The 72,089-nt window shown below is 36.1% G+C and overlaps 3 protein-coding genes and 1 long non-coding RNA gene across 7 annotated transcripts in view; 3 read left to right on the forward strand and 1 right to left on the reverse strand.

Moving 5' to 3' along the window:
- The first annotated feature begins 12,627 nt into the window (after positions 1–12,627).
- smarcb1b (SWI/SNF related, matrix associated, actin dependent regulator of chromatin, subfamily b, member 1b) lies at positions 12,628–23,631 on the forward strand. Of its 4 annotated transcripts, none has more exons than XM_048166692.1 (10): positions 12,628–12,834; positions 13,856–13,967; positions 14,101–14,230; positions 15,460–15,597; positions 17,175–17,302; positions 19,385–19,551; positions 19,783–19,973; positions 22,455–22,466; positions 22,920–23,051; positions 23,165–23,631. In XM_048166692.1, exons 1-10 carry the CDS (start codon positions 12,751–12,753, stop codon positions 23,202–23,204), a joined length of 1,134 nt encoding a protein of 377 aa, XP_048022649.1. In that variant the 5' UTR covers positions 12,628–12,750; the 3' UTR covers positions 23,205–23,631. The 4 variants fall into 4 exon arrangements, with proteins under 4 accessions (XP_048022649.1, XP_048022650.1, XP_048022651.1 ...); XM_048166694.1 differs by having other exon boundaries at positions 12,630–12,834; positions 14,122–14,230; XM_048166693.1 differs by lacking the exon at positions 22,455–22,466.
- A 2,314-nt stretch (positions 23,632–25,945) lies between these two features.
- On the forward strand, positions 25,946–34,731 carry LOC125253619 (macrophage mannose receptor 1-like). Its single transcript, XM_048167662.1, has 12 exons — positions 25,946–25,978; positions 26,126–26,155; positions 26,339–26,719; positions 26,923–27,303; positions 27,453–27,833; positions 27,918–28,292; positions 28,622–28,999; positions 29,095–29,442; positions 29,521–29,895; positions 30,866–31,240; positions 31,504–31,586; positions 33,378–34,731. Exons 2-12 carry the CDS (start codon positions 26,131–26,133, stop codon positions 33,456–33,458), a joined length of 3,183 nt encoding a protein of 1,060 aa, XP_048023619.1. The 5' UTR covers positions 25,946–25,978; positions 26,126–26,130; the 3' UTR covers positions 33,459–34,731.
- A 5,935-nt stretch (positions 34,732–40,666) lies between these two features.
- Positions 40,667–50,986, reverse strand: LOC125253525. The gene is made up of 3 exons (XR_007181459.1): positions 50,669–50,986; positions 41,619–41,715; positions 40,667–41,507 (listed from the first exon to the last, which is right to left on the reverse strand). It is a non-coding gene; the product is annotated as an uncharacterized LOC125253525 (long non-coding RNA).
- An 11,550-nt stretch (positions 50,987–62,536) lies between these two features.
- The window catches only part of LOC125253391 (macrophage mannose receptor 1-like), a 10,896-nt gene continuing 1,343 nt past the window's right edge, over positions 62,537–72,089 (forward strand). Inside the window, exons 1-12 of the mRNA XM_048167342.1 lie at positions 62,537–62,611; positions 62,971–63,000; positions 63,187–63,564; positions 63,728–64,081; positions 64,228–64,608; positions 64,694–65,068; positions 66,238–66,612; positions 66,711–67,058; positions 67,136–67,507; positions 68,412–68,789; positions 69,060–69,142; position 72,089. The exon at position 72,089 is cut by the window's right edge and continues 1,343 nt beyond it. Coding sequence (XP_048023299.1) covers positions 62,976–63,000; positions 63,187–63,564; positions 63,728–64,081; positions 64,228–64,608; positions 64,694–65,068; positions 66,238–66,612; positions 66,711–67,058; positions 67,136–67,507; positions 68,412–68,789; positions 69,060–69,142; position 72,089 — 3,070 coding nt within the window. The 5' untranslated portion in view covers positions 62,537–62,611; positions 62,971–62,975. The remainder of the gene's footprint in view (positions 62,612–62,970; positions 63,001–63,186; positions 63,565–63,727; positions 64,082–64,227; positions 64,609–64,693; positions 65,069–66,237; positions 66,613–66,710; positions 67,059–67,135; positions 67,508–68,411; positions 68,790–69,059; positions 69,143–72,088) is intronic.

Raw genomic sequence — 72,089 nt, forward strand, 5'->3', positions numbered from 1 at the left:
CAGTTTTTGAGTTTTGCAAAAGTGTTGGTAAAGGCATGTTTTTTCAGTGAGCCTATATGTGCTCTTTTTCAGCTCTGAATGACAAAATAACTGCAATTTACTAGCACAGTTTGCCTATTCACCTATGCTATACACTTAAGCCCTCTAGTATCCTTTGTTCATTTTAGTGTGCAGCGTAGAATTTGATTTATATGCCATTTGGCAGAGGGTCTTTGGGGAAATGAAGGATTTTTTTTTTTCCAATGTAATCACGCTAATGGTTTCCAAGTCCACAGCAGAGTCGGTGCGAACTCTGGCATGGCTTCACGCTTTTAGACATGGCAGGCTGACGAGCGCTGCCTAGATTAACATTTCATTTTCACGGTGCCAATCAACTCAGGTAAATAGACCCTCACACTGTTCAAACCTTACCAGATTTATCTCACAGTGGTGTGATCCATGGGAAGGATACTTAGGTACCAGTTAAGCAGTTAAGATGGAGTCAACCTCTGATTGCCTCCCACTGCTATGTGCAGACCCCATCGTTCCCCTTTTAGAACCCAACGCGTTCTTGACAACTGACTTGGATGCTTCCCAGAAACCAGGAGGATAAGATTGACTCCAATAAAAAGAAAGGTGATGGGCATTTATTATTTGATCTATTTATTTATTTAGAAGACTGAAAAGGTCCTTCTGTGAAGAGGTGCAGCTTTACCTGGTTAATAACAGTGACCCCTGTCGTTACATAATGGAATTACACCATTATGCATTTACATTTATGTATTTGAAAAAAAAATTTATCCTAAGAGACATTCATTGCATACAGGTTATATGTTTTATCAGTTCATGCATTACCTGGGAATCAAACCTATGATGTTGCTGGCTCCATATTATATTGTTTGAGGTTTGAGCTACATGAATAGCCAAAGACACTTTTTAAAGCATATTTCTCCATTGGCGGCCATTTTTTCTCCATTTGGCCAAATTTGTATCTGTGTATTCTGACAAAATATAGTTTTGCATGCAACTTAGAGTTTACAGAAATTATATCAATATACTTTGTATGTTTGCTTTCTCCAGGAATTAAAGACCTTCTTCAAGCTGTGTGGAATCATAATAGGTATACTGTGATATCAAAGGTCCCAAGCTGACACTTCGCTAAATGCATGCATTGTAGATGCTTTTGTCAAAGCTGTGACTCTGTGAAAAATTAGAGCAAACATGATGGGCCAGCCATTTTCCTTGATGACTTCCGTAAAAAGCAGATTGTTTGATTCCTAGCTTCACTCCTCAGATAGATCCAATGGTTTAAATCTCCTTTTGTCATTCTCGGGGACATCTGAAATTGAATTGAAGCGTTTAAAGTTGTGATTTGAATGTATATAGAAGGATCAGACATTGAGCACACTCTTGTCTATTCAAGTTAGTTGAAAACATTTGATGAAAATCCTGTCCTCATCCTGTGGATTGTGCTCAGTAAAGCAGTAGAAAGACAGGATTGTCAGAAACATGACAGGAGCGTGAGTGGATTTAGCAAGTGAAACGTTCACAAAGCCTGTGGTATAAACTGTGCAAAAGTTGGTGTTTTTCATGCAAAACCTCAGGGACACTGTCCAACCTATGTATGAAATAATTATCTTATAAATATTGCATAAATATATTAATAATAAAGAAAAACAAGCACGATGCAACATTATTATTTCACATGCTACTAAATAAACAATGGAAAAGTTGATTTCCAAACATGGATAATATAATTAGCATAAATGAAAATAAAACCCACTGCTCTAAATCAGGGTGTTTATTCCAACTTTCCATTGCCACAAGCAGTTTGTGTTTCTTTATTGCTTCTGTTGTGCTTTCATATCTATAAACAGTTAGAAACTCAGCATGGGATATATTTGTTTTAATGCACACATGCTTAATATTTGTTATTTCCCATTTCAATCAAGACAACTCTCAGAATACATTTAAACAGCATTTATTTATAAGAATGGAATGAACAGACTTATGCTGCGTCCCAATTCACCTATATGCCCTAAAAGTATGTACTGTTTTTGTGAAGAAAAAGTATACATACTTTTGAGTGTATATGCAGAAGAGTATGCAAGCTACTATAATTGCGTCTTTATGCTCTGTCGCTTAGTTACATGCAACCTGTAACTGTTTAAAGGTGCCCTAGAACTTTTTTTTTAAAAGAAGTAATATAAGTCTAAGGTGTCCCCTGAATGTGTCTGTGAAGTTTCAGCTCAAAATACCCAATAGATTTTTTTTAATTAATTTTTTTAACTGCCTATTTTGGGGCATCATTATAAATTAGCCGATTCAGGGCTGCTGGCCCTTTAATTGCTCGTGCTCTCCGCCCACGGAGCTCGCGCTTGCCTTAAACAGCATAAAAAAAAGTTCAAACAGCTAATATAACCCTCAAAATGGATCTTTACAAAGTGTTCGTCATGCAGCATGTCTAATCGCGTAAGTACATTGTTTATTTGAATGTTTACATTTGGTTATGAATGAGTTTGATAGTGCTCCGTGGCTAACGGCTAACATTACACACTGTTGGAGAGATTTATAAAGAAAGAAGTTGTGTTTATGAATTATACAGACTGCAAGTGTTTAAAAATGAAAATAGTGACGGCTCTTGTCTCCGTGAATACAGTAAGAAACAATGGTAACTTTAACCACATTTAACAGTACATTAGCAACATGCTAACGAAACATGTAGAAAGACAATTTACAAATATCACTAAAAATATCATGTTATCATGAATCATGTCAGTTATTATTGCTTCATCTGCCATTTTTCGCTGTTGTTATTGCTTGCTTACCTAGTCTGATGATTCAGCTGTGCACAGATCCAGACGTTAATACTGGCTGCCCTTGTCTAACGCCTTTAATAATGTTGGGAACAAATATTGGGGACGTAACAGTCGGTGTTATGTTGAGATTCGCCTGTTCTTCTGATGTCTTTTAAACAAATGAGATTTATATAAGAAGGAGGAAACAATGGAGTTTGAGACTTACTGTTTGTCTTTTCCATGTACTGAACTCTTGTTATTTAACTATGCCAAGGTAAATTCAAATTTTGAATCAAGGGCACCTTTAAACTGCCCTGTCAATCATCTTGTTACTGTTAAAATCCTCCATATTCAATTAAATTTATATTCCTACCATTTCGGAGAGAAATGTAGATCTGCCAGTCATGGGTCTTTCATGCAGAGAACTTTCCTCATGTTTGCATAATGATGTATTTAAAAGTTAATGACCAAACCCATCGTTATAAAAGTTCACAATGCTCTTGCAGATGAAATATAATGTGGATAACATTGAATAAATATATTTTCATCAGGTTAGATAAGCTACTATTTATTAATCACTCAAACCCCTTTATCTTAACTGCTCTGCTTAACCGTAGGCCTCACACATCCGTCATGTTTGTAGTTTTTTAACACTTTTTGTTTTTTGTAGTTTTAATTGAATCCTCGTCCACAGTGCAATGGGTTGTGGGCAATATTAGCTGTTAGAGTGTGCACAGATCTGCACTTTGTATTCTAACCCGAAAAAGTAGACCATCCGGGTATCTTTGGAATACTCATTTCAACATACTGATTTGGGACACACTAATTCTAATTTCTATTTAGGACAGATAGTATGTGAATTGGGACATGACATAGTCTTGGCTGACTAGATCTTTCCAGCTGCTGCTGCATGAGTGAAGGCAACTGCCAAAACATGCACATAAATACAGCACAAAGAATGGGAGCTGCTACAAGGAAAGTAAGGAGAACCCCCTAGCAGATCTAGGCAGGTGGTGCTGGGGAAGGTGGCGGGCTAGGAAAGTTCAGATGGCACGCTGCACTGAGTTAAAGGGTTAGTTCACCCAAAAATGAAAATTCTGTCATTAATTACTCACCCTCGTGCTGTTTTACACCTGTAAGACCTTCGTTGATCTTCAGAACACAAATTAAGATATTTTTGTTGAAATCCGATGACTCAGTGAGGCCTCCATAGCTAGCAATGACATTTCCTCCATTAATGTACTAAAAACATATTTAAATCAGTTCATGGGAGTACAGTGGTTTAATATTAACATTATAAAGCGACGAGAAAATTTTTGGTGCGCCAAAAAAAAAACTAAATAATGACTTATTTAGTGATGGCCGATTTCAAAACACTGCTTCAGGAAGCTTCGGAGCGTTATGAATCAGCGTATCGAATCATGATTCGGATCGCGCGTCAAACTGCTGAAATCACATGACTTTGGCGAACAGCTGATTCGACACACTGACTCATAACACTCCATTTATAACAAATTTAGACTTCTGAGTCTCTTTACAGTTTTTCTCAATTGCTAAAACACAATTTCTGAAACCTTGCTCCATTTTCTGAAACCATTAAACACAAAACCTCATCTTCAAGCACTATTTACAAAACCTCTGACTCCTCTTGCAAAATGAAACTTTCGCCTCAAAAAATTTTTACCTGTGTTCAAAATCACTGCTCTCGAATCATAAACAAAGTGATCAAAATGATATACACTATCAAGCAGTCAGTAAACAATACACCAAAAAACAGACAGCACATTGTTCAAAACATATAGTTCTCAGGGAGAAGTAAATTTTTAATCTCAAAACAAATGTAATATTTCTCCGTAATTGTCTTTTGATGAACGGAAACATGTTCATAGTAGCTCAAAATTGATCAGAAATTACTACTCTGCTTTGCTCTTTGCAATTTTTTTGTTTTTCTTCCTCCTCCTCTTCCTCTTTCTTGCCCTCCTCCTCCACCTTTTTTCTTTCCCTCCTCCTCCTCTTCCTCTTTCTTGCCCTCCTGCTCCACCTTTTTTCTTTCCCTCCTCCTCCTCTTCCTCTTTCTTGCCCTCCTCCTCTTCCTCCTCATCACCCACCTCACATACGCACTCGTCCTCGTCCTCTCACATTATTTCTTCTATCCATTCTCAGACTTTCTCCTTCCCACCTTCAGCAACCTGATTGCTATCTGAACTGGCTTATATTGGTTGTGTCACATCATTTGAAAAAAGTTACATCAATTTTGAGTGGTTGTGTTCAATCAGTGAGATTTGCTCTTTATTTGTATTTGATTGTTGCCACTTGTGTTTACCAGTATGGATGACATGTGCATTAGAGTGCAGAATGTGTTTTGAGAATGAGAATGTGTTTAGAGTTTTGCTGAAAAGCCTAAGTGTGATCTGGAAATTACGTTTTACCATGTGATATGGTTTAAGGTATTGACAACAGACTGCACAATTAGCTAAATGAGGTCAAGCAACTGAGAACTTTGTTCAGCCAATGGGTTTTAGTGTTTTAGCAATTGAGAAAAACTGTAATAGTAAAGGAATTGTCCTCTTAAAGGGATAGTTCACACAAAATTTCTGTCATCATTTACTCACCCTCAAGTTGTTCCAAACCTGTATGAATTTCTTTCTTCTGCTATACACAAATGTAGATATTTTGAAGAATGCCAGTAACCAAACAGTTTATGGAATCCCAACCCCCCAAAATATTTTTTGTGTTCAGTAGACGAAAGAAATTCATACAGGTTTGGAACAACTTGAGGGTGAGTAAATGATTTTCATTTTTTTGGGTGAATTAACCCTTTACGTGCAATTTTGTCTCATTCTCATCAATGTGAGGTTCAACAGTTTTTTTGTGGAATTACATTGGGATTTGAGGGCCTATATAGAAGCATCATCGGGATAAGGCAGGGAATCATTTTTAATACTAAAGAGTTACTTGAATACGAGCGATCCCAAATGACATATGAAAGTGCCTCCCTCATCTCTTCTTTTATATTGCGCTCTCTCTCCTTCTTAAAATTCGTGCTTTTAATGCTCAGCTGCACTCACGACAACAATGCATCAATCACTGGCAGTCGTAATTAAAAACATAATCATAATCTTCTGGATGGGTTCCTGAGTAGTGTTCAACTCAAACAAAAACATTTCAATATTAAGGGTAGAATATATTGGAAAATATATTTATTTTAACAAAAATCTGTTTCATTGATAATTAACCAGTACATTTAGTCTGTCAATAGAAAATTCTCAGGCTTGAAATGCACTTGGATATCCACTTAAATTTGATAGAAGCGTGCAAACTGTAACGCAGAAAATCGATTACTAGGAATCAGCAGTGAAAAGGATAGCAGCTCAAAGCTGTCTAAAATGCTGAAGAGTTGAGCTGAGAAGTGAACAGAGCAATAGGCCAAAACATTGACACAAATGGAACTAGAAAAGAAGGGAATAGAGGAAAGAGGAGTGAAGACTTCTGGCGGTTTTCCAGGGCCATCTTTAGAGTGTCAACAAGATCAGGCTTTGGAAATATTCACAGATGATATCATGGGAAGGGGCAGAGGTGTTATTGATTTTTCTTCTCATGGCAGTTGATGTTTGCACCTACACTAAACTACACTGAGGCTGTAATCCCATCTGACTTGCACAGAAATGCAACTGACATTTTAGAAAAAGCTATGAAAAGCCTTGCACGCATAATTTTAGCTTTTAGAACCCCTAACCAAATATCAAAAAGCAATATGTCATTGCAATAATTGAACTTTGAATATACATAACTCTACCCTGGTGTTTATTTAGTGAATGACAGTAATGAGGGACAGTCATGTTGATAAAGCAAATGGAACTGACCTCTAATTAGTGTGTCACAAGATTAAAATGTAGGCTATTTGAAACTATATTGCCAAAGGAGGGATTATTGTATAGTATTATAATCACACTGTTTTTTTAAGCAGTATGCAATTTCACTGATTCAGAGTATGAATATTATGATACAGACAAAAATGCTAACAGACTGAAAATTCAAAAAAATATTCTTAAATATTGTTTACATTTTGGGATCCAAAACTCTAGTGAGAATGAGTTTTTTCAACTGCTTACACTCAAAATCTTTACTTGTCACACAATTTCTGAAACCTGACACTCAAACACCAGAACCACACACCAAATCTGCAAAACCATACAGTAATTCTCAGCCTGTGACTCTTTCAATTTCACAAAACACTTTTTGCAAAACACAACACACAATTCTCTATATAGCACAAAGAAATCTAACAGGAAGTATCTTGATTTCCTTTTTCAGACACAACCATTGTTTCTGTCCAAATACATATGGTTGATGTATTTATTTTCTTTCATACAGTGTAATACTGTATTCACAACCACAAATGCTTACAGTAAAAAAATGAAGAGTTTGGTTTCAATCTTGCTTTTGTGTTTACCGTGAATTTTTCAACATTTCTCTGCCAATTACTTTCAATCTTGTACAGAAATGTACATAGGAGCTCATGAAAGAAGAGCTTTAGGTTTTGAATAACTGTGACATATCCAAAAATAGAATATTATGGCAAAGGTGTTCGCTACATAAGACAAATGCTTGCCTTTGAGATGTTTTTGTGATATTTTGAATGTGAGATGTGAGGCATTTTGCATTTTGTGTGTGCAATTCTTGGATTTGTGTGTTAAAGGGATAGTTCACCCAAAAATGAAAATTTGATGTTTATCTGCTTACCCCCAGGGCATCCAAGATGTAGGTGACTTTGTTTCTTCAGTCGAACACAAATGATGATTTTTAACTCCAACCGTTGCCGTCTGTCAGTCAAATAATGCGAGTCAATGGCCACACAATCTATAAGAGTCAATAAACATGCACAGACGAATCCAAATTAAACCCTGCGGCTCGTGACGGCACATTGATGTCCTAAGACACGAAACGATCGGTTTGTACGAGAAACCGAACAGTATTTATATCATTTTTTACCTCTAAAGCACCACTATGTCCAACTGCATTCAGCATTCGCTTGGTGATGTCTGATCGCGCTCTGACAACGGCAGTGATGTCTCGCGCATATACTTCAATGAGAGCTAGACATCACTGCCGTTGTCAGAGCGCGATCAGACATCACCAAGCGATTAAAAATCATCATTTGTGTTCGACTGAAGAAACAAAGTCACCTACATCTTGGATGCGCTGGGGGTAAGCAGATAAACATCAAATTTTCATTTTTGAGTGAACTATCCCTTTAAGTTTTGAAAAAAAAGAGGCAACATTTTGAAAATGTGTGTAAGCAGTTGAAAAAAACTGTAAAACAAAATTGTTATTGTGTTTTATATTATCAAGATTTGAGTGACGTTAATTACATTTGATTTCAAAAATATTTTATAATTTTGTTTGTCAAATTTCCATTTCAAAAGGAATTTGCCCAATTGGTATAATTTTGCGTGACAAGTTAGGTTCAAATTCACCAACAGAAAACTGCTTGTTTTGAATTGAAAGTGATTTGAGTCACTGAAAGTGTGCGAGTTGTGCGTCATATGTCACTACATTATTTATAATAGAGAATGAACCTTTTTTTCTGTGAAATTTCGCTAATTTGACTGCAACTTTAGTAGTAATTTATAGTATAGTCTTTTTGAACAATATAGTAAAGTACTTGAATTAATTTGTTACAGTAATTCTATAGTTGCTGTGGTAATAGCCTATAACAACTAATATAAACAAATTACTTTACCCAATAATGTACTAAGTTTTCTACAACTATATATTATACTACAATACACTAGTTTACTGTAGTGAAATCTACTACAGTATTTAATACAGTAACAGTTTATCAGTTCACTATAGTTATGCTGTAGCATTCATTAACAAAGTGTTGTAAATACTGTAATATATACTACAATTTACTATAGTATGGTTCAAAAACACTATAGTATTTACTATACATTTTTTCATGTGGGCTCCTTTTGCTTTAATGACTGTGAATGATCAAAGAATATCTTGTGCTTCAATGGAAGCAAGATCATCTGACCATCTATACAATGGAGTTCATGTTATCCATAAAATGTAATGTTAATTACTTATGAATAGAGCAGAATCTGAAATATCTATTTTTTTTTTTTTTTAAATCCTTAATTATCTGATTTTGAATACCAGATTTTCAATGTGGTCTCAGACGTTTAGTTCCCACTATGGAAGATTCCTGGTTCCTTTTTTAACTTGAAAGTGCTTGCCAGCACTCCAATACATCTCTCTAATAAAGAATAAAAGCTTTCTGTCGGGTCAGAAACAATCATACCAGTGCGCATGGAGTCTGGTCCAAGTATATGTCCATATGTGCACTAAATTATTATGTCAGAAATTCATCATAATGATTCTTTTTCAGGAAGACAAGTTTTTATGTCTGCAATATTGAATGAATTGGAAGTCCTGTGTGCACTGTAAAGTTTATGGCTGCTGTGAGTGCTGGATTATGACCAGACATATTGAAAAAAAAAAAAAGATTTTCCTTCAGATGAATATGCACACATAGAAGTATAAATATAACATTTTCATGCAAGGTGTATTTAAAAATTGCCACAAAACAAACAATATCACAATAGAAGGTCATTGGTATTTCATTTCATTGCTTATTTTGCAGTTGTCTGCTGGGCTTTGGCAGGCTTTCGAGACACATTTTTATGCTAAATTATTCTCTCACATAAAAACATTCAAACTGAGAAGACACTCCCTCAGGATACACATTTCAGTAGTGACTAAGGGCTGACAGACCAGTGAAATTGAAGAACTTACAGAGTCCAGCATAGTTTCACTGAATCCATCTCTGGGGTGAAATGTACATACAAGTTTGTGTTGAGGAACATTTATACAAGATTGCCATCTAGTGTTCATAGCAGGCATCAGACAGCAGCATCTAAAATGGACAAGACATATTTGAGAAAATAGATGCAAGTGAAGCTTATCAATTAAGTCTCATTTGCATTTTGGCGGTTAGTGTTTAACCCCCCAACCCCACCCCCACCCTCCAAAAAAAAAAAAAAAAATAGAAAAGCAAAGACGTATCGTTCATAAGCTACAACTAAGCCACTGCGGATAAAGGTACCTGCTATTCAAACAGGCAATGAAGTGTTAGATCTGTGGGATTATCCCATCATTTCATTAGGATTATATATCAGTATGAGGGCAAATTGCTTGCAATTCCAAAAACCGCCTGAGTAAAGAAACACATATAATGAGATTTCTTTTTTTTTCTCTTCTGAGGCTCAGTTCTGTCTTTTCTATTATCTTCCACTGTGTTTTTAATCTCTAATGTGAACCTATCTAAGAGGAGCTCTCTTGTAAAATTATGATTTTCTTTATTAATTGACTTAAGAGACTGACTATGAAATGGGGTCACATAACACTCGAGGCCTATTTCGTTTAGCAGAAACACTCAATTATAGCAGCGTCGTGTCCCTTATGCACCAAGATCATTGTCAAGTTTTAACTCAGTGTAGGAAACTCAAACTCATATAATGTTCTTTCATACTGAATTTTATGTATCATGGTTAGACTGAGACATACATTGAGATATTTGCTGAAAAAGTGCTTTGTATTGATAGATTGATTGATTGATTGATTTTGGGTAAAGTACTATATTAAATGTTTTTGCATTTTACATTGCATAACATTTTACTTCTTGTTTATCATATGCAGTATATATTTCAGTTCTGTTTCACATTTGTTCCCCAAAGGACTAAATAAAATTACTGTTGAACCACTGCAGTCACATTGACTGTTTTAACAATGTCTTTAGTACCTTTCTGGACCTTGAAAGTGATTATATTGGTGTTTATGGATGAGTCATATTCCTCTTAGATTTCATCAAAAATATCTTAATTTTAGTTCTGAAGATGAACAAAGGTCTTACGGGAGTGGAACGACATGAGGGTAATGACAGAATTTTCATTTTTTGGGTGAACTAACCCTTTAAAAGTAGTAGTTGTGTAGGCTGTAGGCTGTGTAGACAAAAATATTTCATTAAAAAAAGATCTTCATTTGAGTTCTGAAGACACACACTTTCCAAAGTATCCAAAGGATGTGATTAAACTGCTTCAGGAAGAGTATTTCACTGTAAATCTTACTGGTAATGACCAATTATTAATGTTCCAAGCCAAAGGATAATGTGAAGTTTAATGCAGCATGTTTAATGAAAATATGTGTTTGCGTTAATGAAGCGAGTTCAGGCTGTGACCTGTGTTAATGGATTAGATCAGTGAGTATGCCAGCTACTATCTATCAGGGCCATGCTTCAGGTGTGTGTAACGTGCTGCAGATGTAAGAGTTTCACCACCATTTTAGGAAATACCACCACATGAATGTAGAATGAGCAGATTTCTTCTTTATAATGGAGATGTCGCGCATGATTACCATTTTAAAAGGTCTGTTTCAAACATTATGTCTGTACCCTTTAATTGCTAGCACATTTTCCTCCAAACTTTCCAATCTGATTAGCATAGTCACATAATTGCAAATAAATTTAAATAATTTGGCTTTAGATTATATGACTCGGAGATCTCAAGCAAAATGTTCTTCAGTGAAGCCCTGGTGGGCTTAATGGATAATGCTGTTTTAATTGTCTCTTAAAGGGTTAGTTCACCCAAACACCCAAAAATGTATATAATGAATAATGAATCAGCGTGTCGAATCAGCTGTTCGGAGCGCCAAAGTCACATGATTTCAGCAGTTTGGCTGTTTGACATGCGATCTGAATCATGATTCGATACACTGATTCATTTGTGCTCCAAAGCTTCCTGAAGCAGTGTTTTGAAATCGGCCATCACTAAATAAGTCGTTATTTTGGGGTTTTTTTGGCGCACCAAAAATATTCCCGTCGCTTTATAATATTAATATTGAAACACTGTACTCACATTAACTGATTTAAATATGTTTTTAATACCTTTATGGATCTTGAGAGAGGAAATGTCATTGCTCCCTATGGAGGCCTCACGGAGCCATCGGATTTCAACTAAAATAGCTTCATTTGTGTTCCGAAGATTAACGAAGGTTTTACGGGTGTGTAGCGGCATGAGGGTGAGTAATAAATGACAGAATTTTCATTTTTGGATGAACTAACCCTTTAAAGTAAATATTTTTAGCAGCCTAATGCTTATGGTCTTTTAGCTTGTGTTTTGGCTCATTCACTGAAATATAGTTCATATTGTCCTATTGATTGAATACTGAAGTAACACACAACTTGAGTGAAAGGCCATGACTGGTTCTTAAAATGTGAGAAACACATTAACACTTTTCAAAACTGTTACATTTATAAAATCAGTTGTATTAAAATTAAAAATGTGCTTTTACTGTATTTGTTCATGTTCCAGCAACAAATTAATTGGCCTATATTATGTAAAATGTATATTAATAATAAATGTATATTAATATACAGCCTGCTAAATAACTCTCAAGTTGCTTTAGAGCATAAAGTTCAACCCAGTGTTATTTTAGTTTTTATTTTAGTTTTATTATAGTTATATTTTTTATATATATGTTAATTTTAGTTTAATTTTTAGTAATTCTGTGCTTTTTTGTATTACTTTTTTATTTTTATTCAAGTTTTAGTTTTAATTCATTTTAGTTTTATTTATTTCCAGTTAATAATTTTAGTGCTCTAACTTAAACTTATTTCAGTTTATTGCCAACTGGGCATCATTTCTCATTTTTGTTTGGTTTTAAGTTTTTAATCATTTATAATAAATAGCCTACTGCAATATTCCGTAGAAAAGTAGAATTGTCAGTACTGATTTTTAAGATATAGCAACTGTTTTTAGAGCTTCCTCCTTGTATTGTAACATCCAGTGAGGTGTCCTCCAACAGCAGGCATTACTGCACGCCTGCAGCGTGGCGCCCCAGAACGTGAGCTCTTCCCACCTCGCCGCTTCCTTTATACGCATGCGCGTTTTCGCTCATTGTGTTCGCAAAGATGGCGTTGAGTAAAACATTTGGACAAAAACCAATAAAATTTCAACTCGAGCAAGATGGGGATTTTTACATGATAGGTTCAGAGGTACGTTTTCTGTTTCACGTAGCATTATGCGTATGTTTACATATGATATGCATTACTGTAGCCATCATATTAACACTAAAACATCTTCTTTGACTTGTCTTTGTTGGTTGTTGTCAGTTAAAGATGCTGATATCTGCATATCGACGTAATGAATGAATGATTAAATGATCAATAAAACTTGCAATCATCTCCGTTCTTCTATAAAGTGAAGCACTTACCTCTCCGATGTATAAAAGTCAGATTTAAAGTGCGATATTTATATTCGGGCCAGACAAGTTGACAGATAACGTTGTAATTATAGCAGTTTTTCATTTCAATAACATGTTAAAGGGATAGTTCACACAGAAAATAATTATATTATTATTTACTCACCCTGTTGTTCCAAACTTTGTTGACTTATTTTTTTTCCTTGGAACACAAAAGGAGATGTCAAGAACAATGTTAGGAACTGACAGCCTCAGTCTCCATCTACTTTCATTGAATCTGTTTTCAACAATGAAAGTGAATGGTGACCGAGAGTTTGGAACAACATGAGAGTAAATGATTTAAAAACTTAAACATTATACTTTGTCACACCATGCACACATGTGTGCATAGAATAACACCACTCTTACTATTTTTTAGCATATCTTTCTATGGCATTGATACTGTAGTAAGAATAGTATGCGGGGCCAAATACAGCAATGCATTTATTTTAAGGCAAAACACCACATGTGAATAGGGTAAAAAAATATATATCACCGTACTTAACCAGTTGATCAATCTTAAGACAGTTAACAAATTAAGCCTTTAGATATATGTTTTATAATTGAAATCTACAGATGCAAATAGATAAAGTGTAATATTAAAAAAAAACACTTAAATGTGTATTTTGGATGTTTTCTTTGCACTAGTCTGAAGTCATGTAATGGAAGCAAAATAGCCAAAAATCTCAAAACTGATCAGTGCATGAAAACAACAACAAACAAAAAAATGTATCTTCCTTTAAACTCATTTAGTTTTTACTCTTTTTGCTTTCTAGGTTGGAAACTACCTGCGTATGTTCAGAGGCTCTCTGTATAAGCGGTACCCGTCACTATGGAGACGCCTTGCGTCCGTGGAGGAGCGGAAGAAGATTGTAGCATCATCACACGGTAAGTGATTCCTTTCCCTTTAAAAGATCTTTTCAAATCCTTAGGTCCAGAAGCACCCATAAGCAGCATCTACCTCAAAGTCCTTTAGACCTGCTTCTGGACAGCAGTTTGTGCAGTGTTCTTTTTGTGTTAGATCATGGTTACACAACTTTAGCCACCAGTGTGACCCTGCTGAAGGCGTCTGAGTGTGAGGAGATCTTCGAGGGGAATGATGAGAAGTACAAGGCAGTGTCCATCAGCACAGAGCCTCCGGCGTATCTCAGGTGAGGATTCTGGTGGTCCTCGGTTATGTGATGTACAGGACCGTCTAAATGGAAATAAGAAGTAATAAAAATATAACAAATACAGCATCATGTACTGGGGTTGTTTTTATTAATACACACATGACTTAAAGGCAGTTTTGTGAATGGATTTTTTTGAAATATTTTAGAGCAGATTTTATCTCTGTGTTCTATATAAATTATTTATATATGATAATTATATATATAATTATATATATAATTATTATATATATGTTTTTAGATTGTAGTTCTTGAGGGGATTTTATTTGTTACACACACATACACTACCATTTAAAAGTTTTAGATCTAATTTTTTTTTTTAAATGTTTTTAAAAGAAGTCTCTTATGCTCACTAATGCTGCATTTATTTGATTAAAAAACAGCAAAAACAGCAATATTGTGAAATATTTCTTTTCTATTTGAAATGCAATTTATTCCTGTGATGGCAAAGCTGAATTTTCAGCATCATTACTCCAGTCTTCAGTGTCACATGATCCTTCAGAAATCATTCTAATATGCTGATCTGCTGCTCAAGAAACACTTTTTTTTTATTATTATTAATTTTTGTTCCCAGGATTCTTTGATGAATATAAAGTTCAAAAGAACAGCTTTTATCTGAAGTAGAAAGCTTTTATAACATTATACACTACCGTTCAAAAGTTCAGTGTCAGTAAGATTTTTTTTTTTTTTTACTTTAAGAATGAATACGTTTATTAAACAGGGATGCATTATTATTTTGAACTTTATATTCATCAAAGAATCCTGAAAAGAATTGTGCACAACTGTTTTCAACATTAATAATAATAATAAATGTTTCTTGAGCAGCAAATCAGCATATTAGAATGATTTCTGGAGTAATGATGCTGAAATTCAGCTTTGCCATCACAGGAATAAATTGCACTTTAAAATATACTAAAATAGAAAATAGTTATTTTAAATTGTAAAAATATTTCACAATATTACAGTTTTTGCTGTATTTTGGATCAAATAAATGCAGCCATAGTGAGAATAAGAGACTTATTTTAAAACGATAAAAAAATGTACCGACCTAAAACTTTTGAATGGTACTGTATATAAATTGTCTAATATATATATATATAATATATATATATATATATATATATTTTATAGCTATTTGTGAACTATTCAGCCTAAAAGACTAAATTTTCTGTTGGAGTTTATGTTGTTGTAACTCTGTATCTGAAATTTAGGGAGCAGAAGGCGAAGAGGAACAGTCAGTGGGTGCCCACCCTACCCAACAGCTCCCACCACCTGGACGCAGTGCCTTGTTCCACCACTATCAACAGAAACCGAATGGGACGTGACAAGAAAAGAACCTTTCCATTATGGTAAGATGAGTAATGAGAGTTTGACAAGTTCACCTCTTGGCTTTTCGTCCATGTCCGCTTTAAAAACACATACACCTCTATTCACAAGTTTGGGGTCAGTAAGATAAATTTGCTAAGCCCAAACTCATGAACAGTAGTGTATGTGTTCAAAAGTTTGGGGTCGGTAAGATTTTATTAAAATAAGTCCCTTATGCTAACCAAGGCTGCAATTATTTGATCAAAAATACAGTAAAATCAGCAATATTGTAAATTATTATTACTACTTAAAATCTATTTTAATATATATTAAAATGTAATTTTTTTCATGTGATATCAAAGCTGAATTTTCTGCAGGCATTACTCCAGTCTTTTCTGATCCTTCAGAAATCATTCTAATACACTGATTTCATGCACAAGAAACATTTCTTATGATCAGTGTTGAAAACAGTTTCATATTTGTGTGGAAACCATTATGCATTTTTACAGGACTTTTTCAAGATTAAAAAATCTTACTGACCCCAAACTTTTGATTGGTAAAGTATATGCTATCGTACTTCTAAATGTTGACTTCTGGGAAAATGGAGCAAAATTATTCATGACATGCATATTTTTGTCCAATATGATGCTGTCTGCCTCAATTTGAAATATTTCAGTAGGAAATATGTCAACACTGGAAAGAAAATGAGCTCATTAAGCCTTTTCACAGGTTTTTAAACATTTCTTTGGAGATATCTGCCAACAATCATCAGTGTGTTACTCAATCTAAATGTAATTAAGAAACGTAAGACTCCGAATAATTATTTAAGCAACCGTTGACTGTAACATGATGTTATCAGGGTAATGTCAAACAAGAGGATGTTTATGAAGGAACCAAGCCACATTTCCTCTATATACTTCCCATGACTGAGTTGTTTCAGGTCAGCAGATGAAGCAATCTTCCAAAACACTGGCTTGTTATTGCTAAGAGGTTCTTTCAGGTTATGTTGTTTATCTCTGACAGAATCTTTTCTGATTGTTATGAAAAGCAAATACCCTTGATAGGCTAATTTTTCTTTGGATATGCCGAAGTTCCTTCTTCCTCACTTCCGAAAGGAAAGGACACGAAAGGATAATCTGATGAAGGTCCAAATGCTCAGAAAGTCCCCTTTTTTAAGACAAACAAAAATGAGCCAGATGCATTTGTGGTTTTAGGTCCTCAATTGACCTGCATCATCTTATGCCAAGAGGAAGTCCTTTTGGGATATTTAGCTGAATGTAATGGCCAATAGTGTCAACATACCCTTCTGAGGGCTCTGGTAAATGTCAGTGATTGGCTTTAAATGAGACGGTTCAGACTGGAATGCCGCCAACAAGCTGTTGGTTTAAAGCAATGCTCCAGTGTGTCCAAAACGACTTCATTCTGCTGTCATTACTTGCAAGACAAGCATTTTAAATTCCTCACATAATCACATATGTAGGTTGTAAACATTCAGACATTTGTTGAAAAATGTTGTTCAGAATCAGAGCCCTGGTGTGGAGTTTAAGAACACATGCTGCACACATGGTGCTAATTAATTCTAGAGTGTGTTTATGGGTCTCTGCTTTCCTTCAATGCATAGTTTTGATGACCATGACCCTGCAGTCATCCACGAAAATGCATCCCAGGCAGAGGTCCTGGTGCCTATCCGCCTGGACATGGAGATTGATGGGCAGAAGCTCAGAGATGCCTTCACCTGGAACATGAACGGTAAGGCTGGCCACACTAGATGATTTTCAAATCTTAACCGATTTTAAAACTGTGGTAGACCACAGGCGGTAGGGCAGTTTCAACCGATTTTTAGCATTATAATCGTCCGAATGCACACACTAGAAGATTCATCCAGACCACACACCAGTTGTTTGTAAATATTTTCACAGTGAGACGAGATCTCACAAATACTCACGAGGTCAAACGTGACTTGAGAACAAAAACAAATGGAGGATGATCAACATCATCAGCTGGTTCTCCTGGTGGAGTTTTGTTTTACAGGAAGAAAAACAAAGGGGGAAAAAATATGGGTGATCTTCTTTCTCAATACTCCACTTTTGTGGCAACATCCGGTAGGTGAAGCTTGCTCGCTCTCATTGGCTACCGCGGGAATCAAGAGGCAGCCCGATCAAGAGTACATTTGATATTTACGATTTGGGATCGTGCAGGCTCCGGCACGATAAGGAGCAGTAAAATAATCATAGTGACAACACACAGTTGAGGATTTTTTTGGACAAAAAGTCTGTTGCGAGAAGCCTCGAATCAGGCCACATCCCCCAGATCATTGGGGGTTACCAATCAAGCCCGAAATCGGGCTTAAAATCTTTGTGTGTGGTCAAGGTGGTAACAAAATAGAAAATCGGTTGTTTACTAGAAGTTTTTCAGAAAACTGTTATCTTATGCACATTATTTTCATAACAGTTAAGCATAATTTTCCCCAAAGCAGTCATTACAGTAAGCTGCAAAAATCTCATTCACATTAAGAAATGAAAATCATAAAGTTCAGACACAATCTGTGTTTTTTTTTTTAAATACTGTGAATTATTCTTACAATTTAAAGTAACTTTTTAATTTATTGTAATATGTTTCATTTCCAGTATATCATTATCCTCCAGAAATCATTGTAATATGCTGATTTGGTTCTCGAGAACCATTTATTATTACTTTTAATAATATTATTAATAATATGTTTAAAACAATTGTGCTGCTTCATGTTTTTGTGGAAACCGTGATACATTGTTTCAGGATTCTTTGATGCATATAACATTTCAAAGAACACAATTTGTTTGAAATAGAAATCTTTTGTAACAAAGTTTTAAATGTCACTTGTGATCGATTTAATGCATCCTGGCTGAATAAAAGTATTAAAGGGTTGGTTCACCCAAAAATGAAAATTCTGTCATTAATTACTCACCCTTGTCTCGTTCTAAACCCGTAAGACCTTCGTTCATCTTCAGAACACAAATTAAGATATTATCCGAGGACTCAGTGAGGCCTCCATTGCCAGCAAGACAATTTCAATGCCCAGAAAACAACTAAAGATATTTAAAACAGTTCATGTGACTACAGTGGTTCAACCTTAATGTTATGAAGAGACGAAAACAAACAAAATAACGACTTTATTCAACAATATCTAGTGATGGGCGATTTCAAAACACTGCTTCATGAAGCTTCGAAGATTTACGAATATTTTGTTTTTCGAATCAGTGGTTTGGAGCGCGTATCAAACTGCCAAAGTCACGTGATTTCAGTAAACGAGGTTTCGTTACGTCATAAGTGTTTCAAAATTTCAGTGGTTCACCACTGGGGAGTTGGATACATGCTCTGAACCACTGATTTGAAACAAAAGATTCAGTATTTTGAAATCACCCTTCACTAAATATTGTTGATTAAGCCGTTATTTTGGTTTTTTGGCGCACAAAAAGTATTCTCGTCGCTTGGTAACATTAAGGTTGAACCAATGTAGTCACATGAACTGTTTTAAATACATCTTTAGTAGCTTTCTCGGCATTGAAAGTGTTAATTATCTTGCTGGCAATGCAGGCCTCACTGAGCCATTGGATTTTATGAAAAATATCTTAATTTGTGTTCCGAAGATGAACAAAGATCTTACGAGTGTGGAACGACATGAGGGTGAGTAATTAATGATAGAATTTTCATTTTTGGGTGAACTAACCCTTTAATAAAAATAAAATAAAATACATTTTTCTTAGTGATAGCGTATGTTTTCTTTTGCTGAATGCATGATGCATTCATGCTAAACACATTTAAATGCAGAAGTGTCTGCTTTTGTGTTTCTAGAGAAACTTATGACTCCAGAGATGTTTGCTGAGATCCTGTGTGATGACCTAGACCTGAATCCTCTCACCTTTGTCCCTGCCATCGCCTCAGCCATTAGACAGCAGATCGAGTCCTACCCTACCGACAGCATTCTGGATGAGCAGACGGACCAGAGGGTCATCATTAAGGTGTGTTTTACAGTGGTAGCCAAAAGCAAAAAGAAGTTAATTTTGAACTTAATTAGACTTCATTAGAATTAGAAATATTTATCAAGGCCTGATTAATATTTGTCTGAAAAATTGTCTCTTTATGGCCATGTTCAAAAAGCAGCAGAATTTGGTGTCAGTTCTGTATTCGAGCCAGAGGCCAGTCATAATGCATGTGATTAATTCCGTTGCTGACCTGCATTGTGCTTTCAGCTAAACATTCATGTGGGGAACATCTCTCTGGTGGACCAGTTCGAATGGGACATGTCAGAGAAGGAGAACTCGCCAGAAACGTTTGCTTTGAAGCTCTGCTCTGAGTTGGGCCTCGGAGGAGAGTTCGTCACCACCATCGCCTACAGCATCCGCGGACAGCTCAGCTGGCACCAGAGGACGTACGCCTTCAGGTGGGCAACACTGAAATCTACTGATAGAAAATTCATGTGCCTTGGGGCTTTAGTTTCAGGATGATGATGGATCCATTTATATGCAATAGTCCATAAATGAGGTAGCTGCCCCTCTAGAGACACTGGATTCCCCATAGAGTCGTTTTAGGACAGTTTTTGTTTTTAAAGTCAATGCTTGCCGTACAGTGGTTTTCCCTCTGTGGCTCACTGTTGAGACATGATTTGTTTTTCTAGCATTTATACCGCCACCTCACTGTCATAAGGCAGAGAATGAATTATTTCCCTAGCCTGTAATTTACCCAAGAATCAGTAGGTATTTTGTAAACAGACTAAGCCTATTCACAGTTTTCGCAGAAGAATAACAAAAAATGAAACTATACATGCCTTTACAATGATCCGACTCCTTTGCATGTAGGTTGAATTTTTTTCCACTTGCCACAAAAATGTATTTACCAATGAGAAAGATGCTTATATGGGTTATGTGTCTGGGATGGCATTCTAATCACTGTCAAGCAAAGAACTATAAAACTCAAAGCAGCAACAAACATTTGGAGTGTATGGAGCCCCAGACATGACATAGAGGAAAAAAATAGTAGGCTAAATCATGTGCACAATTTACTAATTTGTTCCCCCGATTTACTAAATCATGCACACAATTTGCTATTTTGAGGTAACGAATTAGTAAATCGTGTGCACGATTTTTTTTATTTTTCTTGTATGTCATGTGCGGGGCTCCTTAAGAGTGAAAATAAGTGATATGGCATTTTCAGTTCCTGAAAAAAAGGGGTATGGAATCAATAATACTTTTTAAATAAATGTATTATTAAATGAAATAAGTAATTTTTTTTTTAAAAAAATGAATTTCTTTCAGCAAGTATGCATTAAATTGTTGCATACAAAAATCATAAAGATATTTGTTTTGTATGAACTTAGTATTCATCAAAGAATCCTGAAAAAATATATATATCAGGTTTCCATACCAATATTAAGTGTTTTCATCATTTATAATAATATGAAATCAGCATATCAGAATGATTTCTGAAGGATCATGTGACACTGAAGACTGGAGTAATGATGCTGAAAATTCAGCTTTGTCATCACAGGAATAAATTACATTTTAAAATATATAGAAATAGAAAATTATTATTTGAAATTGTAATAATATTTAACTTTATTGCTATTTTAGTGTATTTTGATCAAATAAATGCAGCCTTACTGAGCATAAGAGATTTCTTTCCAAAAAAAACCTTACAACCCCAAAATTTTTGGAAGGTAGTGTATGTCTCACATGTATGGTTTTCTTTTAATATTTACATTGGGGATAGTTCTCCCAAAATGAAATTTATTCCATGATTTACTCACCCTCAAGCCATCCTAGGTGTATATGACTTTCTTCTTTCAGACGAACACAATCGGAGATATATTTAAAAATATCATTAGTCCTCCAAGGTTTATAATGGTTGTGAATGGCAGCCCAAATTTTGAAGACAAAAAAATGCATCCATCCATTAAAAAAAAGAATCCATATGACTCCAGGGGGTTAATAAAGGCCTTCTGAAGTGAATCTATGCATATGTGTAAGACAAATATCCTTATTTAAATGTTAAAGTAAAATAACGAGCTTCCAGCCAGGACAGCCATACGCATTCAACGTACTTCCAAAAAGTGAACTTCCGCGACGTAGTACACAATGACAAATATCCTCATATACACCTAGGATGGCTTGAGGGTGAGTAAATCATGGGATAATTTTCATTTTTTGGGTGAACCAACCCTTTAATATCTATGTTTGTTTGTGCTGTACTGTATTGTTTGACCTGTATCTATATCCTGTGTGTCTGTAGAGATTGCGCAGATAGAGTCTGCAGCCTGATTCCATTTTAAACAATGATTTACTGTGTTATTAGGTCATATGAAGTGGAATTTCCATTATGTGGTCATATACACACAAACACACACGGCATGTCTTGTTTATGCCACTAAATTGAGACCATCTTTAATGCGGTCTTGGCCATCCACTGGTTTTTTACAATCTCATTTATTTGTCTGACAGCAAGCAGACAACCGTTTGAGCATTGTGACTTCTCTTTATTGTGCCTTGAAGTAGTTTTGTGTTTCTCTTTCCTCTTTTAGTTATAAAGTAACTACATTTTCTCCCTGCGGTACAGCCTACATTGATTTTTGCTTCCATATTGATTCATAATTCAGTTGCTTTTCTCTTGCATGGCTTGAAACCTTACTTTTGCCTTTTTAGAGGTTTGGATTTGTGGGGGTGTAACCAGTTACATTACATTTTCACCATGCTGTCTGTAGATCATAGGTGAAAATGGCACATTATTTGCTTTGTGGTTCATTTAGAACGGTTAAAATGTTACAAGATTGAGTTTTTGTTTAATTCTTTGTGATTAACGTCATTGCTTTTTGTTTTCGCTTTGCTGTAACCTTCTAATTGTTTGCTTCTCCCACTGTCTGTTCCAATAGGTCTGATTTCAGGTCAATATACTTCAAAATTTCTTGATCTCCTCTCCCTCTTACCCCCCAACGTTTCATACCCTGGGAAGCTGAGTACTTTTAATCTTTTCTTATTTTATTACATCTTTGCAGGACATGTGCCTGTATATGACCATGTCGTTAATGTCTAAATCAGTTTTCCCTCCTAAAAATGACATGGCATAAACCTAGTGATACCAGAACAGACAGTGGTTTGGTGACTGTTCTGTTAGACCCCTGCATGTGCTGCCACAGCATGGCTTTGATTTCTGTATGATGGTTAGAAGTAAATCGTATGATTTTATATAAACAGTTTTTCTTAACAAATGTTTAATAGATATTTCTAGATGTCATTCATCACCTTTGTGCCTCAGTGGTCATCAGTGAAGCATCATTGGTCTTCCACGATGTTTAAGAGATGCTGTCTACTGACTCCATCTGGCTCATTTCCTGTAGTGAGAACCCATTACCTACGGTGGAGATTGCCATTCGGAACACAGGCGATGCCGACCAGTGGTGCCCTCTGCTGGAGACCCTGACAGATGCGGAGATGGAGAAGAAAATCAGAGACCAGGACAGAAACACGAGGTGAGAAAATGTTCAAATTAGATCTTGCCTACTTGACACCATTTTATTTATTGATTTTAAATATGATGTGCATTATTATTGCACCTGAATAATGTTGCATTTTTATTTCACAGGCGTATGCGACGACTTGCCAACACCGCCCCTGCCTGGTAAAGACAGGACGTTACTGATGCTGCCACTCGATAAGCTCATTGTCTCTCGAAGGGCCTCAGGGTTGCTGGAGGCCTTTGCACAGATCTACACAGCTCTAGATAACATTCCTCCAGCCTTCTGACCTCCTCAACCCACACAGCATTACACACTTCCTTAATATCAGGCCTTTAAACTCTGATCTGGCATCAACCAGGCTTTACAGCACTCATGGAGGCTGTTCGGGAAGTCTCGTTAGAATGCCTGTCGTTGCCGATTCTCTGGTCTCCAGTTATAGGGACATCTGTCTAGTCTGGTTGTAAGAAGAGGACATTGTTGAGAATGTTTGATTGAGTGTTGTGTTTTTCGTTAAAGGTGCTAATGCATACTATGAACTTGAATTGCTTTTTTTTTCTTTCTTTTTTTTAAATAAAGACAATTTCAAATTGTATTCTTATGGTTCTGTTTTTTTTGTTTTTTTTATATAACCCATAACTTGTGCCAGTCTATCACGGCACATATTATATCATATACACACACACCGATCAGGCATGACAGGTGAAGTGAATAACACTGATTATCTCTTCATCACGACATCTGTTAGTGGGTGGGATGTATTAGGCAGCAGGTGAACATTTTTGCCCTGTCCAAAATACCCACACTTGCGCTAAATGACGTATTTCCTGTATTTGGCTCAAGTGTTCTAGTATGTGTAAAGACCGCAAGTGTGTATAGAACTTTTGATTACCCGATGGGACACACTTATAGTCTTGCAAAAACTGCTTTTTTTAAATATTATTTTTAATAATTTGCATTTTAAAATAAACTTATAAATATATGTTCAGTAATTAACAGAAGACAAAATTTTAAAATTGTGGTGCTTCTTTAAGTGATAAGCAGTTGCACATACCCTACCCATATTTGCACCAATAAAATGTGCAACACTATGTTTTACTACCAAATTATATGTAATGTATATAATTAATTTAAGTTACATTCGATTGTTTTCCTTGACATCTCACGATTTTGGGGCATGCGAGTTCCTGCACATAATGCATAATGGGATACGCTTAGCCTTGAATACTGCTCCGAAGCGGTATTCAAGATAGTGTGGGTTTAGTGTGCGTTAAGGCTAGACAACTGTGTCAGAGCATCTCCAAAACTGCAGCTCTTGTGGGGTGTTCCTGGTCTGCAGTGGTCAGTATCTATCAAAAGTGGCCCAAGGAAGGAACAGTGGTGAACCGGCGACAGGGTCATGGGCGGCCAAGACCTGTGTGGTCCAATCCAAGAAACAAGCTACTATAGCTCAGATTGCTCAAGAAGTTAATGCTGGTTCTGATAGAAAGGTGTCAGAATACACAGTGCATCACAGTTTGTTGCGTATAGGCCTGCATAGCTACAGACCAGTCAGGGTGCCCATACTGACCACTGTCCACCGTCGAATGCGCCAACAGTGGGCACGTGAGCATCAGAACTGGACCACGGAGCAATGGAAGAAGGTGGCCTGGTCTGATGAATCACGTTTTCTTTTAAACATTTTTATGTAAAATATCTTACTCAGGACAGTACTAAATAAAAAATAACATGCATTTTGTATGATCCCTCTTATTTTGTTCAAATTATTCACATTTTCACAGATTCTGCGAGGGGTTCACAAACTTTCAAGCAGCACTGTATATACAGGGCTCTACAGTAACATTTTTCTTTTAGAGCACTTGTGCTCCCAATAAAAATAATAATAATAATAGGAGCATGGTCATAAGGAGCACTTTCTGATCATTAACAATTGTAGCCTACCTACTGAGTTGTTTGAGGCAAGTAAATTGTGCTGTTATTTCACTGTTTTTATACTGGTGACAGAACATATGATAATGTAATATATGCTACTACAGGCTTATATATTTAAAATGTTTAGTAAATGGACTTGAACTGAACTTCCATATACCTGTATAGTAAAACATTCCGACATGCAAAGTGAGGCATTCACGTGACTGGAAGGAGAAGTCATCTGTTTCTCTGAAAAATAAATATGCGCATTTCGAGACAAAGCTGCTCAGAGATAACATCTGTCTACACAAGTTATTTGTGCAGATACTAAGTGCAAAACAGGAAAAAGCCAGTTGGTGAGGGTGCTATAGGGGTTATGCGCAATCTAACTTCGGTATTCTGTATAAACCTTCCGGTTTAAGTTTAGGTGCTTCATGAAAAAATTGCTGTTTTATTCAAGACAACAAAAAAGGAGCGAGCAAAGATGAGCATATTGTCCCCCACATATTAAGATTGATATTTAAAAGCTTTTTAATTTTTTCTTCTTCACTAACGTTTAGATAATATAATAAAACACCTAAAACAATGTGGCTTGACATTAACTTTTTTACTTAGGTTTGGTTGACAAGCGAAATGTAAAAGCGCATATTTAAGCGAGTTTGTCATTGTACTGTTTTGATGTTGTGTTTTTAATTAAGAATAATAACCCACCCACAATTCAAGCAATTGCCGCCTCCAAATTGCCTCTACTTTAAAAGTGAAAGTAATAGGCTATATGCGCACTGGCATTCATAATGGACGTGTTTTTTTTTTTTTTTTTTTTTTTTTTTTTATCTATTCATGATCTATCTCAAACATTCTTCAGTCTGTTAGTACAGCATGTACACTGTACAAATCTGATAGGGCACTTATGTGATCAGACAGGTTTTATGATGTCGTGATGCCACACATACTTTGTAAATCACTATAAATATGAAGACGATAACCTACCACCAAAAATCAAGAGAAAAGACAAGACCAGACGTTCAAAGGTAAGCTGTTGACCAAGTGCTGAAAATGGATTTCCATCATTGCATTTAAAACTTTACAGTGATAAATCATGCAAATATATAAATAAGTAAAAATAATCATAATAAATGTATTGCACATTTTAAAGTCCATAATGTTTCTTCATACAGTAAACATGTTTACCCTGCTTCTGATATCAGGTAAGCCAAACATTTCCATTAAATATTTTATCATCACAAAAGTTACTTTTCTGTGTAAAGATTTTGACTTTGTCAAGCATCTGCTATTACAGTTATTTATTTTTATTATTTAGAAAATAAAACAATTAATCTACACATTCATTTTGGGTTTGAATTCCCAACAAAACTTGTCTGTTTTTTTAGGTTTTATCAGCTTCACCTTGAGTGTCCCTCGTCATTATGTCTTTGTGAATGAATCCAAGACTTGGACAGAAGCTCAGAGATACTGTAGAGATAAATACACTGATCTGGCCACTATTGAAAATGAACAACAAACAAACCAGTTAATCAACACAGTTAAAGATGATTCCATTGATTTGGCCTGGATTGGACTCTATGATGATCTGAACAGCTGGAAATGGACTCTAGAGGACAGTGATTTCCTTAACATGGGAGAGAAAGACTTCAGGAACTGGTTTATTGAACAAGAGAATTATGGAGGACAATTCATGTATGTGTATATGAACAGGGGGATGTGGTATAAAACAAGCTTGTATATGGAACTTCCATTTATCTGCTATGACGGTGAGCAATTTCATTTGATATGACATTGAAAATATTTAAGTTTAATCACAACCACTCTCAACAACTCATATGATGGTGAGAATTGCTGTTGTGCTTTTCAAGTAATTACAACAAAAGCCTTATGATACTGAAACATATCTTTTTTTTCTCTCTCTCTCTCTCTCTCTCTCTCTCTCCTTCTTTTTTTTTTTTTTTTTTTACAGGAAGAGCAAATGCTAGTACAAGTTATGTGTTTGTTTCCCAGTACAAAACCTGGACTGAAGCTCAGAGTTACTGCAGAGAACATCACACAGACCTCGTCAGTATCAGGAATGAGACTGAAAACTACAGGGTTCAGTCATTAATACAAAATGATTATTATTATTATTATAATTATTATTATTATTATTATTATTATAATTCATTAGCTTGGATTGGACTGTACAGAACCAGATCTTGGTCAGATCAGAGCAACTCTTCATTCAGTAACTGGGGGACAGGACAGCCAGATACTGCAGGATTTTGTACTGTAGTTTTATTCAGTGACTCTGGGAAATGGACAGATGAATACTGCTTTTCTAGATTTCCTTTCATTTGCTACAGTGGTATGTATATCTCTCAGCCTGGACTGTAATTTATTAAATTGCATAAATTGCAATGATACAAGTCTTCTCATCCTTTGCTTCAGCTGTGAAAAGATACCATGTAAGAAAACGAATAAATAAATAAAACAATTTTACACTTTTCTCCACAGTGTCATCTTTGACATCATCCCGTCAGTATCACTTTGTGTCTGAATCCAAGACCTGGTTTGAAGCTCAGAGATTCTGCAGACAGAATTACACTGATCTGGCCACCATTGATAACATGGAGGAAATGAACAGACTGATTAACACAGTTAATGGGAGTTACAGCGGCTCAGCCTGGATTGGACTATATGATGATGTGCTGAAGAACAGCTGGGGATGGTCATTGGAAGACAATGATTTCTATCAGGAAGGAGAGAGAGATTTCAGGAACTGGTATCATGAACCGGACAACAGTGGTGGGAAAGAACTGTGTGTTTCCATGGATTATAATGGAAAATGGTATGATATATCATGTGACAACACGCTGCCATTTGTTTGCTATGATGGTAAGGACTTTTGATTTGTTAGATGGGTTTATCATTTTCTGTGAAATTTCTGTGCATATATATTTGTCATATTTTATATCTTAGGTAGCGCAAATGCCACACAGAATTACATCAACATATATGATGAGAAAACCTGGTCAGAGGCTCGTAGATACTGCAGAGAGCATTACACAGATCTTGCCAATGTGAGAAATCAGACTGAGAACCAGATGATCTTTGAGAGAACAGGTGGAGGTGTCTGGATTGGACTGTACAGAAACAGGGTTTGGTCTGACCAACAAATTACCAATTATGAAAACTGGAAACCAGGCATTCCTTATTCACCAGAGCAGCCAGATAATGGTCTATATGATTATGGGCAGAGGGGTTCTCAGCACTGTTCTGCTGTTTCACTCAAAGATTCTGGCCGATGGACCGACGAGAACTGCTTTTCCAGCATCCCTTTCTTCTGCCATAACAGTGAGTTCATTTAGATCTTTGTTTTATGTCATTCTGACTTTTTTTTTGTTGTTGTTGTTTATGAATCCAACGAAGCTGTATTTAAAGCAGTCTATAGAGTTATTTATTATACTGAACTAATGTGTTGAATGTCAATAGTATGAAGCAAGACAGAATAGATATTCAGGAATATGAGAGGTTCCCTGAATTTAAAAACAATAAAAAAAATCCTGTAATGAACTTGATTCCCAGTGACTTTTTCCACATTTGATGGTTTCTTTTTGTGCTGGTTTTAAGAGAATTATCTGATTATTATTTTATTTTATTTTATTTTATAAAATTACTTAAAGGAACCTGCACACAATCTTCATGCACCCACAAATACCACTTTGTGCCTGAGAATAAGACCTGGTTTGAAGCTCAGAGATTCTGCAGACAGAATTACACTGATCTGGCCACCATTGATAACATGGAGGAAATGAACAGACTGATTAACACAGTTAGTGGGAGTTACAATGGTTTAGCCTGGATTGGACTGTATGATGATGTGAACAGCTGGAGATGGTCTCTAGATGATGCAGCAGCATTAGAGGGAGGATTTAAAAGCTGGTATGTTCAGAGACCAGTGAACTCAGGTGGACAGAGATTGTGTGTGATTATGTACACATACTATGGTTTATGGTATGAAGCTCTATGCTCCAACTTGAATCACTTTATTTGCTATGATGGTAAGATGATGGACTTTAACTGTATTGAATATAATTTTTAAAAATGAAAGTACAATACCAATTACTCATAATATTTAAAAAAAAAATACTTACAGGAAGAGAAAATGTCAGTACAAAATATGTGTATGTTAACCAATCAAAAACCTGGACTGAGGCTCAGAGTTACTGCAGAGAGCATCACACAGACCTCGTCAGCATCAGGAATGAGAATGAAAACCATAAGATCCAGTATTTGTTCAAGAATGAATTTAATTCCGTTTGGATTGGACTGTACAGAACCAGATCTTGGTCAGATCAGAGCAACTCTTCATTCAGTAACTGGAGGGCAGGACAGCCAGATAATGCTGGAAACAGTGAATCCTGCACTGTAGTGTCATTCAGTGACTCTGGGAGCTGGACAGATGAAAACTGTAATACTACATTACCTTTCGTTTGCTACAGTGGTGAGTAGATGTTTGTCTTAATGGCCAATATTCTCTAAAAAATAATAATAATGCTAATATTTGAAACTTTCTCCACAGTGTCATCTTTGACATCATCCCGTCAGTATCACTTTGTTTCTGAGAATATGACCTGGACTGAAGCTCAGAGATTCTGCAGACAGAATTACACTGATCTGGCCACCATTGATAACATGGAGGAAATGAACAGTCTGATCAACACAGTTAATGGGAGTTACAGCGGCTCAGCCTGGATTGGACTGTATGATGATGTGAACAGCTGGAGATGGTCATTGGAGGATAATGATTTCTATCAGGAAGGAGAGAGAGATTTTAGGAACTGGTATCATGAACCGAACAATGATGGGGGGAAAGAACTGTGTGTTTCCATGGATTATAATGGAAACTGGTTTGATTCATCATGTGACAATACTTTTAAATTTGTTTGCTCTGATGGTAAGACATTTCATTTAAATTCTAAAACATATCTTCATCAGTCCCTCAAGGATTCAGCATGCTTCCTCAGAATGTGGGAGAGACAAATGTTAAACAATGTAAGGCACTTTCAACCACCAAATAAGTGTCAGGCAAAATGTGAGAGAGAGGCACTGTAATTAGTCGAATAATGTCCTTAAAATTCTATCCAAAAAGAATTTTGAAGAATGTTGGAAACCAAACAGTTTTGGTTCCCACTGATTTCTATTGTATGAACAAAAAAACAAAAAAAAAACAACAACAAAAAAAAAACAACCGAAGTCATGGGAACCAAAACTGTAGAAACATCATGAATGTTCTGTGAGGATGCATGCAGAAACCTGATACTGAACTGGATCTATGCCTCCATCACATATAGTCTGAGCTCATTTTCAATTTGATGTCATAATATCAGTTTGAGTAAAATAAGGTATTTTACATAATTCTGAGGACCTTTACTTCAAATGTGAAATGTAAGTTGTTTCTGTGCGAGGGATACAATGTCTGTCTGAACTGTTAAGCTTGTAAACTCAATGGCAGTTTTTGTCCCTAATATAGTAACTTGTTTACAATTTACTTTATGGCAAACAGTGGTTTCAAAATTCATGTTTGAGGTATGTGTATCAGTTGCTGTAAAACAAAACAAAAAAGTTATGTTAACAGACCTTATTTTACTCAGAAATTGAAATATTCTACTCAAAAATGCAAAAGAGATTGCTTGCATAGGAAATAGCACGGCTCGAAAATATTTTTTTCTTTTCTTTTTTATTTCCTTTCTTTTTTTCTTTTTTTTTCTTTTTAGAAATTTTAGAACTTAGGTTATATGAAGAGGAACAAAATTTTCCTCTAGTTGTGCACATGTTCTTGTCCATCACTGGATTAACAGAAGACCCTGGTGAATCAGATCGACTAAAAACTGACATAAATCTAATAAAATTGTGTTTGATCTTAGGACGAGAAAACACCTCTCAGAAGTATGTCTGGGTATCTGAGGGAAGGAGCTGGACTGAAGCTCAGAGCTACTGCAGAGAGAAATACACTGACCTGGCCAGTGTGAGAAATGAGACAGAGCATCGACAGATACTGAGCCTCTCACTTGGACATACTGTATGGATTGGTCTGCACAGAAACAGACTGTGGTCAGATCAGAGCAACTCTTCTTTCACATATTGGAGACAAATGGTCCGTGGTGAAGTTGCACAGCCAGATAATGGTTTGAACACACCAGAAAAGACTACTCAACACTGCACAGCTGTGTCTTTACAACAGTTTGGCCAGTGGACAGATGAACAATGCTCAGACAGTTTGCCTTTCTTCTGCTATAGTGGTGAGCAAATATACAACAACGTCTATTACAGTAATTTAAAGATACTATTACAAGGAGAAACAAGCAACACCACTAACTCAACAATAGATTTATCAAATAAGGAATTTTATTGTAAATTCCTTGTTACTGTATGATAATCAACACAACTAGTATTTTATATTTACAGTACATAAATAGTGTAAAGGGATTTTTTGGAAATTGTCAATTTCACATAAATTTATTTTATAATTATGCAGCACTGACCTTTTTTCACATTTGCACAGGTTATACGGTGGGGTTGAGAGTGAAATTCACAAGTGTGGAAAGTTTGTCAAAGTCTCAAATTGAAGATTTGGTGGTTATAAAAGTAAGTACCTGGATTTTGTGAATACAGAACACTCAAAGTTACATATATTACATTTTAATTTTACTTTATTTACATTTCATTTGTGACCATGCCATTTTAAAGGTACACTATGTAAGTTTTGACCCTCTATCAGTTAAAAAACAAAATGTGTTTTTCGGACCCAAGTGAAAAAAAGTGAACTAAAATCCACTATATTTCAATACACTTAGTACTTCCAAAGTGCTCTATTTTCACAATATTTTTGTACTTAATATACTAAACAATTTCTCTAGTACTTAAGATAATCTTAAGAACATCTAAGTGTACTCAGCTGTGCTATTTTGTGACACCAAGAATGTGAACTAAAACTGAACATACTGTCTCTGTATTTAAAATAGTATTTAGTTACCACTTGGTACACATGAACCAATCTTTCATACACTTTTAAATATACTCATCAGACAGAAAATAGACTTATTTAAAATGTAAGAATAATTTATAATTAATAAATACAAAATGTATTTATAATGTATTGCGCACATATTTTTATACATTAAATCATTAATTTCAAATGAATTGTAACTGTTAATATTCCATTTATATGATGTAAAGTATATGTTAATAGTGTTTTACTTATAAATACATTTCTACTGTATTTTTCATGAAAATCCATTAAAATAGAACTTAAAATAGAACTAGTATATATAAAAATACTTCCTCTAAGATTTGCAGTGCAAAATTTTTTGCCAATTTCTGTAATTTTCTTTAATAGAATTTCATCTTAATTATAAACATTGCAGTTATTTTTTTATTTTTGGTAGTAATTTTTTGCTTTACACCCCATCCTGCTAAGTCTAAAATATAAACACTTATAATAAGCTTATAGCATCAGGGTAAGAAAAAAAAAACATGTTTTGGAAGAAGTATTGATGCACTAATTCATTATTTAAATCAGGGTCCCTTAAATCTGGGCTTGGAGGGCCACTGTAGCGCAAACCCTAATCAAACACACCTGAACCAGCTAATCAAGGTCTACAGAGAACAGGGCTGCGTTCCAGTTCGGTTTTTAAATGCCCTTCCCTCGCTAACTTCCCTCGGTCTCGTTGACTCGGATGTACGTCATTGCTTACGTTGCACGAGTGCCCACTTCTGCCGGAACCTTTGCAATGGGCTGAACTGGAACGTCCTAAGCCCTTGATCATTTGGAATCCGCAATGGAGCTGATTTATTATTTATTTTTTCCCCTTACAAATTTGTTTAATACAGCATTCTATATGCATATATGTGTGTTTTAAATGTTTAAAAAAATAATTAATATATCATAGAATTGTTTGTGGTAGGGTAAATTAAACGCGATATGCGGTGACGTCATAATCGTGTTGCATTGTGGGTTATGGAGCTGCCTGAAGTGTACATGTGAAGTAGACTCGGTTAAAATCGAGGGAGCGAGGGTCTGTCCATGTAAACTTCCCTCGTCCACTTCACGAAGTGGAACGCACTTCAAAATGGCGGCAGGGATTCCCCCGAGGGGAAGTGTGTAGGGAAGTTCGCGAGTGCGTGTCTAAAACTGGAGTGGAACGCAGCCCAGGTAGGTGAGTTTGATCAGGGTGTGAGATAAACTCTACAGGGCAGTGGCCCTCCAGGACTGGATTTGAGGAACACCAATTTAAATTTTGTTCATTTTAAACAAACAAACAAAAAAAAGTTACATAGTGCACCTTAAAAAAAAATATATATATATATATATATATATATATATATATACACAACAAGAATATTTTGAAGGGTAACTCAAAACAAATCACATTTCAGCTCCAGGAAGAATTCATGAAACAGGGACTTCCCAGCAACTTCAGCATGCATTTGAGGAACTATCGAAAAATCAGTCCATGAGAGACAAGGACAGCATTCCTGCACATACAGATAATGGTTTTAGGTTTCAGTTATTGAAGTTTAATGAACTTCCTCTAAGATTTGCAGTGCAGAAAAGTATGATTTGACCAATTTCTGTAATTTTCTGGAATAGAATTTTGATCTTAATTTTAAACAATGCAGGGTTTTGTTTTGTTTTTCTTTTCTTTTTTTTCTTTGATGAGCATTAATTTTTGTAAGCATTCACAATGATTTGTTAAATATAGGCCTGGTTTCACAGACAGGGCTTAGGCTAAGCCATGATTAAACCTTATTTCAATTAGGATATTTAAGTAGCTTTTAGGCAAGGCAATTTTATTTGTATAGCACATTTCAAACACAATGGTAATTCAAAGTGCTTTACATAAAGAAGAACCAAATACATAATAAAAATGGAACACATAAGAAATATAAACAGAATTCCGCTATCTGGATATCCATCAGAGCGGATCTAAATGGATTTTCCTCATGCAGAGTGATAACTCAACTTATCTAAACGGATCTATCCATCAGAGCAGATCTAAATGGATCTTCCTCACGCAGATTGATAACTATTTATATTTGTCAGGTAGCTGTGTGTTTAAACAGTACCCTTACAGACAAATCTTCTTGGACTAACTCTATCCAGAGCTCCATCCAAGGATAACTCTATACTCAACTTTGTTGTCCGTCAGAGCGGATCTAAACGGATCTATCCATCAAAGCGGATCTATCTTCCTCATTCAGAGGGATAACTGTAAAAATATGAACGCACCCTAGAAAAAAAACATTACTGGTGTTCATCTTGAGACGAAACAATGGCACTGACATATTTTAAGATATGTCAGTGCAAGTTGCTGTCAGTTAAAACTGTTCAAACATGCATTTTAGTCTAGGACTAGCTTAAGCCTTGTCTGTGAAACCGGGGGATAGTGTAATAAACTTCAAAATAAGCTAATGTGTATATGTGCATTAAAGTCTGCAAATCTTATATATTCATTGTGAGGACTACCTTAGGAGTTGGGGGCATTTTGTGGAAGGGGGGCACTTTTATTTAAATACAAATACCTCTGTAATCTTTAATAACATTACACTTATTTACATTTCATGTCTCCTATAAATGATATAGTTTTTTGAGTTCTGGTCTTTTCATCATTTGTCTGATTCTTTATTTCTGAATTTGTCCATAGTAATGGTGGTTGGGAGTTTTCACTGATTTTCTGCAGATTGTATTATGTCAGCAATTATGAAAATCACTAATTAAATCAATAATGAAATATATGATTACCTTTATGAATGAGTTACTGAATCATTTACTCAACCAATTTATCTTACCTTGAGGAGTAATGATGGAGTAGATGGTGTAATAGAAATAAATCTTAATATAATTAATATATATTGTAAAGTATAAAATACTTTTTGTATCATTCCTCATTTGTAGGTAGCTTTGTATAAAAGAATTTGGTGAATATTTCATGAGTTCACATTTACATATAATTAAATACAAAAAGAGTTATGCATATTTGGGGTGCTGTCCAGGGGGAGGGCTCTGAGCTCAGAAATTTTGGCCCAAACCCAGCAACAGCAGTGCAGAGCCTGAAGAACATAAAGAGCAGAACGATTGTAGCCTACATGCAAAACAGATTTCAGTTCAGAAGTACAGGTGTGAATGAACTCTAAATTAACAGAAGTTCAGATGAGAATGAACACAAGAGGAAGAAAAATTTGAAAAAATGTTTACCCCCATTAATAAAAGAATTCAAGTGACACATTACACACTTTTATAAAGTTTTACCATACAGAAATCAAACCCCCACTGTCAAGTGTTCATTGCTCATCACTATGGAAGCTTGTTTTAGCCACTACAAAAAAAAAAAAAGGCAATTGCGACTTTTTATCTCAGAATTCTGACTTTTTTCTCAAATTGCAAGTTTGCATCTCACAATTCTGACTTTTTTCCTCAGAATTCAGGTTATAAAGTCAGAATTGCATGATATAGTCAGAATTGCATGATATAGGCCTAGTCAGAATTGTTATAAAGTCAGAGATATAAAATTGCAATGCTGACCTTTTTTTCCTCGCAATTGCTAGATTATATATCTCACAATTCTGACTTTTCTCTGAATTGTGAGTTTATATCATGCAATTCTGAGAAAAAAGTCAGAATTGTGAGATAAAAAGTCGCAGTTACCTTTTTTATTTTATGGCTTCCAGACATCACAGTGCACATTCACCAGGCTGCTGAGAAGAGCTTCCAAGGCAAGAATGAGCACACAAATGCATTTTAACACGTTAACCCATTAGCATGCTAAACTAACTTAACCGCTAATGTTAGGGCAGTGTAATGCCCATTTCTCAATAATGGTAGTGAAGTCATTTCTGTGAGGTTCGACCAAAGACAGTCTGATCAGATTTTGGACAAAATTTGTATAAGTAGTGAAATAGAGTACCTCAGGGATGACGTGTTTTTGTAGGCCAACCCAGAAGTTAGCGGCGCACGGGTTCCCTCGATCGAAAGCCTATGCATTTTTTCCATAGACTTTTGGAAAATCGCAAAAAAAATGCTCTGCGTTTAACAAGGGTTATAACACTTACACATTTTGTCAATCAAGATAATCTTTACAAGTTAACATAACATTTCAGTCAGGACCACTCAAGTCAAAAATTACAAGAGACAAAATTTAGTCAATTTTTTATTGGCATATTTGCTAAAGTTACAATTTGGCGGTATGGCTCTGTTCTAAATTCCCCGTCCTTTCATGAGCTCCATGAAAGCCAAGACCGGGAACAGCAGCAGCTTCTGGGGACATCCTCCCATTTTTTTTAACTGGGAGAGCAGCAGAAAATCCCCCCAAACAGACCATACCAGGCAATCCTCCCTGGCTCTTCCTGCTAAATCGAAGAGCCAGCCGAGGATTCAGATGTGCATTTCAGGAAGCCAATGCAACAATATTTATAAAAGAACAAATCAAGATACGTGAAGCCAATATAAATGTAGCTAGAGCAATGATAGAAATAAGTATGTAAGTAAGTATGGCTCTGTTCTAAAATTCCCTGTCCTTAACATCAGCTCCATAATAAGTTAAGACAGGGAACAGCAGCAGCTTCTAGGGACTACCTCCCATTTTATAATCAGGGAGAGCACAAATTCCCCCCCAAACAGACCATACAAGGCTATCCTCCCTGGCTTTTTCTGCCAATCAAAAAGCCAGCAGAGGAACCAAAAAGCCAGCAGAGGAACCAAAAAGTTTAGCTAACTGAATTTAAGAGCCAATCGATCTATGTGAAGCTAGCAAGTTCATTTATGCACTAGTCCCATGCGTGAGAATTTAAAAATCGAAAGCAGTTTTCCATCAGTGACTTTCATATTTTATAAAAGCCCACAGTCAAATAACAAATGATGCCTTTGAGCGCTCAACTTTAAAGAAATTAATTGAAAACGCTCACTCTGCTCCTTGCCAGTGGACACGCACCAAGCACACGCAGCATCATCACGCATCTGCGGTCAAATTTACAGTATTTAAATGTAAATGGGCCCAACAGCTATTGAAGCCATAATATTTATTTTCAAGCAGGGAGCAGTACTCATTGCTTTTCTGGCTTGAGCAACGGCCGAAGGGAACATTCATAGCAGCTGAAGACCATCGCCCCATGGCCTTCAATGTAGAGACAGGAGTGGAGGAAGCTGCAGTTGTAGCAGCACATAGCACAGTGAGTGAAGGAAGCTCTGTGGAAGCTTGTAGTATTGCAGAGAGGGTGTAGATGGGAGGTAAACCAGGCCCTGGACATGGGCTTTCCCTCCTCTTGTGGCAAATAATGTGTCGCACTGACCAGCTTGTGGACGGCTCCTCAGGTAGCCCAACATAAATAACAGGATAAAGCAGAGTTAGATTCAGAGATTAAAACGACTTCATTTCTTGTTCCTATCAGTTTTAGAGTGCTTTAGAAATATGAGGTGGTGCAATTAATTTGATACATCAGAAATTGTGAGGTCATGTGACAGAATAATCAGCGTGTGGAAAACTCGCCACCTCTGAGAAACCGTCAACAAAAGGGGAAAAGCTGATCATTAACTAGAGGTTTCTCTTTAAAGCCTGTTAGCAGGAAACAAATAGATGGATTTCTAGTACGCTGATGGTGGATGGATCCAGCAACGCAGGTGACCATACTTTTGGTTGAAGGCAGCTATGGAGAAAGTGGCACAGAAGAACTAAAGTAGATTTGGCTAGACAACTACACATGTAGTGAACTGCAGAGTGCAAATATATGAAGGGTCATATCTAGTCTAGTACAGTTTGGCTGAAGGGGGGGGGGGGGGGGGCAGACCAGGCTGATGGCACTGCCTCTAGACACAAGAGGTGGAATTTCTGAAATTCAAACAGACAGAGAATAAGCAATTTGTTGTTTAGCATGGAATGTGTGCCTGAAATATGAGTTTAACCATGACTGACCAATAGGCTATTTCAAATCTGTTTGGACTGAAGAGAGTCCCTTATTAACATGAACGGTTTCCTCATTGTTGCAAAAACAATGTTTCTAGACTAGTGTTTACCCCACTGAATACAGCTATCACAATGGATTCAATTACAACAGAGCAGTTGACAAGGTGATAGCAGCACGGATAGCAGCTCATTGCAATACACTAGCAAATCACTGACCATTAAAACAGAATCACAACAAACCCTCTATAACCCTATTGTAAATGTGGAGGTCATTTGGACAGATGATAGCATGCGTCCAACATTCATTCAGCTGAAACCAGCCAAAAAAAAAAAAACATGGTTTAATGAAAATATCAGCCCATTGGAAAGGCGTTGAATAGTTGAGCCACAGTAAATATCTATACATAAAAAAGCCCATCACCGAACATCTCATGTCCACTATGCTTAGTCGCAGTAATTTAACGTAGATGCTTATGCTGCTGCATAAACTTAATATGTAGCACTACTGTTATATGCTTGTATTTTACTCCTCTATGCAAACTGTAAACACCCTTCTTAAAAACCATAGACTGTAGAAAACAACAGGCTTTGTTTGATGATTCGCAGATTAAAAGAGAGGTTTAGATGCGAATGCAAGCCCCGTACTGGAATCCAGAATTTTCTCCAAATTTAGAGAGTGCTCTAATGCAGACACTGAGCAAGCAACAGCTTCTGAAACTAATATTCTATTATAGCCTACTTTTAGTCCGAGATAACGTTAATGCATTACTACTTGGCATATCTCTGTCCCTTGCAAATGTTCAATCCATGCATTTTGATATTAAAGGTGATAGAGAGGATTTTTTCGTTGACTGAGAATCCAAATACTGTTACTGAGTTTTTGAAATGAGCGCATATGTAAGAACGAACAAAGGAACGCCTCGTGCACGAGTATTGGAACACGAGTGTTTACCACCGGCATTCGCTGTGTTGTGTTAGTGGATTCACTATGTCGGACTCACCACAGCTAGCTCGTAATCTGCAGTTGTTACTCCTGTCTCCTGACAAAAACATTGCATGCAGCGCCTGTGGAGTGTGGAAAGTTACTGGAGAGCGCAGCCACGCTCGTTTCTCACAAGGAACGTCACGGCAGTGATTGACAAGCCAGAGGGCCAATCGTTTACGCGATGATCGCGTAAACGATTGGCTGATGTCTTTAAGGCCCTACCTCGTGCACAGATGATGTATATTAATATTATTACTTTCAGTGCACCTAATAAATAGTCTTTTATCAGTTGATAAAGACAGTTTCAAGTAATACTGCAAAAATGTATAAAACAAAACATCCTATTTAGCACCTTTAATCCCACGTATACGTAGATGTCACTTCAAAACCCTGCAGCATGCAACAGATTGACAGTCCTCACAGCAGTATGAACTCTTAATTTTGTGATATGGCCACGAGAGCATGCAAAGACCCCTAGCTCAATCTTAGCCCAAGCGGTCTAAGGAAGTGCAGCTGCATCAATAAGCTGTTTAAATTAATGATAGGAAAACAAAGCTTTCTGAAGCCTTCGAAGCTATCAATTTTTTTTTTTTTTTTTTTTTTTTTTTTGAAAAAGCTTCTAACTCGAAGCTTTATCACAATGAACTTAAATTATATGATTTAAATCTAGAGCTGCTGTGTAGCCAATGTTTCATGTTAACACGGTTTTGACAGTCTGCATGGTAAAAAGCTCTATATAATAAAAGTGACTTGACTTAATGCGCATAAGCAATATCTGTGGTCAGACATGTTTTCTCCACTTTATCTAATAAATCATTGCAGCAGTTGCAGTTTGAAAAAGCGTGAGAACAAAGCGCCCATTTTCAAAATTTAAACCAGCTGTCCTGATCTTCTGATACTGCATGACGTTCGAAGCTTCAAAACGTCAGTCAATCACGTGGTATTGCGGCACAGCGTGTGATAAAAGTCCTTGGCTGCGTCCGAAACCGCCTACTCAATGAGTAGGTACTTAATTTCAATAAGTACTTACTTAACGAGCGCTAAAAGAGTAGGTACTTAACAGCCAAATCTCGTTGAGTATGAATGAGATCCGAGAATAATCCGCCATGTTGACGTTATCATGTGACCTACGACGTTATCGCAAGCGCAACAACTGAAAAGATATGAGTGACTAATGTGATTTATTTTTTGTTACAAAAACCCAAATTCGTGTGAATATATTGTTAATTTCTTTATTTTATATGCAAAAATGTCCATCCACAAGCAAAGGTGGCATAAATCTCATTTGTTTTCCTCTTTTTCTTGTTGAATTAGCTTAGTTTCATCCCTCAGGCTTATAAATTAAAAATAAATAACTTTTATCCATTATGATGTATTCAAAATATTTAATCTTGTCATCATAGTTTGCGATTATATACACAGACATAATACAAACCCATATTTGTTTTGTTTTTTTGTCATTATTATTGTTCATTGTTAAAGATACACTATGGTATTTTCCCTGATCTTGTATGTAATTGTAGATCCTGCAATAAAATAAAGATATGAGTGACAGGTGCACTAACACCTCACAGCACTAGTAACTGAACCCTACCTAGTGCGGTTTTCCTCAGTGTTAGCGATGTCTGAAGCCAAAGAAGACATCAGGCAGCTGCTCGAAGATCTCATCTTTGGAGAAGACTGATTTTATACTCAAAGTAGTAAAAAGTACTTAAAATTAAGATTACACCAGAATGAACTGCTTTTCTAACACACCCCAACACTTACACACAATAATGATGATAAATGCTGACCAAAACTTAATTATATTACTTTTCATTTTACTTCTTTAATAAAACAAGCAAAATGTAATGTTTAGTTATATGACAGCTGTGCATGAACACACACTAGACAAATACAGCTGATGTGAATACATCTCCATTTACAGTCAATTCATGCATTAATTCATTGCTTATTAAAAAATATACATTTACTGATAATAGCATAATTAATAAGTAAAGAATTAATAAAAGTAATAATGACAAATAAATGCATATACAAGTCAACAACACACGAAACAAAGCTTTATTCAAATGTATTGATCTAACAATCAGGTATTTACAGTCCTGTTGTCATCTCAACACAGCTGTGCCAATTCTGCAGCTTTATTCTGATCAAGCAGCTGATGAACACCTTCATCATCATGTTCCTCACTGCTGAAGATGATGATGATGATGATGATGATGATGATGATGGACCCCTGAACCCCTCAACCTTGGAGCAGGAGTGGGAGAAGATGTGCGGGACAATCTGCTGCTGCAAACATTCTTGTGCTCTCCATCAGCAGATTAAAACATTTTACAATTAATTCATGTCAGCATTCTGTTTCTTGCATATTTCATTTCATATTTTTCAATTGCTAATTCTTGTCATGGCTTCATTAGTTTTGTGGTGTAGTGGTCTAACCACTGAGCTGGTCAGCAGAAGGTTGCTGGTTCGATCTCTGCGTCTCCTCCAGTGTGTCCTTGATCGAGTCACTTGGAAGGAGGAGTGATGGAGGATCTCGTCCATAACACTGAACCATTCCCAGGATCTGCTGTGTCTCTCCATCCTCAGTGCTCTCACCAGTCTGAGGACATTCACATCCTACAATAATGCACAAATATAATACAAAAGCAGTCATGTTAACAGCACAGTGTCATTTGATTTCTGTATTAGAAATAACAAAATGATCTTACTTTATATTTTGTTACTTACTTTATATATATATTTTTATTTTGTTTCAGCTTTTCCTCTTTTTTTTCTAACAAATACTGTCGTCAGCTTTTCTTGCAGGTCCTGCTCCACCAAAGCTCTGAAGCAAATGCACAGACATCATCAGAAAAGTGCTGTAATAAGTCTGTTTAAATTCCAATAATTAAAATAAACTAGACTTTAGATTTAAATAAACTTTGTATTCATTTCTGTAGTATCCTCACTCAAAGCCTTTGATGGCATCATTCCCCAGACATCAGACAAGATTCAAGTTTCCTCTGAGATTTATGTGCTCAAATCTACATTCACATGCTGATGATGTGTTAACTCACTTCTTATCCAATACAAATGTTCCTTAATTTATTAAAAATACTAATGGACAAATAAAATAGATTAAACTTATGTGTAGTTACTGTAGATTTGTTTATTTACATTATTTTCATTCATGTAGCCTAATGTACATAGCTGTCAACATTGAACACTGAAAATAAGGGAGATTTCCCGGGATCCATCCCCAAAATAAGGGATTTTTTTACACAATTATTACGTTGGCACTGGGGACAGGGGGTCAGAACCCCACACTTTTGATAAGGGCTGCTTCATTCAGTCACACTATATCATCTTTTAGCTTAGGATATTTTCTTTCAAATGAGAGCATTTTCATTTTCACGTTTCTGTGAGCTTTCGTTCGTAAACAATCAACGGAAATGCGCTCTCGAACGGAGAAACACGCGATCTCCAAACCATCGATCAAAGCGTGCTAACGTTTTAGGACAGGTCGATGGTATATAAATCATGCCTGAACATTAGCGTGTGTCATTCAAGCCAAACCGCCCATTCAGAAACCGAGAAATTTGAAGGCTGATCTCTCAGGTTGACGCGCAAGCTGGCTTGACTGAAGTTTTCGTGAGGATAATAGTTTATGGACTGTTTTGATTTCGGTAAATACATCTAGAAAGGTAAAAGCATTGATGGCATCTATAAAAGAGATATCTGAAAGTGAAACGAAAGTGATATTGCCTCGTCCAGTGAGGAGGACTCACGAGAGGAGACCTGCGCGTTTAATTGGTGTATACTGTAATACTGCATTTACAATGCTTATCAATGGCGTGCACTTTGATCGTGAAAGTGAAAGTGCCCTTTGCAGTCGCATCGCGGTGCCCCCGTGTTCCCATTTCTCCCGATGTCCATTACAATATACTACATTTCCCGCGAGCCTTTCAAAGAAACTCCATGAGCGCGGAAAGACGCGTTCGGCGCATGCATACGTGCATCGCCCGTGGTCAAGTGCAAGCCACTTCACAGACACAGATACTTGCGTGTTCTGAGTTAACACAATCAGAGCGTAAAAATACGGGATATTTTACGGGAAAATACTAAAACGGGAAGACAGCGGGAAAAGAGCTAAAATACGTGAGAAACCCGGAAAAAACGGGAGGGTTGACAGCTATGGTAATGTAAACAGTGTTGACAACAGTGAATAATAGCACACACACATCACTCATAATACATAATCCAGCACTCATAAGTCATAATATTTGAAGAAGATGTTCGTGTCAGACGTTAAATAAACATTTAGTAAGCATCTTTAAGATGTATATGTTTTAGAATATGTAAATCCACTTTGGAGAATTAAGGTGTGTTTATCCCGTTACCTATACATAATAAATCGTGTTTTTACTGCAAAATCACAACAATAGTGTCTATATGGAATTACATTTGATCCAAAAATAATGAACGTAACTTTTCAAAAAAAACTAATAAAAATATAAATTGAAACTGAATAAAATGTCTTTGAAACTTAAAAAAATAAATCGCAGGCAAAATGTTTGACTTTGTTTTTAATACAGTGCATGTTTTGCTAACAGTTTCTTTTCTTTCTTTCACTGATCTTTACTTACAAAAGCATTTCCAGAGTTTTCATTTATGCTTCTGAAGTTTTCGTTTACGATCCCAGAGTTTTCGTTCGTCTTTCTGGCACAAATCTCTCGCGGGGGCGGGGCCAGCAGTGGTGTGTTCTCATTGGCTACTGAGTTTTTGATTGACAGCTTCTTCTTGACCTGGAAGTGAAGACGTCAGCGTTGTGTTTACAATTACATGTGTGGAGGTGAGCGTCTGTAAGCGGCTTCGTATTTCATTTAAAGATATGAGTTTTGTTTTTGAATTTTATCTGTATTTATCTGCGGCTTCTACTTCTACTTCTACTGTCGACATAAACTTTTAGGAGCGTGAGAGAAAATGAATGTCTTGAGGTTTAATTGTACATTAAAGGTTATAATACTGAAGATATTGTATAATGTCCAATGTTTTTGGAGAATATTTGATTATTTCTGATGATTCTTCTCTATTGTTGGGTCTGATTAGGTTGTGCTGTTACAATTTAAAGAGAATACTAGTATCATATACATTCAGCCGTCAAGAAAGTCTCACTCCAACCAGGTAATCAAGGTTGGCAACCATGGCCATCACTCTACCCATTGTTAGCATATGCACATACACCATCACAATTAATGATCACTCAATTCTGAAGGATTCAAACAATATGAAAATAACAGTCGTGGCTTGCTGTAAGACGGTATAGACCTCAACAGGCATTTCAGTACTCCACACAAAGAATGATCTTGTTGCCATTTTTTATCATTCTAATAATTTTATTTAGTTAACATTATCATCTAACATATAAAAGTAGATTTTTTTTTTAACAATCATCAACAGTTTCAATTGTGACTTATATATAAACAGTTGAATAAATGTAAATGAAAATATGAATCAATTCAAATAAATTTAAATTCTTTATTGTTACTACAGCATACACACAAGTATAAAAGTGAAAGTGTTGGATGCAATTATGTTGTGAAAGGAACGACCAGAATCCACAAAACACTAACTGCATATTCATGTAATCCACAGTATTCTCATGATATACAGCACATTACTATAAAAATGCACAAGCACCTATTATAGAATACATGTGTAAAATTCATTTTATTACCATTTTTTAAACTATAGTGAATAAACTTAATGAATGGAATGAAATGTTCATGTTGTCTGAATACATTTTTGGTTTGACTGTATGACTTTCTCCACATTTATTTATTTATTCTTTATTTGACAGGGACAATGGACAATAAAATATTACCCCAGAATTAGCTACAGAGCTAAATTTCATCTGCTGTCCCTGGGCAGGAGTACATCAAATTATCAATAAAAATACCATAGAAATTAAACACAATAGAATACAAGAAGTATAAAAACATATTCAAAAATCATTACCTTGTATAATTAATGATCACAAACCTGACATGCCTTTAAAAATCTTTTCAAATGTAATTTAAACTGGACAAAGGTAGTACACTGTCTAATATCAGTTGGTAAACTATTCCAATTATTAACAGCTTTTACAGAAAAAGCTGATCGTCCAAAATCTGTCTTTCTAAAATGCGCTTCACAGTCACCTCTTAAGGAGGCTCTTGTCTGTCTGTTTAACATGCTTTTCAAATGTTAAGTGAGTGTCTAAAATAACTCCAAGGTATTTAAAGTCCGATACAATCTGTAATCTTTCACCATTTACCAATATATCTGGTACAACCTCCTCCATCTTTCTAATCGTAAAATACATACAAGCAGTTTTCTGGACGTTTAACGATAAACAACACTGATTAAACCAGTCTGAGATTTTGGTCATGGCAGCAGATAATTTTTGTGATACCTGTTCATTTGTTTTAGCATGCACATAAATCACAGTATCGTCTGCATACATTTGAATAAATGCATCAGGACAAACATCTGGAAGATCATTCAAGTACAGACTAAAAAGTAGAGGTCCTAGTATGGACCCCTGAGGTACCCCTGATGAACAGTGTCTTGTTGAAGCGTTTTAATCCGGGTGCATTGCTTCCTTGATATAAGATAAGACTCAATCCATTTAATTGTTTGCATAGAAAAATTAAAATGAGTTAATTTAGATAACAAAATATTATGATTTAACGTGTCAAATGCTTTTTGCAAATCGAGAAACACAGCACCCACAACCCCACCCTTATCTAATTTTAATCGCACTTGCTCAATGAAGTAACATACAGCAGTCTCCGTAGAGTGCCGTTTACGGAACCCGAATTGCATAGGGCACAGTAAGTTATTTTGTGTATCTAAAAAATTTACAATTTGCTCAGTTACTACTCTTTCTGTTATTTTTGATACAGCTGACAAGATTGAGATTGGCCTATAATTTGCTACGATTAGTGGATCGCCTGCTTTGAAGACTGGGGTGACTATCCCAGTTTCCCAGCAATTTGGAAAAACAGATTGCTTAATCGATAAATTCACAAGGTGTGTGATTGGTACTAAAAAATGTTCACAGTTATTTTTTAATAAAATTACAATTTAAACCATCTATATCTTTAGCATATGAATTTTTTAAGGTTTTTATAACATTCTGAATCTTATTCTCTGATACTGTTGTTAAATCAAAAGCAGGTTCAGCTGAGTTAACAGAGTTAAGTTCTCTATATCTAGTACCAAATTTATCAGTCAATCTTTGAACTGAGTCAACAAAATAATTATTAAAAGTATCTACAATTTCATCAGGTTTATTAAGTATTCTTCCTTCATGATTTAATTCTGAACATTTAATACATGATTTAGATTCTTTCTTTATCAATTGATTAATAGTTTGCCACATTTTTTTGCCATTTCCTTTAGCCTCATTTAAAATATTAATAAAATATTGTGCCTTAGCCTGCCGTAATGTCTTAACCACCTTATTTCTTAAGCAATTAAACATAAGTCGATCCTGTCGTAAACCAGATTTTATAGATTTTTTTAGAACATTATCACGCTTTTTCATGAGCATCCACACCTCTTCCGAAATCTATGGTAGGTTATTCTTTCTATGCCTATTTCTAACTAATTTTGTATATTTATTTTTTATATTTTTTATCTCCTCTATAAACATTTTATACCCTGTTTCCAAGTCTTCATTAGATGAAAGGGATACCCAGTCAATCTGTCCAAGCTCTTCTTCGAAAGCACTCATATCCTTTTTTGGTATTCTAAAAGAACAATTCTGTTCGTTCTGTGTGGTTTCATGATAAACAAACCTATTTTTATTTAACTTCCTAGATATGAGAGTTAAATTATGATCTGATAATCCAGTTAAAAAATTAAAAGTCTTAGTAATTCTATCTGGTTTATTAGTAAAAACAAGATCTATTAAAGTTCGCGAAGTAGTTGTAATACGTGTGGGGGTCTCTATCATTTGTATAAAATCATACTAGGGCTGGGCGATATATCTCATGCGATTGTCACGCGCATTTCGTCAGTAAAGCCGGTTCCCTGATTGCCGCTAAATCGCCATCACCTGATTTCAGATGGAGCGGCATTTAATAGACAGAGCCGTAGATCACTGATAAGCCACGCAATATCGCATTCATATCGCAGATGAATCGCCTTCGATAATGAACGCGATATTGCGTGGCTTATCAGTGATCTACGGCTCTGTCTATTAAATGCCGCTCCATCTGAAAGCAGGTGATGGCGATTTAGCGGCAATCAGGGAACCGGCTTTACTGACGAAATGCGCGTGACAATCGCATGCGATATATCGCCCAGCCCTAAATCATACAATTTAGTTATCTCCTTCAATTTCTTTCTGGCCTTTTTATCAGACCAACTAATATTGAAATCCCCCATAACAATACACTCTTTACGTATATCCACTTCTTTAAAGAGATTTTTAAAATGATCATAGAATGAGATATCTGATGAGGGCGGCCTATACACTGCAACTATAATAAAAGACATTTGCGGAGATAGTGTAATTAAAACAGTAATACATTCAAATTCATTAGAACACTGAAGGTGAACTTGTTTGCTTATCAAATAATCTTTAACATAAATAAGAAGCCCTCCTCCTCTACCAATTTTCCTATCCTGTCTGTAATGTTTATACCCAGGCATTGCCAAAGCAGCACTAGGAGAAGTTTTAGTTAACCACGTTTCAGACAAACACAAGAAATCTAAATTTGAGTCCAAAAGCAGATTTTCAATTTGATCATGTTTTGAAGACACACTTCGGATATTTAAATGTCCTCCAAAAATACCTTTCGATTTAGACCCGCGGTCCCAGATTACTTTAGAATGGTTCACAGTTTGAAAGTAGTGCAGCGTCCGATGCCTCTCGCCAGCCGTTCTATGATGGCGAGTCGATGTAGCTCCGGCCAAATCACAATGACCAGACGATGCTGTTACACTTGGACCTGAAGACTGGCGACCGACCGGGAATACTCCGTCTTACAATACTTCTTGCCATCTGACAAACGGCGACATTCCGACAGCGCCTCCAGGCCATGTACAACCCCGGCATGATGAGCAAAAAGCCCAGGTAGATCACCAACACATACCGGCGAGACGACCGCCGCGGGAAACTCAGGCGAATCTCCAGTCCGCTCCAGCAGGCCAACTAGGCCGTGACCAGGTCCGCCCCGACCACAGATGTCCAACGACGACAGCAAAGCACCCCCAGATGCGTCGTCCGAAACCAAGATACCGCGCTGAGCACATCCAGTGTCGCCAGGGCCTGGGTTGAGTTGAATATCACCAGCAAGGAGAAGCGTCGTTACCAGGTAAAGCAATACCTTTCTTTGAGGCCGCATAGATCTCTCATGTGCGGGACTTCTCGACGCAGTTGGTGTTAACGCTTTTCCGTGTTTTAAAACAACGGAATACGAAGCAAACTGGCCCAGTTTACTTAGGCAAACTAGCGACTGGGTCTCGTTGTTACGTGCACGAGTAGTCCAACAACACTGAACAGAAGCGTAAAGGAGGGCAAACATATATCCGAAGATCAAAAATCTCTGCATAAATTTCGATTTGTAAAAATTCATAAAAGCCGCAGTAAAGTTGATCAGGAAACTAAACTCATTAAATGTATAAAAACTAAGTCGCTTAATTTTAGTTCTAAGAGCAGCTCCTGCCACGCCGCGTCTTAGAGACGCCATCTCGCCATAAGCACAAATATCTTTAAGAAAATAGTCCATCTCTGTGTCCATCTCATAAGTGGACTGTAACCCATACACGTATGATGGTTGGTGGGAAACGATTGTTAATAATTAAAACAGTTTAAATTATTAGTATTTTTCTCATCTATTGTTTCACTTCAGAAGACATTGATTCATCCACTGGGGTCGTATGGATTAATGTGTCTTTAGGACTCGAAGACATGTAGGCCTATTATTTTCCTAAAAATCCTAATTCATGTTTATCTGTAGAAAGAAAGTAATACGCATCTTGGACGGCATGAGGGTGAGTAAAATATATGAGAATTTTTTTGGGGTGAACTATCACTTTAACATTCATATGTTGTTGGTATGCTAATCCAAGATCAGTATGGACTAATAAGAATAAAGTAAAACCTCTTGTGTGTTTGTGAACTGTGTCTTGTTTTAATCTAGAGCTCCAAAAAAATTAAAATATTTGCATAATATCAGGTGTCTGAAGATCAAGATCCCAGTCAGTCAAAGGTGATGTGTCTGAACAAAATAGGATTCTTGTCTGATGGGGACAGTGGATCTCTGGGGCTACCACTCCCTCCTCTGGGTCAGCATCAAAATTTTGTTAATGGAAAAGTTGCTCCACTCCCTGGAAAATAAGAAATCAAATGTATTATAATCTAACAATACAAACTGCTTTGAATTCCCACATAACAAATTATGCAGACTTAAAATATTTATTTCAAACAAATTATATATAATTTTAGCCATAATTACTTTCATGTATTAGGTTTTGCATTTAGCCATACAGTAGGCCTACTGTGCAAAAGTCTTAGCTTTGTTGTTTTAGCAATGTTTTAATGACCATCCATGTGAACAAAATGGATTCTATAAGAAAAAAATCAGTATTTAATATGACCTCCTAGACTTCCAGTTTTTTCAAAGGAGAAACTTGTGATCAGATTTTGAAAGTTTTCTTGGCCTTCCAGTCAATATTCCATTCCATTTAGGTTTGAGAGAGCCAGGTTCTCACTATTACTCAAGTGTAAGGAGAGGTCACTAAATACTTGCCACTTTAGCCTGTAGAAGTCTTTTTTTCCTGTTTTTTAATAATGCTTACAAATTTAGAGTATTTCCTTGTCATATTCTAATTAGAAGACTGAAAAAAAAATTATATGGTCACTATGCCATTGCTAAAACAACATCTAATGGTGTCCTAAGACTTTTGCACAGTACTTTATATGTATTATTATTAAAGACTACCTTTTCCCCTTTAAATATGATCTAATCCAAGGCTGTAGATGTTGTTAAATCAACACAACACTGCTGTATAAAGTGGGCTCTAAATGAGCTCTAAAATACCTCTCCATCTGAAAAAGCAAAAGCAAGTAATGTTACTTATATTGATTTTGTAAACGTAAAAAAATACTGACTTACCGCGAGTATCCAGATAACGACGATGATTGATAATGGTGATTATATCATTCGTCTGTGCTAGGCCTAAGAAATCATCTCACCATAGTAGCAGCAGCTACAGATAAAATAATAAAAACTCCTATCTTTACATCACTAAAATGAAATAAGAAGCCGCTTACAGACGCTCACCTCCACACATGTAATTGTAAACACAACGCTGACGTCTTCACTTCCAGGTCAAGAAGAAGCTGTCAATCAAAAACTCAGTAGCCAATGAGAACACACCACTGCTGGCCCCGCCCCCGCGAGAGATTTGTGTCAGAAAGACGAACGAAAACTCTGGGATCGTAAACGAAAACTTCAGAAGCATAAATGAATAAACTCTGGAAATGCTTTTGTAAGTAAAGATCAGTGAAAGAAAGAAAAGAAACTGTTAGCAAAACATGCACTGTATTAAAAACAAAGTCAAACATTTTGCCTGCGATTTATTTTATTCAGTTTCAATTTATATTTTTATTAGTTTTTTTTTGAAAAGTTACGTTCATTATTTTTGGATCAAATGTAATTCCATATGTCTAGCATCTTTACACATTCAGCAGTTTACTCTACAGTAGTTCAGCAAATGTGTTTTTGGTTTTCAATATTCACATTTGACAGCATCCGCGCCGCTTTTCTCCTCCGTGTTCAATTATGATGTATCCTCTCCCGTGGCCTGCTGGGATAGAAAAGTATCCAGCAAGGAATACTTCAGAATCTGGGCGGAAGCAGTAGGCCATCCGGGAACTCCTCGACTACTATTTTATGATTACTGAGGTTTCTGACATACTTAATTGCTCGCCTACTGCTTTCCCCTATTAAAGTAGGCGGTTTCGGACGCACTTTAAGTAGGCGCACGTCCGAATCTCGCGAGAATTAGTACGTCACGCAGGTAATTTTCGCCTACTCTTTTTGCTTCAGACATACTTATTCGCTCGCCTACTGCTTTCCCCCTACTAAATAGTAGAGAAGTAGGCGGTTTCGGACGCAGCCCTTATATCTATAGCTTTTGTTGTGATAGTGCTTTGAAAACTGCAACAGAGCTTCGGAGTCCCGGTATAACATACCATCACTACGGTCCATATACAATAAATCTCCCATTTCTGTTTAAAAGCAAAAACACCACGTTTTAGCAGTAAGTGACTGATGATAATGAACCTGATGACCACAAACGAAACATCCTCCAGAGCCAAAGAACCAGTAAAACGTTTGCCAAATGAAATTATTATAGCATCAACTGTGCTCTTGCTTCGTTGAGAATACCTGGAATTGCCTCGGCACACTCGGCATGATGAAATAATATTACGTGACAGCAGTGAGTCACAATGCTGACGAATATGTCATCATATAAATCGCTGTTCGTCCCATATTTATTAAATTGTATGCCCAGATATAATCGCCTAAATGCAGCTGCTCCCGTACTTCCTATGTAAATAGGTGAATACATTATTTTTAATCATAAGGTGCAAATAGTAGCTAAGCAAACAGCTTCTACTTAACCACAAAATCTGCTGGCGATCTATTGCTGGTGATATTCGCGAACAGTCTGAATCTGTTAAACATCCTGCCGAACAAATCTATGATGCTGTAGCTTCGTTTGATATTCGAATACAACGCGAAAAGCCTCTTCCTTTATTAAAGTTCAGTAAAACTCGTCTCTGTATAAAAAGCAAATCTCATTGCTAGCTCCTTAGTAAATCACTCTTGAATATAAAAACAGACTGCTTACTAACACGTGAAATAAAACTCACGTAGTGTTACATCATATTAAACTGATAAAGCAGACCACACGATAACGATAGCGATAGCATAAAAAGAGAGACGGAAGCTGCGTTTAAGTAATGCGCCTTATTTTAGAGTTGCCAATGGAGTCCATAGAAATTGGATCAGCTGATATGGGTGGGGTTGGAATTTGAGAATCAGCTGATAGTGGAGCTTGACTACGAGGCCAGCCTGAACTAACGCTGATGCTTAATTTACACCATATCACTGAATATGGCATGCGTCAACAAGATTTCAGAGACTCTGCGTGACATTTTAAATGTTTATGATCTACAGGTGAGTTAAAATTTGTCAACACTATCTTCATCACTTTCTTCACTGTATATACAATTAAAGTTGGCTTGCTTGTTTAATTTTTGCTTGACTTTGAAGGGTGTGCATGATGTCAACAAGAAACGCACCGTAGCCCTCCGTGCTCCTCAGTACCTGTGTGAGGAGGACCCACAATTCTTCAAGACTTGACATGTAAGTATTCAATCAGGGCCGGATTGGGACTCATTTTCAGCCCTGGAGTTTCATGGCTTAGACCGGCCCACTTTAATTCACGACTGACTATATTAAAATAATGTAATTAAAACCTCAGTATATAAGTCTGCAATAGTGCATGGTTCTCTACAGCCTTGTAATTAATTGTATTTTTCAAAAATATCTTCAAATACCCATGATAGTACAAATGATAGTACATAAAAATGCTAAAATTTTTAAAAGTTATTTTTATAGTTATAATAATGATTTTAAAATGTTAACCATTGACTAATTATCTAGCCATCTAGTGGCTGTAGTTAAAAATTCATGTTATTTTAATTTTAATTTAATTAAGTGTTTGCTTTCCAGTAGATGGCAGTAATCGTCCACTAAACCCAGGCACATTTTTCACGTCTATCACTATGAATGAAATTTAGAAATGTAGATCTTTATTAAAGTGGATTTAACATCAAATTTTGCTATTTTATATAAATATATATACTTAAATTATTACAAATTGAGGCAAATAAATAACACAAATACCATATAATACCATATAAATACCATAAATCCTACAAAATTGCACAACTGTACAGTAAAATATTAAAGTAGGCTATTACGTTTGTTTAAAAAAAAGTTACATGTTACAAAATCATATTTTACTGTCTGGTTATGTAAGCTAGTTGGACAGAAAAATGAATATTGTTGGCCAATGTGTAATAGCATAGCAAGCAACATAACATAAGTGATAGGCCATATTTGATTATTTGCCTACTATTATTACGATATGAGTAAGCTGCATACATGCCTTTATCTTTTGCATGTTTTCCCCTCTTCCTTTTTATTTATTTACGTTACTTAAATCAGCCTCCGGTGGCTTAGACCTTTGTCTCCACGCAGCAGATCATTTGTGTGTGTGACGGATGGATTCCCGCCGGTGTTTTGACTCCTTTACACATTTTATAAGCTCTTCACGAGTTCCCGGCCAGCTGGCCAAAATACCATCACATGCAGGCTACGCACCGCTACGCACACACAACGAGCGCATTTACCTCAGCAAGCAGCAACAGGCTTGTTCGAGATGCATCGGCGCTGCGCAGACCGATCGGCGAATGACATCAAAGTACCGCGAGAGCAATTGGAGACCAGACGACTCCTTATGCTTTTGAATCGCTCTCGCGGTACTTTGATGTCATACACCGATCGGTCTGCGCAGCGCCGATGCATCTCGAACAAGCCTATTGTTTTGGATGTTCGGTAAGTTCCGTCTCAAAATAGGCAATACGTCATAAAATCCGACCAATCACATTGTGAATGTATCCCTATGCCTTAAGGTTCGGTATCTTTTGGTTCGGTGATAAAATTGCCAATGTGAACGCTAACCGGACCAGGACTAAATGTTTTTTTTTCTTCTTTGGTCCGGACCAAATGAACCAAACGAACCGAACTACAAGTGTGAACGCACCCTAGAGTGCACAGCATAAATGAGTACACCCCCTCTGAACAAATACCAAATATGTATTTTCTTTATGATCACTAATACAATACATGGAAAGATGGCAAAAACTAAAATGTATTAAACATAATAAAACTGAGAAATATATGTCATTAATAGTCATAAAATAAAATTAGCCAATTTTGTTTAAATTAAGGAGTGCAGAAATGAGTACACCCTAGATTTAATTCAACAAATGTATAATATTCTAGTGCTTAGTATGCCCTCCATAATTTTGAATATACTGCTCTGACCCTTCTTGGCACAGAGTGTACAAGTTCATGACAAATTGTCATATCTGTCCTGTTTAACTCCTGGATGATGAGCTCCTTAATTTCTTTTCGACTGACAAAAGAAAGACATGAACATCTTGGATGACATGGGGGTGAGTAAATTATCAGGCAAAGTTTATTTAAAAGTGGAGTAATCCTTTAATTCACTGGGGCTGTATTCACAAAACATCTTAAGGCTAAAAGAAGCTCCTAACTTGCAGATTTAGGAGAAACTCTTAAAAATAATGGGCTTGTCAGTCCTAAATTTAGGACATCTAAATTTTTGCTCTGAGAGTATTTCACATTCACAAAGCATTTTAGCACTAAAACTAGCTCCTAAATCTGTGAAACATTAGGAGTAGTCAAGAGGACTCCTAAATCACTAAGACCAAATCACAAACAGTCCTAATCCATCTAAAGCAAGGATGGGCAACTCCAGTCCTGGAGGGCCAGTGTCCTGCAGAGTTTATCTCCATCCCTGATAAAAACTCACTTGCCTATAACTTTCTACTAATCCTAAAGACCTTGATTAGCTGGTTCAGGTGTGTTTGATTAGGGTTGGAGCTAAACTCTGCTGGGCAGTGGCCCTCCAGGACTGAAGTTGCCCATCCCTGATCTAAAGACACTGTACACTGTTAATTGAGGCAATAGCGATAGAGCCTTTTCTTCATAAATGCAATACATATTTTGATTTGAAAACAATAAAATGCCAAAAATAAATCTTTAATAAATGAATAAATAAATAATGTACTATTACCTGTTGCAGTTGTTTTCACGAGTTCACACTTACAAATGATTGAATCATTTGGCATTCATCAATGATTGAATCGTGTGTATATATATATATATATATATATATATATATATATATATATATATATATATATATATATATATATATATATATATATGTATGTATGTATGTATGTATGTAGTGATTTTTACTCCATTCACCTGTGACGTAGTGATTTTTGATCATGTGTCACTTAAGGTGTGGTTATGAGTGTATCAGATGACCCCTCCCCCTTTTGTAATACGGGGCACCAGTTAAGAATACTATCTTAACAATTTAAGAACACTCCAAAAGAGCTGTTCAATAATTCAGAATTAATATGAAATGGAGGGAGTCGGTCAACTGATTTATCTGAAGGATTTGTGAGTCTGGTCAACTAGTAGAATCTTTGATCATCAACACAAGGAAGACACAGTTATAATAAAATCAATGAAATTTATTAACAATAAACATGCAAGAGTAAATACCACAACGATTAATAATGAAATAATGAATATGCACTTCTAAGAGATAGTAAAATAATAATCAAAGGAGAATACTGAATTAAATCAAAGAAACAAATAAATGAAGTGAACACAGAATGGATAAATGCAATGCTGTTGAACTGAATGTAGGATGGAAGAGAATCGTATGGGAATGCTTATGGGAGCCACCTAATGGTGGTGATAAATAATTGCTTATTTATCATTCAACAAATAATATCCCTATTATTTGTAACAAACTGACCTCAAATAACTGTCATCTAAACAGGTTAGAAAAACATATGCTGCATGTATAAACTAATGCCAAGGTCTCTAGAAAAGAGGTTTGGTAAGTTTATATTTACGTTCCACACAGTCGGGTGATCAATCCGGTAGCAGAAACGTCTTCCACTGATGATGCAGGCTGCGTGCAGTGGGAGGGCGCAGAGTTGCGATCCTGGGCTGGAGGATGCTGAACTTCATTTGCGCCAAGAGGGTCCTTTAGGATGGACTGGGCAGCTGGGTCAGATGAATCTTCACAGGTTCCTTTGCAGGCTGGCTGCGTCGCTGAGGAGCCGTGTGGTACAAGAAATGTCTGCCGATGCAGAGGTCCTTTGCGGACTGGGCTGCGCTGCTGTAGGAGCCGTAAGGGTCAGATGAAGTCCCTCAATGCTGGGGCCCTTTTTGCAGCTAGAGTGCAGCTGAAAGCAATGTAAAAGGTTTTGCTCGCGAAAGCTTCATCTTAACCGTCTTGTAGTCTCTTTCCTCGTCAGGTCAGAAACTCAGGACATGGAGTGTCTGTTAATGTCTCCTTCCCCGTCGAGCTGGAAACACAGAACAAGGGTGTGTCTACCCGGGGGACATATTTATCCCTTTCTGATGAGGAGGAGATTGAAATGTGGCGCCTTGCCGATCCTGGAGTGTGATTGGCTACTGTTATCTGAAGCAGCCCCGGTGTTGCCCACCCTAGTGTGGAACTCATTTGCATAGCATAAAGTACAGTGTTAAAATAGTGTCTTTAACATTTTACCCATGCATTATTTCTTTACCAAACCTCTTTCAAATTATTAAAGGCATCGTAGGGAACAGATAGACACCAAACACGATATGAAATGGTTAAATCATTGTCCATGCATCTGTTTATTTGTTAACAGGTCTGTCCCATGACCTGTTGGTTTAGCAGTCAGTAACCATTAACATAAACTGTGCTTTTGCATGAAGATGGAGTGGATGTGATGCAGTTTAGATCAAATTAAGGCCTCCAAACATAGGTATAAATGGATTTAGATAGATCTCTGTGGTCTTTCTTTATTTCAGTCACTGCTGCTTCAACCAGGAGGTCCTGAAGCAATTTTTAGGGCAGTCCTTGCCTAAACCTTAGGAATGAGTTTGGTGGTTAGAGTCAATGTGTCGTCCAATGAGAAGTCTTCTCCTTGGTTTTGGTGGGTGCAGAAGGTCCCCCTTCCTGTTCTGGAAGAGGTGTCTGTTAGTTGTCCCAACATCTTATCTGATGTTGCTGAACATTTATTTATGTTCATTCACCAAAGATCCAATCACGGTGTGGCACATCTTCCTACACACCAGCAGTTACAGAGGGGCCCTGTCGTAAACTGGTCCCTGGAATGCCATCTTGACTGGTGTTCACAACATATATATATATAATATAGGGTGGCAGAGGGATGCAGAAAACTGTCAAGGTAAGGTGAGTCGGCTTTCGTCTGTGTACCCTGTTGAAAAAAAACAGCATATGCTGGTAAAGTAGGTTTTGAAGCTGGTATGCTGGTTTGTGCTGGTTTATGCTGGTCCTATGCTGATCCATGCTTAGGACCAGCATATGACAAGAGACAGAGACAGAGACTCCTCCCCCATCAGCCAGTCACTGTGGTCATAGTTAGTAAGTGTATTGACATCATCCATAGCAACGAGGTCAACCCCGCCCTTACTCGTAGCTTAAGACTTTTCTCTATACCTTAGTAAAAGTTTGTCTCAGCAGCATTGTGAATAGGTTTTAAGAGAAAACTCTTAGTTAAGAACTTTTACTGCTATTTAGGAGAACTCTTAGTGGTAAGATAAAATGTTTTGTGAATACGGCCCCTGATCTTTAATGGGGAGTGTTGCTCAACTCATCTCTACAGAATCCCCCACAGGTGCTCAAGAGTGTTAAGATTGAATGCAATACATGTCCACAGAAGGTTTTTCACCATGGGAGAATGCATATCCTCATTGTCATGTTGAAAAAATGCCCAACAATGCAGGGAATGAGGAAATGGTAGCATCTTCTGTTTCAAGTTTGTGTATTAAAGTACACATGGTGTGGCAATTTATGATAAATTTTATGATTATATAAGTTATTTTTGTTAGGCTATACAGAAAGAAGCAAATTACAAATACACAATGGGCGTTTTGACATCTGTGTGTGTGTATTTGACTATTCAGGCGCAAGGAAATCTGATCGCACGAGAGAGCGTGTCTGTTGTGTGTCATTCAGCACGATTCCGCCTATCCCACCTTCACTAACTGCAAGTTAATCGATAACGAATTGTGATTGTAATTTTGTGCTAAAACGAGCTTAGCTACCTTTCATTTGACTGTAGGCTGAAATTATATTCAACTCGCCAAAATGGCTAGTGGGAGTGGCTGTCTTACCTGCCACAGCTGAAATCTACCACGCATTTGGTGGGTTGGCGGGTGTTAATGTCAAGCCCTGCATGCATCCCTAGGAGCTTTACTACCACTGAACATTACTGTGGGAACCAGGCACTTCTCACTGTACTCCTCCTCTAGCAACACCATAAAATTTTGGATGCTGTTAGATCCAAAATGATTGATTTGGTCTCATGAGACCAGAGTATTGATTCCCAGAATCTATATTTTGTAAATATGGGCTTTGGAAATGTCTAACTGACTTTGTCTAACTGATTTTATTTATTTTATTTTTTTTAGCTTTGGCTACAGTGGGTAGTTCCAGTGAGAACAACAACCATGCATGTCATTTCTGCAGGCTGCATCTTACTCTGTGAGATAAACAGTCAATCTTTTCATAGCTTTTGCTGGCTCTGAGACTCAGAAATTTTATTTAATTTTATTTAGTAACTTTTAAGAGGGTGTACTCATTTTTGCTACACAACATTTTATCACCTTGATAAGAAAATCTTATTTTCCTGAATAATTTTGACATGCTTCTTTGGTAATTGATTAAGCAGATTTGCTGGAACATTATATCTCTAAAGAACCCTAACATGTCTTCTAAGTAATTGAGTAATTGCTGACTTTCAGAAGTTTCAGAGGGGGTGTACTCTGTATTTATGCTGTGTATAGTCTTGCAAAAAATGCAAGCATTTACAGAGCTTTTTTTTTTTATTATTATTTTCAATCATTGTACTAAAATAAACTTCTAAATGTATTTTCAGTATTTGCTATGTAACTAACAGAAGATGATATTTTAAAATTGTGGTGCTTCTTTAAGTGATAAAAAGCAGTTGCAAATACCCTACCCATATTTGCACCAATAAAATGTGCAACATTGTGCAACATTGTGCAACAACTATGTTTTACTACCAAATTATATGTAATGTATATAATTAATTTAAATTACAGTCGAATGTTTTCCTTGATATCTCGTGATTTCGGGGCATGCGAGTTCCCGAACATAATGCATGATGGGATACGCTTAGCCTTGAATACTATTCCGAAGCGGTATTCAAGATAGTGTGGGTTTAGTGTGTGTTAAGGGCACTGCCCTTTGGCATTTTTAAGACACTGGACAGTCTTGCGCACTTACTTCCTGTCACGTGCATGTGCTCTCAAGTGGCCAAGACCACAAGTGTGGGTATTTGGACAGGGCAGTCCTCAAAGTTGATGTGTTAGAAGCAGGAAAAATAGGCAAGCGTAAGGATTTGAGCGAGTTTGACCAGGGACAAATTGTAATGACTAGACGACTGGGTCAGAGCATCTCCAAAACTGCGGCTCTTGTGGGGTGTTCCCAGTCTGCAGTGGTCAGTATCTATCAAAAGTGGTCCAAGGAAGGAACAGTGGTGAACCAGCGACAGGGTCATGGGCGGCCAAGGCTCAGTGATGCACATGGGGAACGAAGGCTGGCCTGTGTGGTCTGTTCCAACAGACAAGCTTCTGTAACTCAAATTGCTCAAGAAGTTAATGCTGGTTCTGATGGAAAGGTGTCAGAATACACAGTGCATCGCAGTTTGTTGTGTATGCTGGTGCCATGCTGACCACTGTCCATCTCTGAAAGTACCAGCAGTGGGCACGAGCAGTGGGCACGTGAGCATCTGGTCTGATGAATCACATTTTCTTTTACATTACATGGATGGCCGGGTGCGTGTGTCGCTTACCTGGGGAACACATGGCACCAGGATGCACTATGGGAAGAAGGCAAGCCGGCGGAGGCAGTGTGATGCTTTGGGTAGTGTTCTTCTGGGAAACCTTGGGTCCTGCCATCCATATGGATGTTACTTTGACACGTCCCACCTACCTAAGCATTGTTGCAGACCATGTACAGCCTTTCATGGAAACGGTATTCCCTGGTGGCTGTGGCCTCTTTTAGCAGGATAATGCCCCACAAAGCTGCCACAAAGCAGAAATGGTTCAGGAATGGTTTGAGGAGCACACCAACGAGTTTGAGGTGTTGACTTTGCCTCCAAATTCCCCAGATATCAATCCAATCGAGCATCTGTGGGATGTGCTGAACAAACAAGTCCAATCCATGGAGGCCCCACCTCACAACATACAGGACATAAAGAATCTGCTGCTAATATCTTGGTTCCAGATACCACAGCACACCTTCAAGGGTCTAGTGGAGTATACCCTCCTAAAAGTTACTAAATGAAACGAAATAAAAAATTTCTGGTGTAAGTTTAAGGCAATGTTTGATCAACAGGTAAGTATGTTGAACCAAAAAAAAAAGCTTTCATTTAGTGATGAGGGATTTTTTTTTTTTGCTAGACAAAGAGCAGGAATAATACCAAGCGAGTGTCTCAGAGCCAGCAAAAGCTATGACAAGAGTGATTGTTTATCCCACAGAGTAAGATGCAGCCTGCAGAAATGACATGCATGGTTGTTGTTCTCACTGAAACTACCCACAATAACTACCCTTTGTAGCCAAAGCACAGTAAAATCAGTTAGCCATTTCCAAAGACCATATTTACAAAATATAGATTCTGGGAATCAATACTCTGGTCTCATGAGACCAAATCAATAATTTTGGATCTAACAGCATCCAAAATGTTATGGTGCTGCTAGAGGAGGAGTACAGTGAGAAGTGCCTGGTTCCCACAGTAAAGTTCAGTGGTAGTAAAGCTCTTATATAGGGATGTATAAATGATGTAGGTGTGAGGGAGTTGTGCTTTATCAATACTGTCATGAATTCCCACACCATGTGTAATTTAATACACAAACTTGAAACAGAAGACGTTACCCTTTCCTAATTTCCTGCATTTTTCCTCATTTTTTCAACATGACGATGAGCAGGGATGGGCAGTTTTTATGATATATGTATTTCAAATACGTATTTCAAATACAAAATAGTATTTTGTAAGTTGTATTTGATTGGATTGCCCTGGGGCCGTATTCACAAAACATTTTATCTTACCACTAAGAGTTCTCCTAAATAGCAGTAAAAGTTCTTAGCTAAGAGTTTTCTCTTAAAACCTATTCACAAAGCTGCTGAGACCAACTTTTACTAAGGAATAGAGAGAAGTCTTAAGCTAAGTGTAAGGGCGGGGTTGACCTATGGAGTATACGCACAGTGATTGGCTGATGGGGGAGGAGTCAGCGATTTAATCATAGAAATATTGTAGAATGAGGTGTCATGTTTCCATATTAAAATAAAGGTTTTAAAATACAAATGTTGCCCTATTCAAATAAATATTTTTGAATAAAAATGTTGCCATAGTCAAAATAAATGTATTTTTTTTTTACTCTATTCAATCATTTGTAAGTGTGAACCTATGAATAACCATTGCCACAGGTAATCAGACAATATTTATTTATTTTTAAGTTAAGTTTTTTAAGTTTTTTTTTTCTTTTCTTTTTTTTTTTTTTTTTTTTTTTTTTTTTTTTTTTTTTGCCGTCTCATCGTAGATTCAGCACCCAAGGCTCTATCGCTATTGCCTCAATGGTGTACAGTGTCTTTGGGTGGATGAGGACTGTTTGACTTAGGCGTCCTCTTGACTACTCCTAATGTTTCACAGATTTAGGAGCTAGTTTTAGTGCTAAAATGCTTTGTGAAATACTCTCAGAGCAAAAATGTAGGTCTCCTAAAATTAGGACTGACACACCCATTATTTTTAAGAGTTTCTCCTAAATCGGCAAGTTAGGAGCTACTTTTAGCCTTAAGATGTTTTGTGAATACAGCCCCTGATCTTTAATGGGGAGTGTTGCTCAACTCGTCTTTACAGAATCCCCCACAGGCACTCAAGAGTGTTAAGGTTGAGTGCAATACATGTCCACAGAATGTTTTTCACCTTGGGAGAATGCATATCCTCATTGTCATGTTGAAAAAATGCCCAACAATGCAGGGAATGAGGAAAGGGTAACATCTTCTGTTTCAAGTTTGTGTATTAAATTACACTCCCCAAAACTGTTGAAAATGGCTGCATTAAAGGCCTGAAAAAGCGTTTCAGAGTGTGAAACTAAGAGTCTGGTGATGTCTATGGGTCACAGACTCGCTCCTGTGATTGCTTGCAAGGGATTTACAATTAAATATTAGTTTTTACATTTACTTTAAGTTAAACTGTCTCAATACGCTCACATTAGTCAGAGGGATGAAACATTAAAAGTGCTGTACTTCTTAGTTGGTAAAATATTTTGTGTTGAAACAGTCAATAATAAAATGTGACATTCTGTACTTCTGCCATATATTAAACTTTAAATCATATTTATGTTTGATACCACAGCTAACAGAGCAATTTTATTTATTAAAACGATTTAAAATTTATAAAAACGACCCGCTCAAAAGTTTGCGAACCCTTGATTCTTAATAATGTGTGTGGTTATCTGGATGATCTACGACCATTTTTATGTTTTGTGAAGATTGTTCATGAGTCACTTGTTTGTTCTGAGCAGTTAAACTGCCCAATATTGTTCAGAAAAATCCTGTTTAGACTGTTAGTACATCATGTACACTCAAATTTGATAGGGCACTTATGTGATCAGACAGGTTTTATGTTGTCATGACCCCACCCATATTTTGTGAATCATTATAAATATGAAGACGATAAACTACAACCAAAACAGCAAATCAAGAGAAAAGACAAACGCAGACGTTCAAAGGTAAGCTGTTGACCAAGTGCTGAAAATTAATTTCCATCATTGCATTTAAAACTTTACAGGGTAACACTTTATTTTACAGTGCTATAGTTACACTTTACTACATGTACTTACTATAGTAATAAGAGTAAATTATGCATAATTACAAGTAACTAACCCTAAATCAAACCCTAACTGTAAATCTGTAGTAAGTACATGTTAATAGTACTCAGTACTTATTTGAGTAATAACAATGTAACTATGGCACTGTAAAATAAAGTGTAAGCCTTTACAGTAATAAGTTGTGCAAGTATATAAATAAGTAGAAATAATCATAATAAATGTATTGCACATTTTAAAGTGCATAATGTTTCTTCATACAGTAAACATGTTTACCCTGCTTCTGATATCAGGTAAGCCAAACATTTCCATTAAATATTTTATCATCAAAAAAGTTGCTTTTCTGTGTAAAGATTTTGTTGAGCTTCTGGTATTACAGTTATTTACTTTTATTATTTAGAAAATAAAATAATTAATCTACACATTCATTTTGTGTTTAAATTCCCAACAAAACTTTTTTTTTTTCTTTTTTTTTTTAGGTTTTATCAGCTTCAGTTTTTCTCGTCAGTATGTCTTTGTGAATGAATCCAAGACTTGGGCAGAAGCTCAGAGATACTGTAGAGATAAATACTCTGATCTGGCCACCATTGAGAATGAACAACAGACGATCCAGTTGATGGACACAGTGAATAATGATTTCATTGATTTGGCCTGGATTGGACTCTATGAAGATATGAACAGTTGGAAATGGACTCTAGAGGACAGTGATTTCTTCAAGGGGGAAGAGAAAGACTTCAGGAACTGGTTTACTTCAGGCCAGGTGAATTATGGAGGACTATTCAATTATGCTTATATGAGCAGGGGGATATGGTATAAAACAGGCTTGTATAGTCAACATCCATTTATCTGCTATGATGGTGAGTAATTTCATTTGATATGACAATCTTTTTTTTTAAAGTTTAATCACAACCACTCTCAACCACTCATATGATGGTGAGAATTGCTGTTGGGCTTTTCAAGTAATTATAACAAAAGCTTTATGATACTGAAACATATCCTTTTTTTTTTTTTTTTTTACAGGAAGAGCGAATGCTAGCGCAAGTTATGTGTTTGTTTACCAGTACAAAACCTGGACTGAAGCTCAGAGTTACTGCAGAGAACATCACACAGACCTCGTTAGCATCAGAAATGAGGCTGAAAACTACAGGGTTCAGTCATTAATACAAAGTGATGAAGATTATTATTATAATTCATTAGCTTGGATTGGACTGTACAGAACCAGATCTTGGTCAGATCAGAGCAACTCTTCATTCAGTAACTGGAGGACAGGACAGCCAGATAGTACTGAAGCCTGCACTGTAGTTTCATTCAGTGACTCTGGGAAATGGACAGATGAAAAATGCTTTTCTATATTTCCTTTCATTTGCTACAGTGGTATGTATATCTCTCAGCCTGGACTGTAATCTATTAAATTGCATAAATTGCAATGATACAAGTCTTCTCATCCTTTGCTTCAGCTGTGAAAAAAGAAAACTAAAAACTAACTAAATAAATAAATAAAACTACAATTTTCTCCACAGTGTCATCTTTGACATCATCCCGTCAGTATCATTTTGTGAATAAATCAAAGACCTGGACTGAAGCTCAGAGATTCTGCAGACAGAATTACACTGATCTGGCCACCATTGATAACATGGAGGAAATGAACAGACTGATCAACACAGTTAATGGGAGTTACAATGGTTCAGCCTGGATTGGACAGTATGATGATCTGCTGAAGAAAAGCTGGGGATGGTCATTGGAAGACAATGATTTCTATCAGGAAGGAGAGAGAGATTTCAGGAACTGGTATCATGAACCGGACAACTATGGTGGGAAAGAACTGTGTGTTTACATGGATTATAATGGAAAATGGTATGATATGTCATGTGACATTCTTAAAGCATTTGTTTGCTATGATGGTAAGGACTTTTGATTTGTTATATGGGTTTATCATTTTCTGTGAAAATTTCTGTGTATGTTTATTTGTCATATTTTATATCTTAGGTAGCACAAATGCCACACAGAGTTACATCAGAATCAGAGATGCGAAAACCTGGTCAGAGGCTCGTAGATACTGCAGAGAGCATTACACAGATCTTGCCAATGTGAGAAATCAGACTGAGAACCAGATGATCTTTGAGAGAACAGGTGGAGGTGTCTGGATTGGACTGTACAGAAACAGGGTTTGGTCTGACCAACAAATTACCAATTATGAAAACTGGAAACCAGGCATTCCTTATTCACCAGCGCAGCCAGATAATGGTATAAATGATTATGGGCAGAGGGGTTCTCAGCTCTGTACTGCTGTTTCACTTAACGTTTCTGGCCGATGGACCGATGAGAACTGCTTTTCCAGCATCCCTTTCTTCTGCTATAACAGTGAGTTCATATAGATCTTTGTTTTATGTCATTCTGACTTTTTTTATGAATCCAACTGTACGGTAATTTTACAGTTAAAGACCCAAAAGACCAGATATGATGAATAAAGACCCAGAGTCAGAGTTTAAAAAATTTCACATTTCCACAACAATTATACTCTAACAAGAGTCTACTAACTATGTCTGTAACGGTTTAGTTGCAGCAGGGATGAGGCTTAAACGCACTACTATAAAACAGCAACCAAACATAAGAACAAACAATGAGTGCTGGGGAGTGAGTCCATTATAAAGGGTGTGCAGATAATGAAGTCCAGGTGCAGGGAGTTCGTGATCAGCAGGAGGGTAATGAGGAAGTGAGTGCAGGTGAGAATCAGGGAGGATGATGGGAGATGGAGTCCAGGGGAGATGTGACTTGTAACAGTGTCATTATGTCAGGATAAATGATTCGAATTGGCTAAGAAAAATAGACAAATTTGGTAATCTTCCACACATGGACAGATAGTCAGAAGCATATCTCCATTCGTCAGGATGCTGACGAGGGGACCCTGGATTTAGGTACTGGATGTCCTTTTGGGTCATGACATGGTGTCTGTCTGTTCTCCAGGAGAGTGCCAGTTGTCCACTAGTACAAAGAGCATACACAGATACACATGATTTGCAGCTTCTACAAGGCTGAAGTTGATCTGAGCTCTGCTCTGAGCAGGAAAACTTTCCCAAAACATACTGATATGTTCTTTTCTCTCAGTGAGAGTTACAGACAATATTCAAAATTATTTTCTAGTGTTTGAAAAGGAAAATAAATGCTTTAAAATACACTGAAGAAGTCTTTCAAATAATGTATTATTCAGAAAGATAAATGTTATTTAATAGCTCAAAAGATATGTATTGAGGGGGTAGAGGATTCCAGAATCCACCCCTTCACAACGAAGCTGTATTTGAAGCAGCCTGTTGAGTGATTTATTATATGATACTTTTACTGAACCAATGTGTTGAATTTCAATAGTATGAAGCAAGACAGAATGGATATTCAGAAACATGAGAGGTTCCCTGAATTAAAAAAAAAAATCTGTAATGAACTTGATTCTCATTGATATTTTACACATTTGAGTTTCTTTTTGTGCTGGTTTTAAGAGAATAATCAGATTTTTTTTGTCCTAAAATTACTTAAAGGAACCTGCACACAATCTTCATGCACCCACAAATACCACTTTGTGCCTGATAATAAGACCTGGACTGAAGCTCAGAGATTCTGCAGACAGAATTACACTGATCTGGCCACCATTGATAACATGGAGGAAATGAACAGACTGATTAACACAGTTAATGGGAGTTACAGCGGCTCAGCCTGGATTGGACTGTATGATGATGTGAACAGCTGGAGATGGTCTCTGAATAATGCAGCATTAGAGGGAGGTTATAAAAGCTGGTATGTTCAGAGACCAGTGAACTCAGGTGGACGGAGTCTGTGTGTGATTATGAACACACACAATGGTTTATGGAATGAATATCCATGCTCCTACTCGAATCACTTAATTTGCTATGATGGTAAGATGGTGGACTTCAATTTTGAATATAATATTTAAAAATAAAAGTACAATACTCCAATTACTCATAATATTTAAAAAAAAAAAAATTACTTACAGGAAGAGAGAATGTCAGTACAAAATATGTGTATGTTAACCAATTAAAAACCTGGACTGAAGCTCAGAGTTACTGCAGAGAGCATCACACAGACCTCATCAGCATCAGGAATGAGACTGAAATCCATAAGATTCAGTATTTATTCAAGAATGAATTTAATTCCTTTTGGATTGGACTGTACAGAACCAGATCTTGGTCAGATCAGAGCAACTCTTCATTCAGTAACTGGAGGGCAGGACAGCCAGATAATGCTGGACACAGTGAATACTGCACTGTAGTGTCATTCAGTGACTCTGGGAGCTGGACAGATGAAAACTGTAATACTGCATTTCCTTTCATTTGCTACAATGGTGAGTAGATGTTTGTCTTAATGGCTAATATTCTCTAAAAATAATAATAAGGCTAATATTTGAAACTTTCTCCACAGTGTCATCTTTGACATTATCCCATCAGTATCACTTTGTGAATGAGAATATGACCTGGACTGAAGCTCAGAGATTCTGCAGACAGAATTACACTGATCTGGCCACCATTGATAACATGGAGGAAATGAACAGTCTGATCAACACAGTTAATGGGAGTTACAGCGGCTCAGCCTGGATTGGACTGTATGATGATGTGAATAGCTGGAGATGGTCATTGGAGGACAATGATTTCTATCAGGAAGGAGAGAGAGATTTCAGGAACTGGTATCATGAACCAGACAACTATAATGGGAAAGAACTGTGTGTTTACATCAGTTATGAAAACTGGTTTGATTCATCATGTGACAATAAATACACATTTGTTTGCTCTGATGGTAAGACATTTAATTTAAATTCTTTATCAGTCCCTCAAGGCTTTAGCATGCTTCCTCAGAATGTGGGAGAGACGAATCTTAAATCCTAAAATGTAAGGCACTTTCAACCACCAAATAAGTGTCAGGCAAAATGTGACACTGTAATTAGTTGAATAATATCCTTAAAATTCTATCCAAAAAGAATTTTGAAGAATGTTGGAAACCAAACAGTTTTGGTTCCCATTCTATTGACAAAAAACACCCAAAGTCATTGGGAACCAAAACTGTAGAAACAACAATTATGTCGGTACAAGAACTTAATGAATGTTCTGTGAGGATGCATGCAGAAACCTGATACTGAACTGGATCTATGCCTCCATCACATATAGTCCGAGCTCATTTTCAATTTAATGTCATAATATCAGTTTGAGTAAAATAAGGTTTTACATAATTCTGAGGACCTTTACTTCAAACATGAAATGTAAGTTGTTTTTGTGTGAGGGCTACAATGACTGTCTGATTTTTTAAGCTTGTAAACTCAATGGCAGTTGTTGTCCCTAACTTGTTTAACAATTTACTTTATGACAAACATGACAAACAAAATTCATGTTTGAGGTATATGTATCAGTTGCTGTAGAACAAAACAAAAAAAGTTATGTTAACAGACCTTATTTTACTCAGAAATTGAAATATTCTACTCAAAAATGCGTAAGAGATTACTTGCATAGGAAACAACCCACGGCTCAAAAAGAATTTTTTTTTTTTTTTTTAGAATTTTTAGAACTTAGATTAAATGAATAGGAACAAAATGTTCCTCTAGTTGTGCACATGTTCTTGTCCATCACTGGATTAACACAAGACCCTGGTATTGAATCAGATAGACTAAAAGTAGACAAAATTAAATTGTGTTTTGTTTTGTTTTTAGGACGAGAAAACGCCTCTCAGAAGTATATCTGGGTATCTGAGGGAAGGACCTGGACTGAAGCTCAGAGCTACTGCAGAGAAAAATACACAGACCTGGTCAGTGTGAGAAATGAGACAGAGCATCAGCAAATACTGAATTTCTCACTTGGAAATCCTATATGGATTGGTCTGTACAGAAACAGACTGTGGTCAGATCAGAGCAACTCTTCTTTCACATATTGGAGACAAATGGTCCGTGGTGAAGTTGCTCAGCCAGATAATGGTTTTAACATACCAAAACAGACTGGTAATCAACACTGCACAGCTGTGTCTTTACAACAGTTTGGCCAGTGGACAGATGAACAATGCTTGGACAGTTTGCCTTTCTTCTGCTATAGTGGTGAGCAAATATACAACAACTTCTATTACAATAATTTAAAGATACTTTTACAAGGAGAAACAAGCAACACCACTAATTCAACAATAGATTTATCAAATAAGAAACTGTATTGTAAATTCCTTGTGATGTTACTGTCTGATTATCAACACAACTAGTATTTTATATTTACAGTACATAAAATAGTGTAGAGGGATTTTTGGAAATCATTGATTTCACATAATTTTTTTTTTTTATAATCACACAGCACTGACCTTTTTCACATTTGCATAGGTTATACGATGGGGTTGAGAGTGCAATTCACAAGTGTGGAAAGTTTGTCAAAGTCTCAGATTGAAGACTTGGTGATTATAAAAGTAAGTACATGGATTTTGTTAATACAGAACGCAAAGTTACATTTAATTTAAATTTTTGACCATGCCATTTTAAAGGTACACTCTGTAACTTTTGACCCTCTATCAGTTAAAAAACAAAATGTCTTTTGCGGACCCAGGTGAAAAAAAGTAAACTAAAATATGCTTCATTTCAATACACTTAGTTTACTTCTATACATAGTGTTCTATTTTCATAATAATTTTGTACTTAATATTCTAAAAAAAATTCTTTAGTACTTAAGATAAGTATTTAGTTACCACTTGAACCATACACTTTTAAATATACTCATCAGACATAGAAAATAGACTTATGAATTATTTAAAATATAAGAATAATATATAATCAATATATATAAAACGTATTTATAATGTATTGTAAATCATTCATTTCAAATGAATTGTAACTGTTAACTACATCATATAAATGGAATATTATTATGTTAATGGTGTTTTACTTGTAAATACATTTCTACTGTATTTTTCATGAAAACACTTTAAAATAGAACTTAGTGATACTTAGTATATATAAAAATACACTAAACATTTATTGTAAAGCGTTCATAGTACACTTTTGAGTAATGCACATATAAAACACTTCTGTATATTTTGCTTACTTTATCTGACTACACTTAAAATCTATTTAAGTGTTCGTGCTAATTAGTGCATTTATATTAAGTGTACCACAGTTGGAAAAATGTACTTGTATAACTAGTACAAAAATAATCTATTTTTAATTTAAATTTAGAATGATAAAAATCTACTAAGATTTACCTCATTTTTAAAGCATTCAAAGCATACTTTTAAGAAATACACTAATAAAACTCTAGTGGTATAGTATACTTTTTCAAGTGCACTGAAGTACTACTAAAGTAGAAATATACTTAGGAACAATCAAAAATGGTTTTAGGTTTCAGTTATTGAGGTTTTATGAATTTCCTCTAAGATTTGCCAATTTCTGTTATTTTTTTTGTAATAGAATTTCATCATAATTATAAACATTGCAGTTATTTTTTTTTTCTTTTTGGTAGTAATTTTTTGCTTTACTCCCTATCCTGCTAAATTTAAAATATAAACACTTATAATAGGCTTACCTACGGAAGAGGATTAGGGCCAAGCAATAATAAAAAAATAAAACCATCTCGAGATTAAAGTTGTTAAATTTCGAGAAAAAACGCGTTATATTTTGAGAAAAAAATCGAGATAAAATGTTGAGAATAAACTCATTAAATTACTTTTTTCAAGAAAAAAAGTTGTTAAATTACGAGAACTAATTAGTTAAATTATGAGAAAAATGTAGTTAAATTTCGAGAAAAAAGTCGATAAAATGTTGAGAATAAAGTCATTAAATTACGAGAACAAACTCGTTAAATTTCGAGAAAAAAGTTGAGATAAAATGTTGAGAATAAACTCGTTAAATTACGAGAAAAAACTCGTTAAATTTCGAGAAAAAAGTCGAGATTAAATGTTGAGAATAAAGTCATTAAATTAACGAATTTATTCTTGTAATTTAACGAATTTGTTCTCGTAATTTAACGATTTTTTCTCGTAATTTAATGAGTTTATTCTCATAATTTAATGAGTTTATTCTCATAATTTAATGACTTTATTCTCAACATTTTATCTCAACTTTTTTCTCGAAATTTAATGAGTTTGTTCTCGTAATTTAATGACTTTATTCTCAACATTTTATCAACTTTTTTCTCGAAATTTAACTACATTTTTCTCATAATTTAACGAATTAGTTCTCGTAATTTAACAACTTTTTTCTCGTAATTTAATGACTATTCTCAACATTTTATCTTGATTTTTCTAGATAAAATGTTGAGAATAAAGTCATTAAATTAACAAATTTATTCTTGTAATTTAACAAATTTGTTCTCGTAATTTAACGATTTTTTCTCGAAATTTAACGCGTTTGTTCTCGTAATTTAATGACTTTATTCTCAACATTTTATCAACTTTTTTCTCGAAATTTAACTACATTTTTCTCATAATTTAACGAATTAGTTCTCGTAATTTAACAACTTTTTTCTCGTAATTTAATGACTATTCTCAACATTTTATCTTGATTTTTCTAGATAAAATGTTGAGAATAAAGTCATTAAATTAACAAATTTATTCTTGTAATTTAACAAATTTGTTCTCGTAATTTAACGATTTTTTCTCGAAATTTAACGCGTTTGTTCTCGTAATTTAATGACTTTATTCTCAACATTTTATCGACTTTTTTCTCGAAATTTAACTACATTTTTCTCATAATTTAACGAATTAGTTCTCGTAATTTAACAACTTTTTTCTCGTAATTTAATGACTATTCTCAACATTTTATCTTGACTTTTCTAGATAAAATGTTGAGAATAAAGTCATTAAATTAACGAATTTATTCTTGTAATTTAACGAATTTGTTCTCGTAATTAACGATTTTTTCTCGTAATTTAACGAGTTTATTCTCAACATTTTATCTCGACTTTTTTCTTGAAATTTAACGAGTTTTTTCTCGTAATTTAATGACTTTATTCTCAACATTTTATCTCGACTTTTTTTCTAAATTTAACAACTTTAATCTCGAGATGGTCTTATTTTTTTTATTATTGCTTGGCATGTTTTGGAAGAAGTATTGATGTATTAAGTCATTATTTAAAACAAGGTCCCTTAAATCTGGCCTTGGAGGGCCACTGCCCTGCAGAGTGTAGCCCAAACCCTAATCAAACACACCTGAACCAGCTAATCAAGGCCTACAGAGTACAGGTAGGTGAGTTTGATCAGGGTGTGAGATAAACTCTACAGGGCAGTGGCCCTCCAGGACTGGATTTGAAGAACCCCGATTTAAATTTTGTTCATTTTCAAGTGCACCTTAAAAAAAAGAAAAGAAAACAAATATACAACAAGAATATTTTGAATAATAATGCAAAACAAATCACATTTCAGC

Source organism: Megalobrama amblycephala, linkage group LG18, assembly GCF_018812025.1.
Source record: "Megalobrama amblycephala isolate DHTTF-2021 linkage group LG18, ASM1881202v1, whole genome shotgun sequence".
Lineage (NCBI taxonomy): Eukaryota > Metazoa > Chordata > Actinopteri > Cypriniformes > Xenocyprididae > Megalobrama > Megalobrama amblycephala.

Excerpts from the sequence above, each read along its gene's own strand:
- smarcb1b (XM_048166692.1), top strand. The coding sequence starts at position 12,751 with ATGGCGTTGAGTAAAACATTTGGACAAAAACCAATAAAATTTCAACTC. Across the intron at positions 17,303-19,384 it reads CTTCACCTGGAACATGAACG|AGAAACTTATGACTCCAGAG; the intron begins GTAAGGCTGGCC and ends TTGTGTTTCTAG. Across the intron at positions 23,052-23,164 it reads GACCAGGACAGAAACACGAG|GCGTATGCGACGACTTGCCA; the intron begins GTGAGAAAATGT and ends TTTATTTCACAG.
- LOC125253619 (XM_048167662.1), top strand. The coding sequence starts at position 26,131 with ATGTTTACCCTGCTTCTGATATCAG. Across the intron at positions 27,834-27,917 it reads GCCATTTGTTTGCTATGATG|GTAGCGCAAATGCCACACAG; the intron begins GTAAGGACTTTT and ends TTTATATCTTAG. Across the intron at positions 29,000-29,094 it reads TCACTTTATTTGCTATGATG|GAAGAGAAAATGTCAGTACA; the intron begins GTAAGATGATGG and ends AAATACTTACAG.